General features: G+C 45.2%; 4 protein-coding genes and 1 pseudogene across 4 annotated transcripts; all 5 read left to right on the top strand.

Moving 5' to 3' along the window:
* The first annotated feature begins 11,083 nt into the window (after window positions 1-11,083).
* Window positions 11,084-22,543, top strand: LOC120689195 (annotated as a pseudogene).
* Window positions 22,544-29,873: 7,330 nt separating this feature from the next.
* On the top strand, window positions 29,874-35,474 carry LOC120690955 (3beta-hydroxysteroid-dehydrogenase/decarboxylase-like). The gene is made up of 12 exons (XM_039973890.1): window positions 29,874-30,205; window positions 31,455-31,544; window positions 31,854-31,987; window positions 32,075-32,245; window positions 32,506-32,628; window positions 32,722-32,801; window positions 33,715-33,913; window positions 34,101-34,197; window positions 34,280-34,454; window positions 34,568-34,724; window positions 34,874-34,940; window positions 35,031-35,474. Exons 1-12 carry the CDS (start codon window positions 29,956-29,958, stop codon window positions 35,165-35,167), a joined length of 1,680 nt encoding a protein of 559 aa, XP_039829824.1. The 5' UTR covers window positions 29,874-29,955; the 3' UTR covers window positions 35,168-35,474.
* A 1,458-nt stretch (window positions 35,475-36,932) lies between these two features.
* Window positions 36,933-41,037, top strand: LOC120691784 (ubiquinone biosynthesis protein COQ9-B, mitochondrial-like). The gene is made up of 6 exons (XM_039974976.1): window positions 36,933-37,376; window positions 37,470-37,577; window positions 39,504-39,671; window positions 39,754-39,925; window positions 40,564-40,637; window positions 40,755-41,037. Exons 1-6 carry the CDS (start codon window positions 37,017-37,019, stop codon window positions 40,842-40,844), a joined length of 972 nt encoding a protein of 323 aa, XP_039830910.1. The 5' UTR covers window positions 36,933-37,016; the 3' UTR covers window positions 40,845-41,037.
* Window positions 41,038-46,377: 5,340 nt separating this feature from the next.
* LOC120687618 (probable nucleoredoxin 1-1) lies at window positions 46,378-49,878 on the top strand. Its single transcript, XM_039969640.1, has 4 exons — window positions 46,378-46,646; window positions 47,535-48,020; window positions 48,111-48,599; window positions 49,006-49,878. The coding sequence occupies exons 1-4, from the start codon at window positions 46,539-46,541 to the stop codon at window positions 49,669-49,671; spliced, it is 1,749 nt and encodes a 582-aa protein (XP_039825574.1). The 5' UTR covers window positions 46,378-46,538; the 3' UTR covers window positions 49,672-49,878.
* A 136-nt stretch (window positions 49,879-50,014) lies between these two features.
* Window positions 50,015-54,048, top strand: LOC120687619 (probable nucleoredoxin 1-1). The gene is made up of 4 exons (XM_039969641.1): window positions 50,015-50,604; window positions 51,806-52,291; window positions 52,373-52,852; window positions 53,187-54,048. The coding sequence occupies exons 1-4, from the start codon at window positions 50,530-50,532 to the stop codon at window positions 53,844-53,846; spliced, it is 1,701 nt and encodes a 566-aa protein (XP_039825575.1). The 5' UTR covers window positions 50,015-50,529; the 3' UTR covers window positions 53,847-54,048.
* Window positions 54,049-65,138: the final 11,090 nt, after the last annotated feature.

Below are 65,138 nucleotides of genomic sequence, written 5' to 3'. Positions count from 1 at the left end.
GACCGTGGCGAGCGGTCTCCGCCGGAGCGGGCCACCGGAGTGGATTTGAGCTGTCGCCATTGATCCAACGAGATATGTCATCGGACCTTGTGGTAGGGCTTAGGAAACCACGCCTTATACTAGAAAGGAGTCCGGACCTCTAGGCACGGCAGCCTCGGATACTAGGGGACTCGTAACAGGGCAGTGAAGTGCGTAGGCTTAGGGTACATTACCAGGCTAAGCGGCTACGCAGAACTTCTCCACCCCAGGATACAAGCACCACTTCCTCGGAGCAGGTCCCTAGGAGTTCGGGCCGCCTTCCAGCTAGAAGCGGTATCCAACCTAACCACAAGCCAGCAACTCGATGTGGATCGTTAGCAACAAAGGAAAGACTCCGCACGGGAGAAGAAAACAGTCAAGCCGAAATGGATGAGTGCAATTAAGCTAATGTAAAGATAAGACTGAGAAAGCAAATATCCTTTATTACTTGATTCATATGGTTAGCGTGGTGTACATCAGAGGTCGGGATTGGTTAGCGTGGTGTACATCAGAGGTCGGGATTACGAGGGCGGACCTCTACCGCTCTGGACCACTCGCTGGTGTCGTCTGTTTGCCCGACGAAGCCAGAGGTCGGGTTTACAAGGGCGGACCTTTACCGCTCTGGACCGCACATAGGCATCACGTCATTACAAAGGAGGAGCACTCTTAATCTTATCTAGAGGCAACCTACAGCCGCCGTCCCATAAGGCATGTACGATCCTGGCCGGAGTGGAATCGCCGCCACCTTGGAGGTTCTTCTCAGTCGTCGGAGGTAAAGGCGACCTGGACATGCCTGTACAGCATCATCCAGCATCACCTCGGGAGCTTGTAGGGCTCTTCCCAGCACAAGAACTGTCCCATGCTCAGATAGCATGGGAACAAATTCTTTGGCTTTGAATGGGAGTGGCTCAGCCGTCGCCGGCTGTCGTCGGAAGCCAGCCCGGCGGCCGCTCACAGTGAGCTGAAGCCGGCTTGACACCCTGGCGCAGCGGAAGGACGGGTGCTCGTTTGGACGAGCACGGGGCGTGGAGAAGGGCGGTCGTTCACCGGCTTCCCCCCGGCGCTGACACAGGGCCCCCGCACCTCGTGGCAGAGGTCGAGGCCTGTCTGCAGTAGCACCGAGAGAGGCTTGAGCCAGGCGAGGGAGAAGGCGATCGTCATCTTTCCCGAGTCACAGCCGTCGGCACCAGGCTCCTTCTTGAGAGGAAACCTTGAGCCGACGCCGTGCCGCCGCAGGGGAACCCCGGTGGTTGCTTGAGAGAAAACCTTGAGCCGACGCTGGGGTGTCGTAGGGTGACGCATAGCAGGCGCCGCAGCCGTGCACCGCCGCACCGAGGGCACTGCCGCCTCGGTGTGGGGGCATGGGGCGTAGGTGACACCATGCCTTTCTTCATCTTCTCGTCGTCGTTGCAGAGGATGAGCGCTCAGCCTCAGAAGCCTAGATGTTGTGGTTGGTAGAGATTTGGCCTACGCCTGCGCGCTCCCCACGGACAGCGCCAAATGTTGTGGTTTGTGGAGACCCACAGCCGGGTGGCGTAGTGCACCCGCCTAATCCCAGAGGGTGAGTACTCGGAGAAGCACTAAGTGATTCGGCAGGTCTACCTAGGGAGCAAGAACACAAGAACACTAGAGGATTTAGAGTGGTTCGGGCCGCCGGAGCGTAACACCCTACATCCACTGTGAGTTTTATTGCTCTTGCATATGAATGAATCTATCCTCTGCCCAGGCTGGGTACTGGCCTTTGCCGGGACTTCTTCGGCCCCCCTTTCTCTAACGGGTGTCTCCCTTTTATAGCCCAAGGGGACGCGTACATAGGCGTTGAGACCCCGACAGGTGGGTCCAACGCGGATGTGAAGGAACCACCAAATTAAATCTCTAATTAAGCGTAATGACCGTCGTTTGAACACATCGGGCGCATTAGCTTAACGGCTTAATTTGGCGATCCTTTCTCAACCCACGGCCCGACTGTGCACCCAGACCTTCTGCTCATTCTGCTGAGGAGCAGGAGGCCTGACTGTCCCCTGTGGCTGAGCGTACTGAGGGGGCCCGTATCCCCACTACTGCTGTGGCTGGTGCTGAAAGGGGGCTCGCTGTGGGCCCGACTGCACCAGACGGAACCTCTGAGGGGCACTGCTAGAAGATCCCGCTGCCGGTGCCTTTCTCTTCTTTTCTGCCTTGTGAGCTAGGTGGGCATCCTCCTGAATGATAGCCCCATTGACTAGCTCACTAAAGGTATCAAACTTGATCATGGCCAGGCGATCCTGGAGCTTGCTGCTAAGCCCCTGCCGGAAACACGCCTGCTTCTTCTCATCAGTGTCTACATGGTACCCGACATACTGTGCCAGTGTGTTGAAGGCCTGGGAATACTATAACACACTGTTGTGGCCCTGTTTCAGGGCCAAGAACTCTGTGAGCTTCCTTCTAATCACCCCTGCTGGAATATGGCGCGCTCTGAAAGCCTCCTTGAACTGCGCCCAAGTGAACCAAGTGTCCGCGGGGAACATTACCACATGATTCTCCCACCATGTGCGCGCGGGACCCCTCAGCTGCTGGGCTGCCAATCCTGCTTTATCCCCATCATTGTATGGGTGCAGTGTAAACTTGAACTCGATGGTCCGGAGCCAACTATCTGCCTCCAGTGGCTCATCCGCTTTATGAAACAGCGGTGGTTGAGTAGCCAGAAACTTCGGGTATCCAGCAGCAGGTGGCTGGTGGTGATGGTCAGGCCGCGGCGCTCTGCCCTGCGGCACGAGCTCACGGAGAAGTGCGGTCTGCTCGTCGCGCCCGGTGAGCATGGCCGCAATGGCCTGGGCCAACTCAGGGGGGTTCGGTGGTTCCCCCATTCTGCATTCAACCATGATTGGGTTAGTTACATTTTTCTGATTACTTAAGAAAAATCTTGGCTGCAACTAACACCCGAATCATGGAAGAAATCGTCAAAAATCAATTATTTGAACACAACTTAGGGGTTTCTGTCTGCGCTCAACCGGTCAGACCGGTGCATCCGACCGGTCAGACTGGTCTGCATGGCTCTGCATGGGCTCGATGTCGATCAACCGGTCAGACCGGTGGTCAAGACCGGTCAGACCGGTCCCCAGCAGAAATAAACTTCTAAGTCCTAACTGTGCACCAACCCCTTAATTCAAAACATTTACTGTAATTTGGAAATTACGATGCCATGATGCATGATATAATACATAAACTCCCGTGCCAATCTTTCACATGCAACCAAAAATTTAAATGCCATGATGCATGATGCCTGAGCGTCCTACGTTAACCTCTCGACCAAAACTGAAACCCTACTTACGTCTCTAGCACTTATTATATATCTAGGGCTTACTTCGCATAATTCCCACTCATACTACTTAACTACATCTCACCCTAAGTCAGAACTTTATTTTTAGTTTGTAATATTCAAAAATTAGTCATGCTCGTACCACCCCTAGTGCGTTTCGGCTCTGATACCAACTGTGACGGAACCGCCAAATTAAATCTCTAATTAAGCATAATGGTCGTCATTTGAACACATCGGGCGCATTAGCTTAACGACATAATTTGGCGATCCTTTCTCAACCCACGGCCCGATCAAAACAACACTGGTAGTCCCACGCGAAGGTGGGCGCAGATGGTACAAGCACGACTCATTACTTGAAAATACAAGAGTGATCACGACACGAAACATTTAGTTTTACAAACCGAGTTCAAATACATAAATAATTTACAAGATTAACACTTACATAGACATGACTGAAGTCGATTACAAAGATCCTACAACTACTCTAGCTTACATCAGTTCTGATCCACCCCGACCGGTCGGACCGGTCAGACCGGTCTACGCAAAACAGAAAGGCTGCACACTCAGCCCACAAGTGTACAACTCGACAGCGCCCTAATCTAAGGGTCCCGCTCCTCGACCTGCCACCCCTCTGCATCCCGGCAGATGAACTTGACACAACAGGGGCAGAAGTCGACGTCCGGGTGTCCTGTAATAATAAATGTGGCAACAAACCCTGAGTATTCTAATACTCAGCAAGGCTTACCCGACCCGTGGGTATAACTTAGCCCACATAACTAAACATGCAAGGCTTTTGGCTGGTGGTTATTTTGCATAAAAAGCCTCTAAAAGGAGTCCTTATTTTTCCACTTTTAGCTCCCAATTCTATATTCTATCATTCTCAACTAGTATTTGCACCTGCTAAGAAATCATAACAGACATGGAGTAGTAGTTCATGGTAGTCATTTCCAATCATCACTTAAGTTCCATAAGACATTACTACGATGCGGTGCTGCGATCAAGGTGCTCATATCCGAGAGCAACTGACGGCGAATCGATCCGATTTAACCTTGCAAGGTGGACCTAACCAACACGGCACGCAAAAGCCCCGTCCGACCACATGCACCAACCCTTCCCCTCCCTACCTCGAACTACAGAACCACCCCACCTTCATATAGTCAGCCGAGCTCAACGTGAGACCACCAAAAGTAAACATATGCATCCCGTTTCTCTGCGACTACTCGACTCGCCCTACGGGGTGGTGATGCAGTTATGTACTTTCGAAGCGAGGCAGTACTAGGTTTACCGGTTTCGACTACCTCCTACTCCCGGCATGCGGTTAGTACAATTCAAACTCAATCACAGGGCCAGACAACGAACGGTCCTTAACCGACACAAACGGGGCTAACCTCTCCCCGCCCGGTCTCCAACTTCCTTTCCTTTCTTATCTAATTCAACATTCCATAAATTTAAATTAACTAAATGCCCTATATCTCGCGAGTGACCCGAAATCACTCGACTTCTACCGAGTTCTATTAAGCATGGCATTTCTATCGTCTTCTATATACTAGTATAACTCGAGGAAACCTAGGGATCATGCAACTAGGGTTACAAACAAGTCCTAAACCTAATGCACAAGTAATAGAAACATAAAAACAGGTGTCATAATTTAAAATAAAAGGATGTGCACCGGGGCTTGCCTTGCGTCTGCTGCTCAACACTGGGGTGAGTTGGGCCTTGGGCCGACTCCTCGCGACCCTCCTGCTGTGGGGCTTGCCCCTGGGGCTCCTGTGGCTCCGCAACCACCTCGTATACGACCTCCTCCTCCGCGGCTGCTACACGTATGCATATGCATATGACATGAGAACACATGCATGATTTTGTAAAAATTACCAGTAGTCTATAGCCAAATATAATTCTAACTTTTTGCGTCAACTAACCCTAATTGAACCCTTCTCAGCCCTGCTATACCCTTCTAGGCACTAGTCCCTGGGATCCATTAGGACGTATTCGACCGGAGGGAATCGCCTAAAACCATCTAGAGCTAGAGATCGACCATGACAAGCAAAATACCTTTAATGAGCTCCTATCCGTGCGAATACCTTGAATCCCCTGCTCCCCAAGGATGGAATGGAGGGGAAGATGATCCTCCACACTGATTTGATCCTTCCCCGGCCTTGGAATCCGATGATGAGGAAGGATTTGGGTTCTAGGGTTTGGGTGAGAGGGGAGGGGGAAAAAAAGGGAGCCTGAGCTCGGGCTGAGCACGGGAAGTGTGAGGGAGAGGGTAGAGAGAAGAGAGAGAGAGAGTGATTTAAATGTTGTGGGACCCAAAACAACCAGCTCGGGTCAGACCGGTCGCCCATACCGGCCAGGCTGACAGAAACAATTTTGGTGCTTTGTGCGTGGTTTGAAACTAATGACTGTGATTAATTATTTAACTAGTGGATTAACATCTGAGTGTTACAATCCTACCTCCTAAAAGGAATCTCATCCCGAGATTTAGAATGAAAGTGCCAAATTGAAAGATAGGGATGGGTGGGTACCTGTATATGCTTGTAATAACTCAGGACATTTGGCCTGAACAAATTCCTCCGTTTCCCAAGTAGCTTCTCGCTCGGAGTGATTACTCCATTGCACCTTATAAAATTTGCTAACTTGGTTCCGAGTGACTCGAGTCATATAATCGACAATTCTCACCGGTTGCTCGGGATACACAAGATCGGGCTCCAATTGTAGCTCATCTATATCCACAATCTTGGTGGGAACACGAAGGCATTTTCTGAGCTGCGAGACATGGAATATATTATGCACTACGGATAATTGAGTAGGGAGTTCCAGACGGTATGCCACTGGCCCACACCGCTCAAGAATGGGAAAAGGTCCAACATAGCGAGGTACGAGCTTTCCTTTGACCCCGAACCGCTGGACCCCCTTCATTGGAGACACCCGCAAATAAACCTGATCCCCCACTTGGAAAGAGATAGCTTGCCGCTTTTTGTCCGCATAACTCTTTTGGCGGGTTTGAGCCGCTTTCAAATTTTTCTGGATGAGCTGAACTTGCTCCTCAGCTTCCTGAACTATATCAGGCCCAAAGAAATTTCTCTCCCCAGCTTCCGACCAATTTAAGGGTGTTCTACACCTCCGTCCATATAATGCCTCAAAAGGAGCCATTTTGATACTCTCCTGGTAGCTGTTGTTGTAAGAAAATTCTGTAAGTGGCAGACATTCATCCCACTTTTTACTGTAAGAGAGTATACAGGCTCGCAGCATATCCTCCAGAATTTGATTGATCCTCTCTGTCTGACCGTCCGTCTGAGGATGATAACCTGAATTACGAATGAGCTGAGTACCGAGGGCTGAGTGTAACTGCTCCCAGAAGCGTGCAACAAACTGGGCACCACGGTCAGAAATAATAGTCCGGGGTACCCCATGCAAGCTAAGAATCCGACTGATATACAACTCCGCATAGTGCTGTGCCCTATAAATGGTCTTCACCGGTAAGAAATGGGCTGACTTCGTGAGACGGTCCACAATCACCCAAATAGAGTCATACCCCTTTGAGGTCTTGGGAAGCCCAACAATGAAATCCATACTAATATCTTCCCACTTCCACGATGGTATACTCAGGGGCTGCAAGGGACCAGCTAGTCTCAAATGACTCGCCTTCACCCTTCTGCAAATATCACACTCAGATACATATCTGGCAATTTCCCGCTTCATCCTTGTCCACCAAAATCGCTGTTTCAGATCTTGATACATTTTGTTGCTGCTCGAGTGAATAGAATATCGGGAAAGATGAGCCTCATCAAGGATTTGTTTCCGAAGCTCAAAAATTTTAGGCACTACTAACCGATCTTGAAACCAAAGAACCCCCTCACTATCTCGCTGGAAGCACTGCACCTGAGGATCATTCTCACTGAGCCGTTGCCTGATCTTATCCATGCCCGCATCATTTTTCTGAGCCTCCACAATTTGATCTCTGAGTGTAGGTGTGAGGGTAAGATTAATAAGTGTGCCTTCAAATACAATAGCCAGATTTAATTTTTCCATTCCTTGGCACAAGGTTTCATGCACCACTGAGGCTGAGGTGCAACTGCAACTTGCCTGGCGACTCAGTGCATCCGCAACGACATTCGCCTTACCTGGGTGATAATGGATCTTCAAATCATAATCCTTTATCAACTATAACCACCGCCTCTGGCGCAAATTGAGCTCACTCTGGGTAAAAATATACTTAAGACTCTTGTGGTCCGAGTATATGTGAACAGGATTGCCCAGAAGATAATGGCGCCAGATCTTCAATGCATGTACTACTGCTGCCAGCTCCAGATCATGAGTGGCATAATTCTCCTCATGTCGTCTGAGGGCTCTGGAGGCATAAGCAATCACTCGCTGGTCCTGCATAAGGACGCAGCCTAGGCCCATACCTGATGCATTACAACAAGTATTAATGGCCGAATAATATCCGGCGAAAACAAACAGGGATGAGAACGTAGTCGGGGCCTGTACCTGATGCATCACAGTACACATCAAAAGGCCGGGTAATATCTGGTTGACCGAGGGCAGGGGCAGACGTCAGAAGCTTTCTCAAAGTTGGGAAGGCCTGCTCGCATTTGTCGTCCCAACTAAATCTCACTCCTTTCTTGAGTAACTCAGTCATGGGCCTGGCAATTTTTGAGAACTCCGGTACAAACCGGCGATAATAGCCTGCTAGCCCAAGGAAACTCCGGATCTCTAAAACTGACTCTGGAGTCTTCCAATTCAGGACATCCTGAATCTTGCTCGGATCAACAGAAATCCCCTTGTCTGAGATGATGTGGCCCAAGAACTGGACTTCCTTGAGCCAGAAATCACATTTACTGAATTTGGCGTACAGCTTGTGCTCCCGCAGGCGCTGAAGCACAATACGGAGATGCTCTGCATGTTCTTCTTCATTCTTGGAAAATATTAGGTTGTCGTCAATGAAAATCACGACGAACTTATCTAGCTCGGGCATGAACACCGAGTTCATGTGATACATGAAATGAGCAGGGGCATTTGTTAGCCCGAAAGACATGACCAGATATTCAAAAAGTCCATATCTGGTAGGAAGGTCGTCTTGGGAATATCCTCAGCTCTAATTTTTATCTGATAATAACCCGAGTGGAGATCAATTTTTGAAAATACCTTGGCCCCGAATAGGTGATCAAACAGGATATCAATCCAGAGAAGTGGATACTTATTCTTGATAGTGACGGCATTCAAAAGTCTACAATCCACACACAACCTGAGGCTTTCGTCTTTCTTTTTCACAAAGAGTGCAGGACAGCCCCAAGGTGATATGCTAGGACGGATATAACCCTTATCAAGAAGTTCTTGTAATTGTTTCTTTAACTCTGCTAATTCATTAGGTGGCATCCGGTATGGCCTCCTAGAGATTGGTGCTGTGTCCGGTTGCAGTTCAATAGCAAACTCCACAGCACGGTCAGGTGGCATGCCCGGCAAATCATCCGGAAAAACATCTGGGTATTCACATACCACTGGTATATCCTCTACCTTCTTTTTCTTGGCCTGATTCACCGTATGAGTCAACAGCGCGGGACTCATAAGACACAGGGTCATAGGACCATGAATAGGAGAATTTACGTGCACCGCACGTGATGAGGTGTCGAGAATAATCCCATGAAATTTCATCCAATTCATACCAAGGATAATATCCACTTTCTGGGCTGACAACATGATCAGATGGGTCGCAAAGATTTTCCCTTGAAGTCGTAGAGGCACTTGCTTGGTAGTATGATTTGTTATCAATTGACCCCCGGGTGAATGAATATGATACGGCTTTGACATGGTTTCTATACCCAGCCCAAGTCTAGTAGCACACTCTTTACTAATAAAGGTGTGAGATGCACCCGAGTCGAACAACACAGTAACGGGTTGATCATTTATGGAGAACATACCCGTCATCACTGGAGCTCCCTCAGGAATACCCTCGAGGGTGGTGTAGTGCACTTGCCCCGGCTTGAAGTGAGCCACTTGCTGCTTCTGGTTCTGCTGGCTCGACTGCTGGCCTTGCTTTGGTGGCATTGGGCAGTTACGGGCGAAGTGTCCCGATTGCCCACAGTTGTAACAAGGGAACAAATTGGGGCGCACCCCCGGTTGCTGCACCCAGACCTTCTGCTCATTCTGCTGAGGAGCAGGAGGCCTGACTGTCCCCTGTGGCTGAGCGTACTGAGGGGGCCTGTATCTCCACTACTGCTGTGGCTGGTGCTGAAAGGGGGCTCGCTGTGGGCCCGACTGCACCAGACAGAACCTCTGAGGGGCACTGCTAGAAGATCCCGATGCCGGTGCCTTTCTCTTCTTTTCTGCCTTGTGAGCTAGGTGGGCATCCTCCTGAATGATAGCCCCATTGACTAGCTCACTAAAGGTATCAAACTTGATCATGGCCAGGCGATCCTGGAGCTTGCTGCTAAGCCCCTGCCGGAAACACGCCTGCTTCTTCTCATCAGTGTCTACATGGTACCCGACATACTGTGCCAGTGTGTTGAAGGCCTGGGAATACTATAACACACTGTTGTGGCCCTGTTTCAGGGCCAAGAACTCTGTGAGCTTCCTTCTAATCACCCCTGCTGGAATATGGCGCGCTCTGAAAGCCTCCTTGAACTGCGCCCAAGTGAACCAAGTGTCCGCGGGGAACATTACCACATGATTCTCCCACCATGTGCGCGCGGGACCCCTCAGCTGCTGGGCTGCCAATCCTGCTTTATCCCCATCATTGTATGGGTGCAGTGTAAACTTGAACTCGATGGTCCGGAGCCAACTATCTGCCTCCAGTGGCTCATCCGCTTTATGAAACAGCGGTGGTTGAGTAGCCAGAAACTTCGGGTATCCAGCAGCAGGTGGCTGGTGGTGATGGTCAGGCCGCGGCGCTCTGCCCTGCGGCACGAGCTCACGGAGAAGTGCGGTCTGCTCGTCGCGCCCGGTGAGCATGGCCGCAATGGCCTGGGCCAACTCAGGGGGGTTCGGTGGTTCCCCCATTCTGCATTCAACCATGATTGGGTTAGTTACATTTTTCTGATTACTTAAGAAAAATCTTGGCTGCAACTAACACCCGAATCATGGAAGAAATCGTCAAAACTCAATTATTTGAACACAACTTAGGGGTCTCTGTCTGTGCTCAACCGGTCAGACCGGTGCATCCGACCGGTCAGACTGGTCTGCATGGCTCTGCATGGGCTCGATGTCGATCAACCGGTCAGACCGGTGGTCAAGACCGGTCCCCAGCAGAAATAAACTTCTAAGTCCTAACTGTGCACCAACCCCTTAATTCAAAACATTTACTGTAATTTAGAAATTACGATGCCATGATGCATGATATAATACATAAACTCCCGTGCCAATCTTTCACATGCAACCAAAAATTTAAATGCCATGATGCATGATGCCTGAGCGTCCTACGTTAACCTCTCGACCAAAACTGAAACCCTACTTACGTCTCTAGCACTTATTATATATCTAGGGCTTACTTCGCATAATTCCCACTCATACTACTTAACTACATCTCACCCTAAGTCAGAACTTTATTTTTAGTTTGTAATATTCAAAAATTAGTCATGCTCGTACCACCCCTAGTGCGTTTCGGCTCTGATACCAACTGTGACGGAACCGCCAAATTAAATCTCTAATTAAGCATAATGGTCGTCATTTGAACACATCGGGCGCATTAGCTTAACGACTTAATTTGGCGATCCTTTCTCAACCCACGGCCCGATCAAAACAACACCGGTAGTCCCACGCGAAGGTGGGCGCAGATGGTACAAGCACGACTCATTACTTGAAAATACAAGAGTGATCACGACACGAAACATTTAGTTTTACAAACCGAGTTCAAATACATAAATAATTTACAAGATTAACACTTACATAGACATGACTGAAGTCGATTACAAAGATCCTACAACTACTCTAGCTTACATCAGTTCTGATCCACCCCGACCGGTCGGACCGGTCAGACCGGTCTACGCAAAACAGAAAGGCTGCACACTCAGCCCACAAGTGTACAACTCGACAGCGCCCTAACCTAAGGGTCCCGCTCCTCGACCTGCCACCCCTCTGCATCCCGGCAGATGAACTTGACACAACAGGGGCAGAAGTCGACGTCCGGGTGTCCTGTAATAATAAATGTGGCAACAAACCCTGAGTATTCTAATACTCAGCAAGGCTTACCCGACCCGTGGGTATAACTTAGCCCACATAACTAAACATGCAAGGCTTTTGGCTGGTGGTTATTTTGCATAAAAAGCCTCTAAAAGGAGTCCTTATTTTTCCACTTTTAGCTCCCAATTCTATATTCTATCATTCTCAACTAGTATTTGCACCTGCTAAGAAATCATAACAGACATGGAGTAGTAGTTCATGGTAGTCATTTCCAATCATCACTTAAGTTCCATAAGACATTACTACGATGCGGTGCTGCGATCAAGGTGCTCATATCCGAGAGCGACTGACGGCGAATCGATCCGATTTAACCTTGCAAGGTGGACCTAACCAACACGGCACGCAAAAGCCCCGTCGGACCACACGCACCAACCCTTCCCCTCCCCACATCGAACTACAGAACCACCCCACCTTCATATAGTCAGCCGAGCTCAACGTGAGACCACCAAAAGTAAACATATGCATCCCGTTTCTCCGCGACTACTCGAATCGCCCTACGGGGTGGTGATGCAGTTATGTACTTTCGAAGCGAGGCAGTACTAGGCTTACCGGTTTCGACTACCTCCTACTCCCGGCATGCGGTTAGTACAATTCAAACTCGATCACAGGGCCAGACAACGAACGGTCCTTAACCGACATAGACGGGGCTAACCTCTCCCCGCCCGGTCTCCAACTTCCTTTCCTTTCTTATCTAATTCAACATTCGATAAATTTAAATTAACTAAATGCCCTATATCTCGCGAGTGACCCGAAATCACTCAACTTCTACCGAGTTCTATTAAGCATTTCATTTCTATCGTCTTCTATATACTAGTATAACTCGAGGAAACCTAGGGATCATGCAACTAGGGTTCTAAACAAGTCCTAAACCTAATGCACAAGTAATAGAAACATAAATATATGTGTCATAATTTGAAATAAAAGGATGTGCATCGGGGCTTGCCTTGCGTCTGCTGCTCAACACTGGGGTGAGTTGGGCCTTGGGCCGACTCCTCGCGACCCTCCTGCTGTGGGGCTTGCCCCTGGGGCTCCTGTGGCTCCGCAACCACCTCGGATACGACCTCCTCCGCCGTGGCTGCTACACGTATGCATATGCATATGACATGAGAACACATGCATGATTTTATTAAAATTACCAGTAGTCTATAGACAAATATAATTCTAACTTTTTGCGTCAACTAACCCTAATTGAACCCTTCTCAGCCCTGCTATACCGGTCAGACCGGTCCCTAATACCGGTCAGACCGGTACTACTCAACGCAGCAAGCTACCGGTCAGACCGGTCCATGCGACCGGTCAGACCGGTCCTACCCAGCCAGAAGCTAGAATCCTTGGCGCGGCGAAAATCGCCCACCAAAGCCAACACCCTTCTAGGCACTAGTCCCTGGGATCCATTAGGACGTATTCGACCGGAGGAATCGCCTAAAAGCATCTAGAGCTAGAGATCGACCATGACAAGCAAAATACCTTGAATGAGCTCCTATACACGCGAATACCTTGAATCCCCTGCTCCCCAAGGATGGAATAAAGGGGAAGATGATCCCCCACACTGATTTGATCCTTCCCTGGCCTTGGAATCCGATGGTGAGGAAGGATTTGGGTTCTAGGGTTTGGGTGAGAGGGGAGGGGGAAAAAAGGGAGCCTGAGCTCGGGCTGAGCACGGAAAGTATGAGGGAGAGGGTAGAGAGAAGAGAGAGTGATTTAAATGCTGTGGGACCCAAAACAACCAGCTCGGGTCAGACCGGTCGCCCATACCGGTCAGACCGGTCCGGGCTGAACTGGCCCAGGCTGACAGAAACAATTTTTGTGTTTTGTCGCGTGGTTTGAAACTAATGACCGTGATTAATTTATTTAACTAGTGGATTAACACCTGAGTGTTATAGCGGATGTATAGTATACTGTGCAGAAGGCATTAATGATGCTACAGTGGTTGAGAATCCCCCCCGGATACGCTTCATCGCCCTGTGGACTCTCTGACCGAGGAGTGGATTCACCTGTCCCGTCGGCGAGGCGCCCGTTGAGGTAGTGTAGGTTGCGGCGTAGACTGTTGGGTCTACCGCGTAGGCGTCATGATGGGCGAAGGCGAGCCGTCGTGTCCAACTGGCGTAGCAGACTGACATTAGTGGCGTGGGCGGCGCCAGCGGCTGCACTGTGTGCCTTGGTAACGCGCGATCAACAGTGCAGCCTGGCAAAAGTCGCCTCGGGCTCTGCTGTGGCAGAGCGCACTTACGTCTCCCGTCTTGAATGTGGTAGGTGGGCGAGTCTTCCCGAGGAAGGTTCGCGGCCGCGCGCGTGCCTGCGCCTGCGGACACGTGGCGGCTCCGGACCTGCCCCAGACGGGGTGTCTGTTCCCTCCCCGCTGAGGGGTCCGGATTGTATATGGGGGTGTGGGACCCCGTGGGAGGTCCGGGGCCCCCGGCTGTTTTTGCTGAGCGCTCCCTTCTCCGGGACATGCGGCGTCACCGGACCCTTCCCTAGCAAGGAATGGGTCTGAGGCCACTGACCGGGTGAGAAGGGCTTCGGACCGCGGGGGTCCGGCTGCTCAGGCCGTCAGCGCGTAGTCAAGGATAACTACGAGGCTCTCGCCTAGACACAGCAAGAGGGGGTACCCTAGTCCAGAGGTACCGACATTTTTTCTCTGTTCTTGAAGAACAGAGTAGGAAGATGAAGGTGACGATGAGGTAGTACAAAGAAAAATGAGAGGAGAGAGAAAGGGGTGAGGAGCCGGAGGAGCAACCTATTTTTTTGTGTGAAGATTCTTTGGTATCGGCTTTGTCCTGGACCGGTACTAAACATGTGATTTAGTACCGGTCAGGCCGACCGGTACTAAATGCACGCATTTAGTACCGATCGGACGGTACCGGGCTGGGGACCGGTATTAACCGGGGCTTCCCGCCCGGTACTAATGTCTAGTTTTCTAGTAGTGAACATACCCAAACTACTTTCATCCTCAAAACTCGATCTACAAGACTTGCTTGCGACTCAAATTCGCCGACGTTCATTTCCACACGCATTTAGTACCGGTCGGACGGTACCGGGCCGGGGAGCGGTATTAACCGGGGCTTCCCGCCCGGTACTAATGTCTAGTTTTCTAGTAGTGAACATACCCAAACTACTTTCATCCTCAAAACTCGATCTACAAGACTTGCTTGCGACTCAAATTCGCCGACGTTCATTTCCAGAGAAAACCAGTAGCTTCAACTATGCAATGTCTTGGGAATTGCCAGCTCCGAACAAGCAGCCGAAGGTTGTGTAGAGCTTGAGAGTGTACCGAAGGTCCTGATAATGGCCTCCGATATCCTTTCTAGAGTGGTTTGTCTTTGTTTCATGTTGCAGGATAAAACACATGGGTAACCGAAGGTCATTGGCAAACCTCTCGCAAGGGGTGGTGGTCTTCTGGAACCCGTGAGAAGCGTGATCTCTTAGTAGTAGACAAATTGTATACTCCAACATCTGGATAGCCCGAAATATCAAATATTGTGGACAGGTTGGGGTATTTCTAGAACCATGTAATGGAGGGGTACCTATCCCCATTTTCACTGTATAAGGTTGATTTGTTGGAGGATATAGTGCATTTACACGTCCCATCTTTTTCGAGCTTGAGATCCACATTTCTTTCTGCCTGGGTTTTCCGCAACCAAGATGGAAAATTATATGGTAGTAGGCTGCAGTACGTATGTCCCATATATATTTTAAAAGCTCACTGAATACTGATTTTAAAAATTTATTTTCATGTGCGACTACTACTCATATGATTTCTGTATATAATGACCGTCAAGTAAAATATTGCTGACTACTGAAATAATACGTTTCCAAGGGAGGGAGCTAGCAGTACGCCAGTACTGTAGGATTTAGGACCGGATAATAATGGTTGTCCCTTGCGACAGCAGCATGATGGATGAGCCGTACCTGTTGCTTTGAGTGTACTGATCGCGATCAACACCATTATATTCTTTTTTTAAATAACAACATCATTATATTATCTTGTTCACGGTCCTGGGCTCCTGGCTATAAATATACCTGCAAGCTAGGGCTAAGCACTGGAAACAGACAAATCATATACCACTACTAGAAAACTCTACATTCGTCCGCGGCTATTAGTACCGGGCTCAGTTTCGGCCGGTACTAATGTACCCATTTAGTATCGGGCCAAACCTAAAGTGTCCATAGAAGTTAATTAGTACCGACTGGAGGCATCAGCAGACACTAAAGTGCTCCACTGATAGTCACCTGCGACAGTTAGCAACCATTTAGTACCGGCTGGAGTTACCGGCCAGTACTAAATAACACCAAAATATTTAGTACCGGCTGGTGGCTCCGACCGATGCTAAATTGGAGCTTTAGTAGCGGCTGGACTACTGCCCTCTCCGTCGTCCTCGGCTGCCTATCTTTTTATTCATATGTCCACCACATCCCGTCCATATCTCTCTCTTCTCTCTTATCCTATCATCTCACTTAGATTCTCTCTCTTCTCTAGCAGGAGCTTGCGGGGGGAGTGCGCCGGCCACCTACGCAGGCCACCGACGCAGATCGAGCAGGGGCCGGCCGCCTGCATCAAATCGAGCGGCCTCCCAGTGGGGGGGGGGGGGGGGCACCCTGCGCGGGGCGGGGCGTGCGGCCTCCCGGCGTGGGGCGGCATCCCGGCGTGGGGCGGCCACCTGGTCCGGCGCGCGCGTGGGGCAGCGGCGCCGAGCTGGTGGGAGCGGCGGCCGGCGGGATTGTGCAAGAGTTGTGCTTGTGATTGCAAAAACTTGTTTCTTGATTGTGCAAGGCTTGTTTCTTTATTGTGATTGCAAGACTTGTTTCTTGAGTCGATTTTGATTGTGCAATACTTGTAATTGTGATTGTACAAGACTTGTGAAATATGTGATTGCAATTCATGTGATTGTGATTTTGTGATTGTGTGAGAAAAGAAAAAGAAAAGAATGTGAGAAGAGAAAAGAAAAAAAATTTGAAACCTGCCGGGGTTCTGTCTATTCAGTACCGGTCGGTGGTACCGACCGGCACTAAACAGCCTTTTATTTACCGGGCAGCGGCCAATCGGTACTGGTCGCCTGTCCGGTACCAACGGGGGGTTGCTGCTCGGTATTAGAAGTCATTTTTCCAGTAATTAGCATGTACAATCACTGTGTACCGATCTCTAGATGGGGTCGTCGCAGCGAGATGATGAGGCGATCAGGTGGTGCGCGCGGTGACCGGCGGCCCGGGGTTCATGGCGAGGCACCTCGTGGTCGCGTTGCTCCGCTCCGGCGAGTGGCACGTGAGGGTCACCGACCTCGCCCCTAACATCGTGCTCGGCCCCGGCGAGAATGAGGGCCTCCTCGGTGACGCCCTGCGCGATGGCCGTGCCGTCTTTGTCTCAGTTGACGTTTGCAACTTGGACCAAGTTATCAAAGGTGATACGTCGTACGTGATGCTAAACAAGATTATATATTCACTTCTTTCCTATAGTAATAACAAGTGATGACATTTTATTTGATTAGTCGCATGATCGGTCAACCAGAAACAGAAGGTCGTTATATTGGACACAGACTTGTGCTCCCGAGTATGCTACTACTGTTCACGTTCCTCAAACCACCCCCTCCATTGTTCTTGTTTCGCCACTATATATGACAGTCAATTCATCAACCTTTGCCCCGGTACTGCTCCATAACCATGATCATGCCGCCCCGGCTATACCTCGGATCACCATCTCTCGCGTAGCTGCCGGTGGGCGAGGGATCGCACCGCACGCCGCCACGACTCCGCGCTCTGCCATGCCTCACCGCAGGCCTTGCCGAGTGTGTTGCGCCGCTGCCGCATGCTAGAACCGCAAGCAAGCAGGCTGTAGTGCGCGTTCCACGTACTCACAGCCACCAGCCGTGGTAGGCTGTAGCAGTGCACATGCAATGTAGTCGTGCTATGCACTCGGTTCCTGGCGCCGGCCTCGCGTGCCGCCGCTCTTCTCGCCGCCACGGCACCTCGCATCGTCACTGCAGCCTCGCGGCCGCCGCCCCTCTCACTACCGTGGCTCGGCACGCTGCTGCCCTGCTTGCCATCGAGGTTTCACACGCCGCCGCCCCGCTCGCCACCGCAGCCCTCCGTGCAAGTGCACATCAGGATTTGAAAGATTGCTATTCAAAATTTGAAAAATTGTAAAAAAAATCGACAGTCCAAATTTATAAATTCAATGATAATTTTCAAAACAAAGATTGAATTTATCACTAGTCAGCTTACCTTGAACTCAAGTTTGATTTCGCTCAGACATGCTTCTTCTTGCTCGCCCACGCCCCTGGGGCGTGGCACAACTGATGGAGCGGCGGAGCTATGAAGGTCCTGCCGCCCTGGGCGAAGCGGCAGCGCCGCGCCCTACCAGCGCTCGCCACGCTGTGCACGCCCAATCCATGCGCCCCTGCCTGGCTGCAGCACTGGCCTGGCCATTGCCATCGGCCTATGACCCGCTCGGCTGCCAAGCCCGTCTACCCGGCCGCGGAACCCCTACCTCCATTCGTCTTTAAACTATCTGTTTGTCTGGCCTCGTCGTGCCCTCGCTGCTGGGATCACCAATTCAAGGAGCTAGGCTTGCGGCTGGGATTGGGGAATCGAGGGACCGCACATGGACGCTTGGCCTATCGGTCAGGCTGGCACACTAGCTGCCTGACCGCTAATTAGTGGACCTATGGGCCGTTGGATTGGTAGGGTGGAACGTGGGCTGCTATGATTCTGCAGCACGAAGCAGAAACTATAAGTTTGGAAGTCCGTTATGTTGTGTAATATTCATATTTTTTTATTTACATATACATATTATGCACTATATATATAAAAGTTTTGCTGAAAAATGGGAATTGAGTTGAATACCCTTGATATAACTTAGGCCCATCCCTACCCCGGGTCGCCGCCCTAATCACTGTGGCCCCTCGCGAGAGGGAGAGAGCACGGTATGGAGTATGGGATCGATAAGGGAGAGAGAGAGGAAGAGGAAAGGAGCACGGGAGAGAGCATGGAAGAGGAAGAAATAAAACACATGAGAGGTTAATGGAAAGGAAGAGGAGGCATCACCGCTCTTGCTTCGTAATACGAACTGACAGTGATGACCCCTCACGAGGGAGAGAGCACGGGATGGAGTATGAGATCGGATAAAGGAGAGGGAGATGAAGAGAGCACGAGAGAGGAAGAGGATGGGAGAGGGAGACAGCACGGAAGATGAAGAAATACAGCATGAGAGAGGTTAAGGGAAAGGAAGAGGAGGCATTACCGTTTGTAACCAGTGGTAATGCCCGCCAAACATATCACTGTCGGATTGTACTACGACCCAGTGATATCACAGCCAGTTCCAAGGTGATATACTAGCATCGCCGGTTCATTTCAAACGGACGGTAATGAGACGCTTGTGTGTGATTCTGTAGTAGTACGGCATTGTGCACAATGCAAAAGGCAAAATAAGTTCACAAATTGAAGGAAGAGATTGCAGTGTGAACTCTGGTCGGATTAACCAAAATCTTCAAACCAAGCCTCATTGCCAAGAAACTAGCACATGCTTTGCTGTTCTCTCCAACTCATTGTATATGTTCACTTTTACTTGGTTCTTTTATAAACTTGCTGTACGAATCTTCCTCATAGTTTTTCATCAACAAGAAAATTAATATTTGGTGCCTAACTATGTCCATAGACAAAGTGACTCAATAAGGTACTTCTTGGAATAGATTTGCAGCCAAACTGTTGTACTATTCAATCATAGACTAATAACAACACTACTGCCCCAAGCCTGGCCCATGCTATTTCTCTAGATAGGCAGCTAGTTTGTATCTACTTTTAATTGCACAACCTCATTATCTAACTGTTTTTATTTTATTCAGCTTCTGAGAGGGTAGATGTTGTATTCCACACAGCTGCTGCAAATCCCGGCAAGAATAACTTGCAACTTCATTATAAGGTCAACGTGGAGGGTTAGTAAAAGAATCATGGCAAGGACACAATTAAAATAATATATCAAGCATTCCATATCTAATTAGCTCTCATTTGTAACCTTTCAGAAATGTGGTATTCAGATCTAGTCCAAAGCACATGATATTCACAAAGTTGATTATTTTTTGCGAGTGACGATGTTATTATTATTTATCATTAGATGTTTATAACATGCATAGAAATATGTATGAATATAAAGCCAATAAGGAACAGAATATGTATAAAACACGAATTGGTATCATTCCATATCTATCTATATTGAGTTTCAATTTGAACCTATGAACGTGTTATTACTCCATCCTAGCTAACTAAACAATAATACCAAATACGAACAGACCATATAAAACTAATATAATGTAATTCAAAAGTTTTCTATCATTTAAAGAAGTATTCTAAGGTGGTTTAAATTTACTAATTTTAGCTTTTGCTTCACCTACGTAGGTACAAAGAGCGTAATTGATGCATGTAAGATCTGCAAGGTGAAAAGGCTTATACACACCAGTTCTAGTGCTGTTGTGTTCGACGGAGTTCATGGACTTGTGGACGTAAATGAATCATTGCCATACCCAGATAAGGTTGCATGATGATATTTGTGAAAAAAAGTATACATCACTTTTCCTCTAGCAATAATGGTTCGAAAGATGATAAAGTGAACCACCGATGCATATATTTTTTATGCATACTCATATTGTTTTTTTAATATTTTTTGGAACCCATGAATTATAAAAGTATAATGAAAATATTTCTAACCAAATATGTCACATTGGCAGTTTCCCAATGCATATACAAAAACAAAGGCAGAAGCAGAGAAGTTAGTCATGAAGGCCAATGAAACTGATGACCTTCTAACATGTTGCATACATCCTAGTAGCATTTTTGGGCTTGGTGACATGATGTTACCAACTCTGGATCGATATGGATGAACACACGTAAGGAAGTAGAACTTATGTTTAGTATCACAGAGCTAATAAATATTTTATAGGAATAAATCTACTTTAACATATAATATAATGATGACTATAGTAATTGACATTGATGTCCCATGGCTAATTGTTTCTGACATTTTAGATCTTTAGGCACATCTACACATCATTGAATGAATGTTCAAGAAAATTCTTTATCTTAAATGCTTAGATAAATTTATCTTATTTTAAATGGTGTAATAATAGTAGTATGTTATACAAGGTACTAGTAGTTTTCTTAAAAATTTTATCTACTGGACTTTAGGCTACTTTGGCTGGTTCTATATGAATCTTCTCTTAAAGCAGAATTTATCTATCTCGATGAAAATTGGCCCAATTTCCAAAGTAGTGCATATGTCTCGAAATAGCGAGGCTTGTGAACTAGACAACTATTAAGCCATAAATTACACTATTATGGAGTTTTGGCACTAGCTAATGTCAAATCAAAATTTGATGTTTCCATCTAGCTATAAATAAAGTTGTTATGGAGTTATGGTACCACCTAATACCAAATCAAGACAAATTAACTCAAAAATTGACGTACCTATTAAGCTATAAATGACATTGTTGTGCAGTTATGGCATCATGTGATACAAATCTGGATTAATAATGAAACAACTATTATTACGTACCTATAAAGCAATAAAATTATTGTTAACCCTTTGTGATCTATGTATACATAAGTGGACCTAACAATGTAATATTATTTTTGTAGTTTGTTATTGGGGATGGAAAGAATTATGATGATTTTGTGTATGTTGAAAATGTGGTACATGCTCATATATGTGCTGATAGGATTCTTTCTACTGTGGAGGGTGCAAAAAGAAGTGGAGGGAAAGTAAGTTATTACTGTCAAATGGCTACCTCTGATCTCTACTATATATGAACTATCATGACATTCAAAATTGTTAGGCCTACTTTATAACTAATATGGAGCCAATGAATATGTGGGACTTTCTAGACATGGTTCAGGAAGAACTTGGATACAAAAGGTGCCCTTTCTATAGATATAGTCTTATCCCTTAATTATAGTCTTCTACTTTATAGTTTGCAAAACGTATTTCACTATGCATGAAAGTAACATATCAAGTTTGGTGCATCTCATTTTACAACACATTCATTGTATAATCCAACGCATCTCAATTGATTAGTAATCCTCTAGGCAATTTAAGTTTTGGTGTAGTAATTTTGAGGTTACATAGCAAGTAGAATGTTACTTATAGCACCATGTGATGGATAATTTATCGTACAATACTTTCATCTAAATTTATTTACAAAAGACTCATTTTTAGTATATTAGAGTTTCAATTTCATGCACTATAGTTTTATGGCATATTTGAAATATTCACTGTGTTAATCTCTGATGGTAATTATTGTGTTGTCAGAATAGAATATAAACATCAATTTCTTTGGAAAAAATTGATGGTTTCTGTAAAAATATTTTACCAAAAATCTAAAATGGTATTCCTACTTTTTGTATGTATTGATGCATTGCAAAAGCTACATTGATTTTTATTAAGGTACATTTGTTCGGCTATAAATTTTGATGATATTTATCTTTTATTCAACATTTCTTTCTTTGCAACCAATGCTTCATGTAAGTTTCATATTATTTACATAATATAGAAATGAGGCTAATTGTGAACTATTCACTTCATATCTATTTCTAATAAATAATTCGTTCAAATTGTTTTTTTAAATAGGATATATTTTCAAAGTTAAGAGCACAAATGATAGGATCAAATTCTATTGCTAATATTTTGGAAATTTATTGTAGATTATTCAAGATAAGAATACCTGTGCTTATCATCAAGCCCATAAGCTATTTGGTAGAGTGGGGGTACAAGCTTCTCTACCGCTGTGGAATGTTCCAACCTCAGATTCTTACACCAGCAAGGATTAAATATGTGACACTCAATAGAACATTCAGTTGTAACAAAGCTATTGAAGAACTAGGCTACAAACCTACTGTGACAATCATGGTTTTTAACATTAACTTTTCATTACCATAATACTTCATTTTTATATTAGTGTAACCCCTTCGTATTGAAAACACTCACACACTTTTCTAATATATTGTCAGGATGGTCTAAAGACAACAGTCAAATCATACATTCAGTTGAAAAATAAAGATTTTTCTAAGTAAAGAGGAAAAAGGTATGAATTTGCATCCAGTGCCTTTGTATTCTACTTATATCTATTATCCATCTTGTAGGAAAGTTGGCCATGGTAATGTATTTTGTAATATCATGAGCAATATTGCAATTTAAGTATTAATATACAACTATGAAAGGCATAAGGTAATGCATACCAAGATATATACTTTAGAGAGCGAAAGACTAAAATATTTTCAATTCTTCCTACAAAGTCTTCAAAATTTTTAATGTAGTACTGTGACACCCCGGCCTACAGATAGTACAAGAGAACTTGAGAATCTCTCAGACAAAACAGAAGAGTTATGCTCTAGTTCCTTATTCCCGGATTTATGTAATACCTATCTGGAGTTAGCAGCAGTGATGCATGGGCAGTGTTGTCTCAATAAGATAGAACTTTGAATAGTGAGGTTTTTTTCTCTCTTCCTTGACCTTACCTGTGTTTCCTCTTTACCCAGCTCAGATGGCAGCGGAACAAAAAGACCTTGGAGACCGTGCAATGGGTGATGGTGTTCATGCCACAGTTTTCGTGAAGCAGCCGACGATGATACAAGATCAGTCTTCGCAAACAACATACCACCCGAAGAATGGTGAGAAGGCTTGCCCGTGTTGCCAATTCTACGGCGTCCCTTGTCGTCAAGTTCGTGCGACTGAAGATGAAGCCACAACTAGGAGGAACCAGAGGTTGTTCTCCAGTACAAAGAGAAAGATGTCTCAGCAAGAGCAGCTAGCAGAGGATTCCCTTTTCCTCGACAGTCCATCGGTCGATGAGCTACAGACCATCCAGAAGAGAAAGGATCCTAAGTGCTCTAGAGATACACAGGTCGAGAATCAAGCTCTCCATGATTATGTTGATGGGTTGACTATCACTATGAATGTGATTCAGCCACGCGGTTGCAAGGAGCCCAAAGAGCAAGCAGCAGAAATGATGCAAGATGTGATGCTAAGTTCACATGAAGGTCAACCAAGTAGCGTCATTCACCACCACCGCATGTGCTACCAATGCGGGCAAAAAGGTCATTATGCCAAAAGTTGTCCACAGAAGCGCCTTTCACCGGCTCCACGGCAGGCAGGACAGCAGGGGCGCCCATCCCAACCCAGAGCGCCACGACAGGGGAAGGTGAACCATGTGACGGCCGAGTCAGCGGCCGAGTCTCTGAACGTGGTTATTGGTACGTCCATAGTCAACTCATATCCAGCTACGGTGCTGTTCGATACTGGTGCTACGCATTCCTTTATTGCACAGTCTTTTGTCGAGCACCATGGTATTCGTACTAACACATTAAAGAAGTGCATGTTAGTATCTTCACCTGGAGGACAATTGAGGTCTCATATCTCCTGCCCCAGAGTCATTGTTTCCATAGGGAGAGTAAAGTTCAGTACAAATCTGATGGTGATGGACACCAAGGGTATTGATGTGATTCTGGGAATGGATACTCTTGCCAAGTGGGGAGTCAGAATTTATTGTGCTCAGCGGTCAGTTCACTTGTTAGCATCTAATGGCCAAGAGGTGACAGTCAGTGCTACAGAGCCTTCTGGTTTTCTTCATCAGATGGAGGCTAGACCCACGGATGGTACTCGCGTGGTGTCTGAATTCCCGGATGTCCTTTCGAAGGACTTGCCAGAAGAAGGAAGAGGAGTTGATGAAGACCTATCCTGATCTCTTTGCTAGCCAGCCCAGAATCTCGGGACGAGATTCCTGTAAGGGGGTAGGATTTGCAACACCCTGAATTAAATTTTCTATTTAATAATAAATTTAATTGGTTTATTTAATTTTCTAAGGATTTAATTGGCTTAGTTTGCATTTAACCTAATTTTGTTGCATAAATAATTAAAATTTATTTTTTTAGGGCTAACTGTTTGTGCATTCATGCCGTTGCATAGTTTTACTTGTTTGAGTGTTGTAGGGTTGGATTCAAATTTGAGTTTGAATTCAAATTAGTTGAGTGTGGTTTGAAAAGAAAAGAAGAAAGAAGAAAGGAACCCAACCCCAACCCAGCCCAAACTGCCAAACCCCAGCTGGCCCAACCCTTTTTCCCACGCGGGCCCAGCCCGGTCCGCTCTCTCCCTCTTTCCTACGGCCCAGTCAGCCCAGCCTACTCCCACGGTTTTCCTTCCGCGCTCGGCCCACCGCCTCCCGCTTGGCCCAGCTCCGCACGGCCCACGCCGCGGCCTGCCTCCGCCCGCTTGCCTCGCGCCCGCAGAGCGCTCGCCCCCCCCTCGCTGACCGCCGGTCCCACCTACCAGTCCCTCACCTGCACCGCGCGCGGACGCGCACTTCCTGCCACGCCAGCACCGCGACTGCCCCCACCTGTCAGCGGCACTGGCCCAGCCCCGCGCGTGCCCGCTCCCTCCGCTCGCGCTCGGCCCAGTTCGCCCGCTCCCTCTCCTGTCTCACTGCAACCCGGCCCCGCCTGTCATCCCTCTCCTCCCCGCGTCTCTCGCTCACCCGTCGCGCCGCGATCTCTGGTGAGATCCCCTCCTGGACCCGCACGCCGAGGTCCGGCCTCCCCCCTTTTTAAACGCGCCCTAGACCTCCCCGCATCCCACCTTCCTCCTGCCGCCCCACCCAAACCCTAGCGCCGCCTCCACCCCACTTCGCCGTGCGCCGCCGCGCTGTGCCTCTGCACCGGCGCTGACCCACCGTTCCACCGCCTTCCAACCCACCAGAGCCACCGTAGGAGTATCCTCGTGCATCCAGGAGTCGAACCCGGGGGTCCTGACACCCGGAGCTGCACCCCAGCGCCCCCTCCGCGATCGCCACCGCACCAACACCGCAGGACCTCGACGCCGGCGCTGCTGCGCGACACCTCTGCCCGATTCCGTACACGGTGAGCACCCTCTCTACTCCCCGCTTCCTTTGCGCTAGATCCCGTAGGCAGCGGCACCCTCTAGTAGCCAGCGCGCCGCACGCCGGCGAGTCTCGCCATGGCGCAGAGCCGCCACAGCCCTTGCCCTCCACGCTCCGACCTTCCCCGAACCCCGTTAACCCCTCAGGTGGCTTGCGCATGACGCCTAGATGCCCCTAGACCCCAGCCCCGCTCAAATCCACCCCCGGAGGGCCGGAAACGGCGAACTCCGGTGAGCCGCCGCCGCAGGAGCTTGTCTCCGACGACCCGCGCCGCCGCCGTCGCCCCCTTTCAATCTAAACCGTCCGATCCACCACGTACGCCCAAGATTAGAACCCGTTTCGATCCGATCCAGACCGCCAGATCGCGATCCAACGGCCGATATCCAAGGATACCAGTTCGGCCTGGGAGTTTTGCTAAAGAACCCCTCAGGTTTTCAATAATCAACCCGCGGTCCGTAATAGTTCAAAAATATTTCCAAATCCGCCCCTGCTTTTACATTTTAGACCCTGGGTTTCTTTAAAATACAACCCGCCGTCCAGCCTGGTAGTTTTTGCGAGTTAGACCCTGGAGTTAACGGTTAATTATGTTTAGGCCCTCGGTTTTTGCAGAAAACCCCCTGGAACTTAGTTTTTCTCGCAGATAAGCCCCTAGAACTTGTTTTTGGCCTAGATTATGCGTTTTAGCTCCGATTTAGGCGTTCTTTATGTCCACGCGATCGTTGTAACGCATAGAGTAGTTCTAGAGTAGTTTTGTGTGCTGTTTTCATGTATTGTTGTACTGTTTCTTAGTTTTTGCTCTTGTTTGCATGTATGTGTATATGTGGACTTGTTTTGGCGTTACGATCGTGAGTAGACGTTGAGCTACCGGAGAAGCATCAGTACCAGTACTAGGAGCCATCTTCTGAGCAGTTTGAGTAGCAGGAGAACTTTTGAGAAAGGCAAGTATATCATGAACAACCTATCACTTTAAATACACTTTCATACTGCATTTTAATACTGTATGCCTATAAGGACTTTCCTAGCCACTTTATATCCTTTATATATATCCCTTGGGTTGCATTTTGGTTAGTTGTGCTAGGTGCCGCGCTATAACACATAATGGTCCTTTTTAATTAATTTGAATAATGTTATATGTAACTTAATTCTGAGAGTGGCCCTCTGTGTGGCTTGAGTGGCTCACTTCTCATTAAAATTGGTTTTGTTAGAAACATGGTTTAGGGGGCCAGCACGGTGCTTACTGCCTGGTTGGCCACTCTCCATAAGGACCGGTTCATAGAGCGACAACCTGGGACAACAGCGCTACCACAAGACTGGAATGGGACGGTCTTGGCTTACTAATTAGGCCATTTTGGTTCGGGCGTAACTTACCGACGGGGCAAGAGGGGAGTCGAGCCTCAATGGTGCCCAGGCTACGAGGCTTGGTGTGCGCACCCCTCGAGGTGGGTACCATCGTTGCATTGCCTGAATCCTTAGCGGTTACACCTTACCAACGTGTCCTTTGTAACGGCCTCGTAGTGAGTTTGCTAGCCATCTCACCTAAGGAAGTGTGATGAACAACTGGCGTAGCTCACGACTTGTGGGTAAAGATGTGCAACCTCTGCAGAGTGTAAAACTGGTATACTAGCCGTGCTCACGGTCATGAGCGGCCCAGATCCTCCTTTTGATTAGTGGGGTTGTCTCCTTCCGACGAGGGAGGTGCCTCTCGGGATTACCTGGGTGGCTTGGTTTGGTATGGTTCTCAGTAGTTTCTTAATTAATTCTGATTAATTACTATGTAACTGGGTTAATGGTAATTCATCAACTTGTAGTAATTAGCTTTAATAAAATTTTGCCAAGACTTAAAAGCTAATGCAGTTGAGTCAGCCAACCTTAGAGCCTCATAGTTTGTGTTATACTTGTTGAGTACAAGTTGTGTACTCACTCTTGCCTCTTCTCTACTTTTTCCTCTTGGCTACGCTACTGTTGCTCAGTTCCTGCCGACGCGAGGGAGTTCACTCAGCGCTTCCAGGACTACGAGGACTTCTAGGCGTTCGTCTCCCAGTCGACGTCCCTGTGGCGCCCTACTCAGCTCCGGAGAGTTTTTATCGTATTTTGTACTTCGCTTCCGCTGTATCAGACATTTTTGTCATTAATGTAATAAATAACATTCGTATTCGTTTTATTATGACTTATTCGTGATATGTGCTGTGATATACTGTTCATTCTGTTGTATATACGTGTGATTTGATCCTGGCACGTATATGATTGCTCGGTTTATGTCCTTTAATAAACCGGGTGTTACAAGTACATTCTCAATTACTCACTTTTTCTAGTGACCAAGATACTAATCCACGACATTTGCCATGTATCAACTTGAAGCAACCAAAATGGTGTACAGATCGAAGAGGACAAGAATAGTCCCCTTAACACTAACATGCCAAAAAAAATGTTCACATACAAATATATAAATATTAATCTTTTAAAATAATTGTGCAATAAGATAAAAATAAAATATTGATAGATGGGCTACATAGTTTTGAGGCTATATACATAAGCATTGATAGTATCCTAAATTTTATAAGAGCTCTATGTGCAATAATGTAATACTATGCATGGCCAGCTAATTAATTTTAACTCTTCCAATATTAGATTTTCATGCATGGATTCATGGTGACGACATGGTGTGTTTCTTGTTGTGTATGTAAAATTGCACTTCGAGAGTATATGAGTCAAAACCAGAGGTGATGATGTCTCCAAATTTAACACTTCAGTGTTTAATCTCATAAATCTCTTGAGGTATTCTCAGATACAATATAATTTTTGTAATTTTTTGTAAGGATCACTCTGTAACAATCAGTCATGTACTTAAATTATGCTACCTATATATATATATATATTATTTTTTGTCTTATGTGTGAAACAAAGAAAGATCTTCTTACAAGATTCTGATCTATGACACTTTGGCTAAAATGTATACAAAAAATAGCGGTGATTCAACATTTTTTTTGCTAGCATTGGGAGTAAGCCTATGTTTTCGCAAGCTGACACAAATGTTGGCATTTTTTTTTTTGCCAATGACGGGTGACAAGCTGTGAAAAGCTCCGCCTAATATTTGTAAGTTCAAATCTAGCAAGACGCGACGCATGTAAGAAAAACCAATCATGCCCTTAGACCCTCCACAGTACTGCCAAAGCATTGCTTGGAAGTACCTTTTGGATTTGGGGCATCATTTCTACCGTGCTCGAACACTGTGATAATTGATGAACCTGCACTTGTCCTTGGCGACTAAAATATGTTGCTCGCGTTTGGAGGGAAGGAGAGAGGAGATGATTTTGGGATTCAGTTATACGAAGAGAGTGCTGGTGTACAATACGAGGTTACAAGCACAACTGACATCATCTACGAGAGGATGCATCGGTAGTGAAGCTACATGGTGTGAAAGGTCTTAGACTTAATGACTGCGTTCGGCTGGTATACATACGGTTGGTCTGGGCTGGAGCTATTGCAGCCGGGCTGCTGATGCCAGCTGTGTGCACTGTAGCATCAACATGGCAACCAGCGGACTGTAGTAGTCCACCAGCCGAACGGTGTGAATATTACTAGCCAAATAACTTGAGCAGTCCAAACTAGAAGTGCAAATTGTGATCTTTGTGCGCATCTTTAATTTTTTTAGTTCAAATATTTGTACTATTTTTCTTAAAAATATCTTATTTTGGAGAAATATATATTTGAACTAAAAAAAAGATCAAAAGTGCATCTAAACCCCCTAGCCCAAACAGACCTTAAATGTTAAACTTTCTCGGCAACCAAACTAATCAGACCTTATTTGGTTAATCCACTCCACAAGAGGATTAATGAGGATTGGAAGAGAGTGAGGGGATTTTAACTTGTCGGGGGGATTTAATTCCCTTGCAACGGAACAAGGTCTCAGGGGATTGAGTTGGTTCGGTTTGCATTTCCACAAATCTGTTGGTAACCGAGTAAAATAATAAAATTGAAGCCCCATTTCCACTTGCCCATCCCATGGGTTTGAACCCCTACGATCCCTCCAATTTCAGCAACCACTGGTGCGAGCAGGGTTAACCATTTCGTTTTCCGGTCAAATCCCGGTGTTTAGCGGAAACGGAATTCCGTTCCGAAATTTCGGTAAATTTCGGCGAATTTCGTTGAATTTCGGTCGAAATTTGTTGAATTTTGAATTTGAAAACAAAATATACCGAAAAATACCGAAATTTCGAATCCCGGTAACTAGCGGAAACAAAAAAAATTCCGAAATTTCGGCGAAATTGTTAACCCTGGTGCGAGACGTCGCTGTGTTCAGACGTGGTCCACTGCTCGTGGTAAACGAGTGAAATTATTAATTATGCCCAAGAGGCAAGAGGTGGACATCCCCCGAGAAATACGGACCAGCCGCTGACAAACGGGGCCCGCTAGACCGGAAGGCTCGCACGCCACAGATCGGATCGCAAACCAACCCACAGGCTCGCCACGACGCCATACTCAAAGTTCACACAGCCGCGCAGTGCGTGCCTCGTTGCGTCCGCCTCGAATCCGGCGGCGGCGGCGGCAGGGGAGATGGAGGCGGCGGCTGCGGGCGGAGGGGGCGGGAGGTGGTGCGTGGTGACTGGCGGCCGCGGCTTCGCGGCCAGGCACCTGGTGACGATGCTGCTCCGCTCCGGCGAGTGGCGGGTGCGCGTGGCCGACCTGGCCCCCGCCATCGCGCTCGACCGCGACGAAGAGGAGGGGTTCCTGGGCGCCGCGCTCCGCGAAGGCCAGGCTGCCTACGTCTCCGCGGACCTCCGCGATAAGGCCCAGGTCGCCAGAGGTGTGTGTGGTCTACCAATTCCCCCCCTCTTCCCAGATCGTTAACCAGGGCAGGATACGAAAGGCGATGCGCTTTCCGATTTCGATTCTCGTTGTTGTGCTTAAGAAATCGGACAAACTAGTGATGGGTGCCACGGCGACCGCATGATTTAGTTCCCAATTGTTCTATGTGCCCGATACCATCTTCATGTAGTGTGGTAGTTCCGTATGATTTGAGTAATTTTAGAAGACTGCCTAGATACATACTTACATCGATAGATAGTACTGAATAGTGTTGATCCTACCCTTGTGGTCTTGTGGAACATTCATTTTGTTAGCTTCACACTGTATATATGACAGGGTATGAGTTCTGGTTGGTTGTAGTGGCCTAGTCCTCACTTCTTCTCAGATATTGCCCACTACCTACCTACGTTGGTCCTGCGGAACTGATCAGTTGTTCCATAGAGGCGCACCTTTGTGATGTGGATGTTAATGGTGATACAAAACCATGAGTCAATTTCGGATATTAAGCTTGAACATGGTATTTCGTAGTTGTTGCTTCTGGATCCTTGTTAGCCTTATCGGGTGGAGTATAATGATGTGAGAAGTATGAAGTTGATTTTATGGGCCTATGGGGTATACCAATGGGACATGTCTTGCTGCTAGTGAGCATTAGTTTTGCATCAGTTAATCAATGTCCCTCATTAGCAGGGGCGGAGCCTCGTGGAGGCGAAGCTGGGCTCCGGCCCCTGCTTTGTCTGTGAAATTTAGTGTGGTAGTTAACTTGTATAAGATGCGGCCTTGATTTTAAAGGCAAGATTATTCATTCTATATCTACTACACTTTCTGCCGAGAGGCAAAGAGCAACGAACTCACTGTCGCATGGTATCTGGGCATGTTGGCACTACTCGTGGCGTTGATATCTCCTTGCCTTTGCAACTGGCCCCTCCTTATATTTTGTTCACGCTCCGCCACTGCTCATTAGGTCGATATGATGATGAACATGCAAGTAAGAGTTAGTTAGTTACTGTCCCTCAATTTTTGTGTATTTTCTCACTTTCAGATGCCTTGCTGTTAGTTGCTTTTGTCTTAGCAGTTCTCAAGTTTGTTCAATTTTGGCAACAGAGCGACTGTTGGTTCTGAGCTAATCTAATTTAAGTACCAGTTGGTCCTAATGTGCAAAAGTTTATGATTTGCATTACTCATCAATTAGTTAATTTACGTATGCAGCCTTTGTTCTTATGTCCACTGCATATGTTCTCTGTCTGCAGCTTTTGAAGGGGCAGAAGTAGTTTTCCATATGGCTGCTCCAGATTCATCCATCAACAACTTCCACCTTCATTATTCAGTCAATGTTGAGGGTTGGTATTTCTAACTTGTGTGCAGCCAGCTTTGGTTCCTAGGGTGTGTTTGGTTTCTGGCCGAAGTATGCCCAAGCTAGGCAAGCCAAAATTTGGCACCTTTGATCATTTGGTTCGGTTCCAAAACTATGGCTTAATAGCCTCTCTTTGGCCTTCATTTTGGTGGCTGAAGTCATTGCCACCAATTTAGGGACCAAAATGTGGCTTGGCTACTAGGTGGTAATTTTAGTTGAAAGCCAAACACACCCTACTTCCTAGTTACTCAAAACAGCTAACTTTGTGTAATGATTTGTATTAAACATTGCACAGGAACGAAAAATGTTATTGATGCTTGTATCCGTTGCAAGGTGAAGAGACTCATCTACACTAGTTCACCGAGTGTCGTATTTGATGGAGTTCATGGAATTTTTAATGCAGATGAATCAATGCCTTACCCAGATAAGGTCTGTTCCATATAGATTTCATTTTTTTTATTTGTCACTGGTTCGCGCTTGTTTCATCTTTCCTGACATGATGTTTTCTTACTCCAGTTTAATGATTCATATTCAGAAACGAAGGCAGATGGAGAAAAACTGGTGATGAGGGCTAATGGTAGGGAAGGGCTTCTTACTTGTTGTATACGCCCAAGTAGCATTTTTGGCCCTGGCGATAAACTACTGGTTCCATCTCTGGTTGCTGCTGCAAGGGCAGGGAAATCCAAAGTAAGAATAGTTACTTATCTGTCAACTTCAATATGCCAAGTTTAGTAAATGTTGATGATTGCATGTACATATTGACAACTCCCATAGACAGTTTTAGAATACCATTTGTTTAAGTAGTTGCTGTAATCATATGAAACTAAGCAACTTTATATCTGGTGTCCCACATTTTTAGCCCTTGTTTATATTTCAGAGAAGCTTCATATGGAACTGTTTTTCATGTTAGCACACTTCCTAAAAAACACAATATGCTTCCTGTGTAGTACATTATTGGTGATGGGAACAACTACTATGATTTCACCTATGTGGAAAATGTGGCATATGGTCATATTTGTGCAGAGAAAACTCTATCATCTGAAGATGGTGCAAAGATAGCCGCTGGAAAAGTAAATATCTCACTTAACATATAACCTTCTAGAGAAGTTAGGATCTTGCTCAGGATCTTACTTTTGAGCTTCATATTTGATATTTTTTCTCAGGCCTATTTCATAACAAATATGGAGCCCATCAAATTCTGGGAGTTCATGTCATTGATTTTAGAAGGTCTTGGATATGAAAGGTATTAATGTTTCCAATAAATATCATCTTCCATTTGGTTAATTTTATGTTATGTGAAACATTGTGGAATGTCGAGATCGTGTATTGTTTGAGCAGACTGTATCCTAAAATTTAGGTTGTTCCTCCACATTGACTCCATGTAGAGTAATGTATATAAAGAGCTAGGATATTTGTTAGTACCAACTAAGTCTATGATAAGTAACTATCCACATGACTAGAAAGCTCAAGAACCTTATCCCAAAGGCTCAAATTCGGTTGCTAATGTTTTTCCTGTTAGATGAGTCGGTTAAGAGAGACCTTAAGGATTGGAATATCTCTAAAGATATAGCTTTGGATAGGAGCGCTTGGAGACTAGCTATCAATGTGCCTGAACCTTGAACTTATTTCTTTCGGGTTTCATCTCTAGCCTACCCCAACTTGCTTGGGAAAAAAGGCTATGTTGTTGTTGTTGTTGTTAGATATATCATGTCTCCTGTTTACTGAATTGCTCCTGTAGGTTTTGATATGATTCTGTTGTTATCTTTATTTGACTTTCAAGTTAAGCTTATTTGTCCGCTAACTTTTGAGTATATCTAAATGATTTCCTTCACTTTCATCCCTATATTAAAATACATCATTATTTTTGAATTCTGAAACTTGAAGGCATGGTGAGAGAAATTATTTTGTCTATCCTGTAAGCTCATTTATAGATTGTTGGGTATCCTAATTTTGTATGCTATTGAAATTACCTTAGCTGTTACTGATCATCATAGATGTTCACCTGCTACACTTATGATTACTGTGCCCTTCGATGTTACATATGAAAGATCACAACCCATGAAAATATTTTAATGATGAGGAGAGTCCAGATGTGTTTCATTTCTGTATGAGCGGTTCAGTAACAAGTGTACTAATCTTTTAGAACTTCATTGCAGACCTTCAATAAAAATACCTGTCTCTGTTATGATGCCAGTGGCTCATGTTGTAGAATGGACTTACAAGAAATTTGCCAAGTACGGGATGAAAGTTCCTCAGCTGACCCCTTCAAGGATTAGGCTGCTCTCGTGTAACAGGACATTCAGCTGCTCAAGAGCAAAGGACCAGCTTGGTTATGAGCCCATTGTGCCCCTTAAGGTGTTTATCTATATCCTTTAACTTCATTAGTTGTCTTTCTTTTTTTTTTGAAAGAAAATTAATTGTATTTCTTGGCATGATGTGCTTTTGTGTTTGATGGGGTTGGAGCAATTAGTTCATTAAGGCGTCTGCTTCTAGTATGTTGCCTACTTCGCAATAACTAATCGATCACTATTTTGAAATTCAGGAAGGACTGAAGAGAACAGTAGAATCATACCCCCATCTACGAGCTCAGAATCAGAGAAGCATATCAAAGGCGTCAGTTTTCCTTGGGAATGGAAATCGTATGAATTGCTCCCCCACCCACCATATATATTTATAGCAATTTTATTTGAAATGCTCACCAGTTTATCTATTGGTATGCAGTGGCAAAAACATTACTTTGGGAAGATACGAAGCAAACAGTGACAGTGCTACTGCTATTGGCTGTTATCTACTACCACTTGTTTACATGTGGTTACACCTTCATCACAGCTATGGCAAAGCTTTTGTCACTGACTGCATTGTTTTTATTCATTCATGGCATGCTGCCAGCAAATGTGTATGGTCCTTTATTATCCTTTTTCTTTTGTTGAACTGAACCACCATTTTGGTTGTTCACAGTAGCACTTTGTTAACTGTTCTAATTTACTATATTTTATAATAACTTTGCAGATTTGGCCACAAGGTTGAGAAACTTGAGGCCTCAAATTTTCACATCACAGAGGTGGAGGCCCATCGTGTAGCTCATTCCATCAGCTCGTCTTGGAACTCTTTAGTCGGTGCTCTAAGATCTCTTTGCAGAGGAAATGATTGGCCACTGTTTTTCAAGGCATGCTAAGCCCTGCTTTCTGTCTTGTACTTTTAAATAGAGTTCTTCAGTACATGCTTCACAGTTCACATTCTAAATCCTGTGGGAGGCATAGTGATTCGTGGCATATTTTTCTAAAAATGTCATTGTCATTCCCTTGTTTGTGCCAGGTTGCATTATCTCTGTTGGTTGTCAGCATTCTTAGTTCAATGTCGTCGCAGGCTGCCTTCAAAATAGGTATGGAAAATCGTCACACTTCCCTCAAGTACCGCAATACAAGCAGCATGAACGCGACTGATTGTGAGGAATTTCCCATGTAAACAACAGGTACTGCTCTGGTTTTCACTGGCTTCAAAGCATATGAGAAATGGGAGGACACCATCGACAGCATGGTTGGCGACGTGTGCTCTATTCTTCTGCACATTGGTTCTACTAAGAAATCTTCCAGCCAGGAACAAATGTAGATGTGGATCTTCCAAACGATCAGTTGCTTCATTTAGTGCTATTGTATTGCTGTTCAGCTGTTTCTTGTTTGTACGCCTGGAATTTCTCTGTATTCTTTTATTGATGTAACAGAATTACCTAGCGGCTGATAAGGAACATTCCTTAGGTAATTGTCTAGTAGATGTATGGTATGAAACTGTATGCTTAGTATGAGAGGTTCTCTTCTAATTTATATTGCTTGACAGATAAATTCATCTTGCAATAAGTTTGCTGAATGGCAGAATGGGTGCATGCTTGAATAAGTATACAGGCAGACTAGTTTTGATACTACTGAGACTTGTTCATTTCAGCCCTCCAGCAAAAACCCGTATGTACAGTATGGGCATGAAATACCGAATATTTGCTTTCTCTATAAGCAGGATGAACTCCTCTTTCAAAAAAAAAGGTATGGGCATGAATTTACGCTTTTGTAGTTGCTCCGGACCTTGACTTAGTGTGGATCTTGTGTCTAACATGTGCAATATATGGGGAGCATGTCAGGTGCGAGTGTGCGTTGTACATGTGCCGTGCAGGCTTGTAGCATTTCCGGCTGCTGTGAAGCGCTCCCCGCGGTGCCCTTTTCTGTGCTCTTCATTTGCAAAATACACACTTTTTAGGATCAACACCCGAATGCGGTGCAAAGAGGAGCTCGCTGCAGCAACTTCTGCGTGGACCGGTCAAACCGGTTTTTTGGAGCGGTCAGACTGATCGCCGCCGGCGAGATCGGTGACAAACCTACGAACGTTAGTTTGGGAAGATCCGTTGGGTAGGCGCATGCAGGGTTGTTCTAGGGTCGGCAGGTCACCTAGATGCCCTCAATCGACATAGAGACGAATGAGGAACAACAAGTAGTAGATTGGAAAAGCTAGGGCAAGAAAAATTAAAAAGATAAAAAAAATTTATGATCGATTGGATAAACCTCAATCGGCCGTGGCCCTTTAAATTTATAGGGTGATGAGATCTTACCCCAAATAGATCAAAACCCTAGCAATTCTCGTGTCAAAATACAACTTCTACACGGATTCTACAGATCAAATCCGGTCTGACCACCCATGTGAACCGGTCTGACCAGTCTGCCCGGGTGCAGATCTTCCGGAAGCCATATCTCTCTCATCCGGACTCCAAATTAAACATTCTACATATGAATCTTGATCTACTCGACGAGAGCTATCCAATGGTGAAGTCTATTTTACATTTTGAATAAGTTGACCCGAACGGTCTGATCGGTTTGGAGAAGAGGTCTGACCGGTTCCCTTGCCGTGCTAATTTTGGTCGTCAACACTGTGGCCGGTGGGCTTAAATCTATTTTGTATCAATGAAATGTCGTGAAAAATATGAAAAGGGATCATACGTGAACCCTGAACTTTGGTGGAAATTGATAACCATGTTATTAGAAACTGGCTTCGTTCAATTCTGAACTGTTGAAAATATTCATGTTTGTAGCGGCTTAACTCCCCGAATTGCTTTTGAATTCTTTAATTAAACATGACTTCGAGGTTTTTTTTTTCACGCGTGTACTATGGAACTCAGGAAGTTTGAACCATCGGCCATGCATGAGCCGTCGCTGCACGTGGTGATTTCGCCATACACGCCGAGCTCGCGCTCAGCGATTCCACGTGTTGCCCGGCGCGCGCGATACGTGGCTTCCGAACGAGCGCCACGACACGAACCAGGAACAACCACCACGGGTCGCGGGCTTCCTCTCTTCATCGGGTGACCACATCACCACCGTCCGTCCGCGCCTGATCAACGCACGGCCCTTGTTCATCGCACCCCCGCAGCTCCGATTCCAGTCGCCGCCGTTCCGCGAGCCCTCCCTCCCCCACCGCAATGGCCTCCTCCCTCGCCGCGCGCCGCCTCCTCTCCCGCGCCGCCGCCGCGCGCCGGCTTCCCCTCTCCTCCGCCTCCGCCTCCGCCTCCGCCCCCGCGGTAGCTCCCCGCCGTTTCTCCGCCGACGCGGGGCCGCCTCCGCCTCCGCCGACGCTCCCGCCGCCTCCGCTGGAGCCCGCCACCGAGCCGCCCAGGTCGGAGGGCGCGGGCGCCTCGTCCTCGTCCTCGTCCTCCGCCACCGCCGGTGCCGGAGGGGACAACAGGTCGTCGCCGGGGGCCTCGGCGGGGGCGCGGCGCCAGGGCGGCACGGGCTACGAGGAGGAGCAGGAGAAGGTCCTCCGCGCGTCGCTGCTCCACGTGGTTGCGATTCGAATCCACCCCCGCACAAATCCGCTTCCATTTCGCGCGCGTCTTTGTTGTTTGAGCGAGATTTGTTGGTCGTGTGTGCTGTAGCCGCGCATGGGGTGGAGCGAGTCGGCCATGGTCGCTGGGGCCAGGGACGTCGGCATTTCACCGGCCATCGTTGGCGCGTTCCCAAGGAAGGAGGCCGCCCTGGTTGAGGTATCACTGCTTATCAAACGGATTATTTGCGTTTGCGAGCTTATTGATTCTATGAGATTCCCAGATTAATCTTCCTAAGAAAAGAACATTTGGCGATGCTACGTACTTACATTGAATTGGTGATATAGCTCTGGTGCATGGTTCACTTAAGGTATCAATTCGTTGGATTGGAAGCTAACACAACCAGCCTCGTGTTGAAACCATGGATTCATTACGCATTCATACTGCTCTCTTGTGTTAATATTCATGCTTATCCCACAGAATTTAGCCATGTTTTAGATATACAATCTCCCTGACAATTGTATGGCAATTATTTATCAAGATCTTCCTTTGCCTCAAAAGAAAAGGTGTGGACGTGTGGTGGTTGTCGTTGAAGCTTTATGGTTTCTATGGGCTATAGACTGATGATTATTTTCTTTAACTTCATTGTATTAACAATTCATTTCTGTCATTATTTGCTAATGACAGTCCACATGCTTTATATGGAGTGTTGGTGAGGATTTCTTACTAGCTAGCTATTCATCGACACCAAATGCCAGGCAACAGAGTTGAATTGGCGGTATACAGGATGATAATAGTTCTTACTATTTTTTTCTATCTGGAATGCCTGCATTTCGTTTTGAAGTTGACAACTGGAATTGTAGCATACAAGCTATCTGTTTTATTTCTCCTATAGGGTTCCTGAATACATGATGTTTCCTTAGTCCTTACTATATCTGAAATGTATGTATTTCCTTAGATTGTTATCATGTGAGGCTAGGTTGCCTTCGTTGGTATGGTACCTTGAAAGACTTAATGGAAATGAGCATACAACACTTATTTGACTTTCTTAATAAAAATGGAGGCTTGAGCATTTCTATGCTTTGATACCTTCCTGCTTAACCATTTTTATGCTTGAGCATTCCTACAGCACAATTATTGCCTCAGATGTGCTAGTCCTGTGCAATCATCTCTTCTTTGATTTGTCAAGCTCCTCATTATTGTAATGTCTCTGGACTCCCTGGGTACTACTGTCATCTGTGTTGGCTACAATGATTCCATTTCAGCTATTCAGTGAGCTAACACATGTTGTCATTTGTTAATCATGACAATACTTGATGCTTTGTTTGTTGGCAATGCTTTTCACACGGACTTAGTTTACTTATGTTCAAGTTGTGTATAGATGAAAAACACCTTGCAAGTGTTACTTGTGTTGATTTAGTTGTATTGAAGGGAGATGTGATGGGAAAAAGATATGGACGGAAGCCATAGAGTGAGGAATGAGAAAATATAACTGAAGTGAAAATGGAGTTGGATGGCAGATCATGGAGGGATCAATGATGGTTTAAGTTTACTTGTTCTAATACTTTGAGTTTAAGGAGTGAATTATGCTAAAAAGAAAGTTGTTGGTAGATTGAGGCCATCTTGTTTTTGATGGAAACTAATTTTGAATCGCGGAAAACTTGACCTCCTCTAGTCAATTCAATTATTGCATTTTTCAAAAAGAAAATCCTTACTTTTGTGCCTCACTTCAGATGATCCCTTGCTGTTGCCTTGTACATAGTGCCCCATTTTTCTATTTTGAACTGATGTTGTTCCACCAGTGTTCTAAACTTCTGATGCATCTCCACAGATTCTTGAATGGCTTGACCTCTGACATGAAATTCTGCTTAACTATCAGATAATTGAGTGAAAGATGCCTTATACGACTGTAGGTGTAGTCTTCTATAATCTGCATCATTATTGGATATTCCAATAATATTAACATGAAGCGATAGCACTGTGGCACATGATCCATCTTCATTTTAATTCGTTGAATGAGTAAAACAATTCATTGCTGTCTTTAGAAAAAATATTATTAGTAAAGTTCTGGAAAATTTGAAGTTAATTTTGTTTTTCTCTGTTAAAATTTGCCTGTGCTGATTATCTTTTCATATTTCTGTGTAGTTTTTCATGGATGACTGCCTTCAACAACTGATGGATCGCATTGATGCTGGCGAAGGAGAGCAGTTGAAGAACTTAATACTGAGTGAGAGGCTCGCAAAACTTGTTCGGATGAGGCTGGAAATGCAGGCACCTTATATATCAAAGTGGCCTCAAGCACTGAGTATCCAGGTGTGCCATAGTATTCTTCCTTTGGGCTTGTGAGTTTACTTCAGTCACAAGGATATAATACCATCTGTATCGTACTTGACAGTCTCAACCAGCAAACGTCTCAACAAGCTTGAAGCAGCGAGCTGTCCTGGTTGATGAGATTTGGCATGCAGCTGGAGATACTGGATCAGATATTGATTGGTATGTGAAGCGTACTGTGCTTGGTGGTATCTACTCAACCTCTGAGGTGTACATGTTGACGGACAATTCTCCAGGTTTGCACTTCTCCAGAACACTATTGGTTTCTAATTCATGTTTATTGCAAGTGATTTCGGGCAGCAGTTTGACTGTTTGACTTTGACAGCAAGGATTGAAATGAAAAAAAGACGTTTCTGATACACTAATGAACTGCCAGGGGTTTAGAATGATTTACAACTCCTTTTCTTTGGACATAATGCCAGAGTGAATTGATTTGTGACTGACAGTTCTTTTCTTTTTTGAAAGTTACAGTTCTTTTCCTTTCCCCCAAGTTATCTGGAAATGCATAATAGAAGCAGAACATTTTTTCTGTTACGCTGCTGCCTTACATTTTTGCTGTTTGTTTTTGCTTGTGTAATATATAATTAAAACATAGAAAGAAGCAGTCCAAAGAATGTGTTAGACTCAAATACCGGTCTTCTGGCTTCAGTGTTGAGAAAGCACATCATATAATTAACGATTAAGGGTCCTTGTCTCGTTTTCTGTCAGTGTTGACCACATTCAAGTAAATAGCTTCCATTTCATATTTTGCACCATTCTGAAATTGAGGTGTTATGGGGTTCTAGATTGTCCAAGTTGTTCTGGTGTTTGCATGATAGTTATGTACTAGTGTTTGCATTTTTAATGGATTGTTCCCACTTGTGGCACTTGGCAGAGTTTCGCGATACGTGGATGTTTGTGAACCGCCGCATCAAGGATGCTCTTGATCTTCAGAAAACCTTCCAAGAGGTAGGACATCATCTGCCCACATTACACCATCAGATGAGCTGTTTCGCCGTGAGTCATGTCAGCCGCCTCCTTGGTATCACGTATTAACCTGTTGAATCAAAACATATTTCCTCTCAGGCGGCGTACCTAGCTGAAGCCGTGGGAGCAGGAATGGGTGGTACCGTGCAGGGGGTCCTGAACCGAGCCTTCCAGAACCGAGGTTCATGAACTGGAGTAGTTCCGCAGGATGCATCGACTGCCTTTTTCATTCTCAAATGTCTCCCTTGCACCGGCGCCTTTTTCGTTCTCCAGTTGGCATGTTGTTTTTAATAAAGCGAATTGTGCTGTGATTCCATATCACGTTTCGGTTTGGTGACAGTGTATATAATAGCCCTAGGTTCATTTCAGATGAACGCTGCCAGATGGTGTGGTCCCGTCCATATGCATGCGTGCAAAGGCGTGGAATTATTCGCTTTGAGGTCAGCTTCATTGTTAATTGCCTAATTGGCGACGACGCGTAAGGCCACGCTTGGACCAATCGTGGTCTGCCTTCGTTGGAGACGTTTGTGTGGTCTAGATAAAAACTGCCCTTGAAGGTGCAGTTTGCGGATGGGGGCGCGCAGTGGCTCGTCGTCTCATTATGTTGCGACTTGATTGGGCTTGGGTTCGCGGAAGTACAGTACATCGTTGAGCTGATCATGACGCTGGCGCAGCTAGCATCGAAAATGATCCTGGTGTTAATTGGACGGGCTCTGGCTGAAACTTCCTGTATGTTCAGTAACTCGTGTCAGCTTCCCTCAAAAAAAAAAAAGAGTAACTCGTGTCAGCGCACGAAACATTACTGGGTCCTCTTGCTAGTGAATACTGAATAGTGACGGGGCGTGGAATGACGCGGAGGACAGGAGCCACGGACGGCGATGGATGTGACAAAAGAAGCTGGGACCGAGTGATTAAGGAACCTGAGGAACCGGCAGCCGTGGCGGGGAAACACGTTACGGACGCGCCTTTTCCGTGGCGTCAGTTTAGGCTTTGAGAGGCTCTGGCTTGCTCTGGAATGGCTAAGCAGGTGGTCATGTGCAAGGTTACAAGGGCTGAAGGACAGGCCATGTGAAAGCAAGGGAAAGGAAACACGTAGGTGGCGAGATAAGAGGCGACGAAGACTTGGGAGTAGACGCCGACCGATCAACCATCAATTCGGCGAACGTCAGGGTGCTTTCGTCACGCACGCACCTACTTACACGAGCAAATTACTAGTAGCAAATACAAATATAACTATAGTAACATAGAAGTGCAGGGATCTGTATCGCACTCTTACTGGCAGCTTCAGAGTATTATCGTCCTCGCCCAGCAACCAATGACTAATGCTAGTACTAACGAGCTTTCTTGTCCTGATCAAATTAACGCCTTCACCATTGTGAACTTCGTCCAAATATATAATTGACTAGTAAATTTGTCTTTCGTTTTTACCCGCAAAAAAGATTCGTCGTTTTGGAAAAAAGGGGTAAAGAAAAATATGCATATGTTTTATTTTTGCGGCAAAAGATTCCTCTGTGCTCTGAAAGTTCTAGATCACACATCAGCGCTTTATATTTCACGAAGACTAGCTTATACCTTCTCATTGACTAGTCCTAGCTTTTATATATGGGTCAATAACTAGATTGTGCTTTAGCGAGGCTCCGTGATGTCACTGGGTTTGGTTCGCACGCTAGGATCTAGCGTCTCTCTTCTAGTCTCGGCATGAAAGATTAAATGAAGTTTATTTGTAAAATTTTTTCAGAAATGTGTGTAACTTTTCGCGACGAATCTAATGATTGTAATTAATTGATTATTTGATACAGTAATGCTACAGTACTATTCTCTAATCGCGCAGTCAAAGACCTCATGAGATTCTTCAGAGTCACTAGCGCGGGGTCTGAAGTTGGTTTTGTAAATTAGTTTTATTTGACATCATAATTAGCGGTCAAAATATCACTATACTAGCACGCAGCAAATCAAATGAAGTGACTGTCGCTTTCTCGCCGGCCAGACCCAATCGTTCGTACGGTGATGACTAGGACACGCGTAAGTGACCATAAACTAAAATAGTAAGTAGTGGAAAATTAGAAATCGGATGAGATAATCAACAATTCAATGCGGGAAGAACCGGCTCGAGTTTTCTTAGCACCGAAGATTTTGCTTAATAATATGTGTGCGTGGTGGTGGTTGGGGGGAGGATCCAATAGTTACAATGCCAAAGGACTGAACACAGTGAGTATAAGTTAAGATATGACTTCCGTGCTCGCAATTTTTGCGCTTTCTAGTTTGATCATCACAGCATTCACTTTTTAAATTACTTATATTTCTTGAAAAAGCAAAGCTTCAAAAGTTTCCACCGAAAAGCATGTATGGAAAACATCATGTTTCTGTGACGGTAGGGACGGAGTATATCTAACTAAAAGTAGTGAATACAGTAGGAGAAGCAAGATTGGTAGGAAGTTCTCACTGCCTAACAAAGTCCATGTTCGTCAAAAACAAAAGCAAAGGACATGTCCTCAGCGGCGGAACCAGAAATTTTGAATAAGGGGGGCCGAGCAGATACTTTATACTATACGTGAGAAACATATCAAGATATATACGTGTTACTAATATTTTAGATAGAGAAAATGCTTTACATATGTTCTGTTTGCACTTTACAACTTCGCAGACGTATTGCGAATTTGTATTCTCTTTCTTTCATAAAATAATATCAAATGTCTTCGTTTTTTTAGTTTGACCATGTTTTCTGAAAAAAATTATAACATACTCCCTCCGTCCCACAAAGAGTGTAGTTTTAGGAAATTTCAGACACATTACTTATCTAAACAAATGACTTTGTTACCCCTAATTATTTCTACCAATTATGATTGAAAACCACATTATTTATTTGGTTTTCTAGAAATGTAGGGTATTCACTACCGGAAAAAGGTATTTTGCCGTGTGCTAGAATCTTCGCCGTGTGCATTATTTCGGGCACACGACGAAGACCTCTTTTACCGTGTGTCGCCAGAAGAACACACGGCAAAGCAAAAACACACGGGAAACCTTACTCTTCGCCGTGTGCCAAGGGCCAGCACACGGCAAACCTTGCTCTTCGCCGTGTGCCAGAACCAAGGACACACGGCGAAGTCTGAAAGTTCACCGTGTGTCCACGGTGCAGACACACGGCGAACAGACGCCGACGCCGTCAGCTAGCCCGGACGGCGTCTTCTCGCTTTTTTTCGCCGTGCGCCTATATATACACACGGCGAAAAGGTTCGCCGTGTGCGCGACTTTTGACACACGGCAAACAAGGGCTTCGCCGTCCCTGTAGCTGCCGTCGGCGCTTTGCCGTCGGCGAACAGAAATGTCATGCTACTTTAATTATTAGCACATATTTAGTTAACCAAATAGAGTCCCAATACTTAATAATTAGGGTAATTAGGGGTAGGAGAGTCTTTTATATAGCCATAATTTATTATAAAAACTCCAGAATGCTTTATATTTGGTGACGGAGGGAGTAATATTGGAGTCTTCGGGTTGGATTTGACTAGTATTTAGCTAGCTGCCTAGGTAGATGTGTATACGTGCACCGTTCAATATGTGTTGTTGGGTTTGTTAAGGACAATAGCCGAAAAACTTAAGTACAAAGCATCGTTGCATTGATTGACCTTTGTGTTGGGCTTTAGAATATAGGTGGGGGTTAAAAATTTTCACTGATTTTAGGGGGGGCCGTGGCCCCCGCTCGCCCCCCCTGGTTCCGCCGTTGCATGTCCTGCTAGCTACTTTATTATTTTTTAGATAAAGGCTAGCTATTATTATACAATATATATGCAAATATGGCTGCTTTGATCATATTTTTAGTTTGCCTCTTCCTTCTTTTTGGTGGAAAAGTGCATGCGTTGTGCCAGAGTATTTCTTGTTCTTGGCAACCAAAATATGCGACGCAACTCGCAGTTGTGTTAGATATTGACGAATGGGTTCGTGTGGCAGGGAAAGGCAGATAAGACGTGACAGCCACTGCCTTACCGAAATTTCCATGAAAAAAAACCGCGACACGACCGGCATGCCAAAGCGACCGGCCATGCCATCGCCACTCACCAATTTGCATTATTTGTCTCTTATGGAGAACGATCATTGTACGCTCATTCCGTGTGCCAGAGGTATAATGGAATTTCTTTTCCACTAAAAAAAGGAAATCGCGACCACAGTGCGTGTGGCCGCACTCTTTGGGAAAAGAAAAGCGCGACGAGTACTCTAAGCAAAAGAAAAGGAGTTGGTGTGAATTGAATATAGACCGGCCGAATACGAAATCCTTGTTTAGATGCATAAAGTTTAGGCTGTAAAGTACTATAGTATTTTCGTTTGTATTTGGTAATTATTATTTTTCGCCATAGGTTAACTAGACTTAAAAAATTCGTCTCGCAAATTATAGACAAACTGTATAATTAGTTATTTTGTTTAGCTATATTTAATACTTCATGCATGCGTTCAAAGATTCAATGTGACGAGAAATCTTGTAAAATGTTGAAATTTTGAAGTCATCTAAACGAGGGGGAAGCCAACTCGTGGGAGCAAACGACTGCACTTGTTTCCTATTTTTTTAAAAAAAAAAGATGGCCGGAGCAGCGCTATGTTATTTAAGAGACTTGTTTCCTAATTTGACCTTTTGTTACTTATTCATAGCGTGTGGCATCATTGTGTATAAGCATGACATAGAATCTCATGGATCACGTGAACTCAATCTAAAGAATATACTAGCCTTCAAATGTCTCCTTTTCCATCTTTTGCAGTAAAAGAATTTCATTCATCAGATTTAATAAATTTAGCCTCCCCTCTCTATTTTTGAATATTTTCTTCCCACCACATCGACCTGCTCCTACCATGCTAACTTGACTGCGATAGGGTAAGCTCCTCCGCCTTAGCACCACCCACCGGCGGTCCTCGACTAATAGACCGAGTCCTCACCATCACACTCACCTAGTCACCTATCTTCTCTCCTTAGCAATTAGCATTATCGTCTTTTTATTTTATCCATGACTTTTCTATTGGACTGAAAATTCTTTTTAAAATCTTAATTTTTTCTAAGGCGTGTTTATATCGCGGTTTTTTTGGATTCGGTTACTGTAGCACTTTCGTTTTTATTTGATAATTAGTGTCCAATCATGGACTAATTAGGCTCAAAAGATTCATCTCATCATTTACAACTAAACTGTGCAATTGGTTATTTTTAAAACTACATTTAATGCTCCATGCATGTGTCGAAAAATTCGATATGACAGAGAATCTTTAAATTTTTTGAAAACTAAACATGGCCTTAGAGTGAAATTTAAGTCGTCTGACTTAAGAACAAGTAGTCGTGAAATTCAAATAATCATGACTTCTAAGGGTGCCAATTGGTATCCATTAGGTGCTCCTCCAACCCTCCCTAGTTTATAATTTTATACTAAATCTCCAAAATCATATCTTAATTTGAAAAATTAGTATAAAATTTTAAATTAAAAAAGATTGGAGGTGCACCTAAAAATCACACATTTGCACCCCTAATGACATCTGAGATTTTCAACGTTTTCATGTGCCACCTTGCAAGCGGAGCAAGCTAACCGGCCGGCCAAGTCCGCGGGCGAAGACCATCATACTGTCTCCAGAGGTACCCTCTAAAATCCACTCCTTAAAAAGAATATTCTCGTCCCTCTAAACAGATTTCGCACTTTATATTAAAATCCTCTTCAACAATACACTCCATACCACACCCTCCGTACCGCGAGGGTTGATGGCCCGACGGCGCGCAAGATACAGGCCGGGCCGCGCGCACCACCCCGCATCGCATCGCACCACACCACCACCACCCAACCCCCGTTCCTCGCAGTTGCAGCACGCTCTTCTGCTCCAAGCCGGGAGAGCAAGGCCGGGCCCAACGCGCGGCGGATGGCGGAGACGGAGCCCACCACCAACGGCGGCAGCGCTGGCGGCGGCATCGGGGCCATCCTCGCCGCCGGCGACCGGGACTTCCTCGTCCGCAACTCCGGCGAGCAGGTCAAACCGTCCCCCGTTCTCTGTCTTTGGCGTTCCTCCCTCCTTCCCGCTCGGTGGTCGTGGCGCGGATCGCTAATTGGTGCTGTTCGTGGCCGGATTGTGGCCCCGTTGCTCGTCGCTTCTTCGTCTTTCTTCTAGTGATTCGTTCGGTTGGATGGAATATGGTTGATGATCCGATGTGGATGGGGTTTTCGTGGTCGGTGGGAGAGGGGTTTTGCTTCGCCAACTTTACTGTAGAGCTCGGTATCTTTTACTTTTATTGGGGTAGAAGAACCGTAGAACTTGGACGGCACCGCGGTGAGCAGGATTGCCAATTTTTAACCGGCTAGCATGTGAGGAGAGGCAAGATCTTGCTAGAATGTTGGACGGCTACAGTAGCCCCCAATTTTCACCAACAGGTTCAATTTATTTCTTTTAAGTTTTTCTGTTTTATTCATTCATTCAGGCTACTGAGCTCAAAAGTCCATCCGTGCTACAGAATTAGTTTTTAACGCTGTGCTCTCCTTCCTCTATGGAATCATTATGTCCTTGGGGTATCTATCTAGTCTAGGAATAGGATACTTGAATCCTGTCCTCTTGCACGATAACTACCAATCTTTGTGCCTTGATCTGTAGTGCAAGATGGGGGTAATATTTGTCTGATCTTTTATTCTGAAAATATGGTGCCCGATATTGATTCTGTAACTGAAGATAATGATATTAGTTCATAGATTATGATACCTTCAGTAAGTTCAGGCACAATTATTGCTGGCATTTTGCATCAGATTCTTCTTCAACAATTAGCAAAGCATAATTATTTACATTTGGTGAATGAATTCAGCCATCTTGCTATCCTCAACTAGAATGTGGTGGCTAAACAGTTATGCGACTTCTTATTTTATCCTGCAGGTGAAGATCAGCAGCATAGAGGCGAGCCCTGTGGCCCTCTACTTCTCAGCCTCATGGTGCCCGCCATGCAGGCGGTTCACACCCAAGCTGATCGAATTATACAAAGAACTGGCCTCTCAGGGCAAGAGCTTTGAGGTTGTATTTGTTTCAGGTGATCAGGATGAGGAAGCATTCAATTCATACTTTGGAAAGATGCCATGGTTGGCTGTCCCTTTCTCTGACTCTGAAGGCCGTGAAGGCCTTGATGGCCGGTTTAAGGTATCTGGTATCCCACACCTTGTCATTCTTGATGCAAAAACTGGTGAAGTTTACACTGAAGATGGTGTTGAGTTTGTGAGCGAGTATGGTGTAGAGGCTTACCCTTTCACACCAGAGAGGATCAACGAACTGAAGGAGCAGGAAAAAGCAGAAAAGGATAATCAAACTATTCAAAGCGTGCTTGGCACATCCACTCGGAACTATCTAATTTCAAACAAGGGAGACAAGGTAATTGCTTGATGCCACTTCTTTATCACCTTTACTTGATTCATGGTTCTGCAAATGCTTACCTGTTTTATAATTGTTGTCTGTATCCAGGTACCCATCTCTGAGCTCGAGGGGAAGTATGTTGGTCTGTGCTTTGTGGTGGGTGGCTATGGTCCAGTTGATGAATTCACTGCTGTGCTTGCCAAGATCTATGAGAAACTCAAAGAAGCGGGTGAGAAATTTGAAGTTGTAGCTGTATCCTTGGACAGCGATGAGTCATCATTTAATGAGAGTTTTGCAAAGATGCCTTGGCTTGCAATTCCTCAAGGTGACAAGATGTGTGAGAAGCTGGTTCGTTACTTTGAGCTTAGGTCTCTTCCTACACTTGTTCTTATTGGCACCGATGGGAAGACACTGAACACCAATGTTGCGGACATAATTGAAGAGCATGGTTTTGAGGCATGGGAGGGCTTCCCCTTTAGCTCTGAGAAGCTGGAAATTCTTGCTGAGAAGGCAAAAGCTAAAGCAGCATCACAGACCTTGGAGTCCCTTCTAATCAGTGGTGATTTGGACTTCGTCATTGGAAAAGATGGAACAAAGGTACTGTTGCTTCACTTCTTATATGGAAGTCCTCTTTTGTCCTTGCAAAAGACAAGTTATATTACTGCATTAAGTATTATGTTTATTTTAAGATAAGTGTGGCGTTATCTATGTTTGATTTCATAAATCAATTTTTTTAACAGTATCCTAGTTCAAAATTAACCACCACGGCCCTGAATAGTGATTCTTATGCTAACTTTAGGCATTGATAGATGATAAAGAGACATTTATCAAGTAAATAGAGCTATGGCAATTGATGAGGGATATATTGTTTAATGGCATCCTTTTATTTTAACTGTCTGCTTAATAAAGATACATACAGTTTTTTGTGCACTTTTTGGTGGTTTTGAATTATATTAATCTAATTATCATGAGAATACTAAAGTATACTTTATGTATATCGCAGGTTCCTGTATCAGAACTTGTTGGGAAGACTGTCCTCCTTTACTTCTCAGCTAAATGGTGTGGACCATGCCGGGCCTTCCTGCCTACACTTGTCATGGAATACAACAAGATCAAGGCGAAGCACAGTGATTTTGAGATCGTATTCATCTCTAGTGACAGGGACCAGAGCTCCTTCGATGAATTTTTCTCTGAAATGCCATGGCTTGCTCTTCCCTTGGAAGACGACCGGAAGGCGTTCCTGAAGAAGACCTTCAGAATTCGTGGGATCCCTTCACTTGTCGCTATTGGTCCTACTGGGCAGACTGTCAGTAGGGATGCAAAGGCCCATCTTAGGATCCACGGTGCTGATGCTTTCCCCTTCACTGAGGAGAGACTTGAGGAGCTGCAGAAGGAGCTGGATGAGAAGGCAAAGGGGTGGCCTGAGAAGTTAAAGCATTCGCTGCATGAAGAGCATGAGCTTGTCCTGCTGCGCCGTGGCACTTATGGCTGCGACGGATGCGAAGAGATGGGCAGCACATGGTCCTACAGGTGCGACGAGTGTGACTTCGATCTGCACCCCAAGTGTGCGCTGGCTGAGGAAAAGAAGGGCGAGGAGGAGGACGGGAAGGCTGCTGAGGAAGCCCCGGCTGGGTATGTTTGTGAGGGAGATGTGTGCAGGAAGGCCTAGAGCTGTTCTTGTGGTTTGCGTTTGCCAGTTGCAGTGCTGTCTGAGTGGTATATGGTGTGGTAATAAATAATCACCAGATGGTTTGCTTGGAGTTGAGGTGTTTGGGCTGTCCATGTCTGTGTTAATAGATAGTAGTCGCACCCTGAACTTTTAGGTGTAATACGTGAGTGCTATTTCAGATCAATGAAGTGGTTTTGCCGTGTATGATATCTTTTCTTTATGCATGTTCTGGGATATGCTGGTTGGAGTAAGTTGGTTCATCACTTCATCAGCTCGGTGGTCTTGATTTTCTTTTGCATCTTTGTTTCTGAAAGTTGAATCTTGCATTTTGGATCCCCATCTTATTTCTGTTCCGAAGCATGCTGGGGGTTTGCATCCAGTTGAGGAAATAGTAGTAGGGTGGTGGCGGTGGTGTTGATGTTCCATTGCGTTTGTTTCAACTTTGTTTCTGGCAGGTCTATTACTCTGTTTTAGCATTTTGCTTGGGTCATTGGGTGGTGGTTTGTTGAAGTTGAGGTACTGTACATACAGCTTTCTGGGGTCAATTTGCTGCGCAGTGGTGTTTGGTTCTTGCGAAATCACTTGTGTTGGGAGTTTGGGACTTGGGCGAGGATTCTCGTTCGTCTTATTGTGGCGTGTGTTCCTTTTGTTTGGAATCATCGACGGGATTTGTTGCTACCCGCCAAAATTCACCAGCGGAGCGGAAGCCAAGGGTCCTCCGTAAAAACCAAACCAACCGGCGGCGGAAGCCACTACCCATTAGGCCATTACCCAACACCAGCTCGCACATTTCCACTTGTTCGATCGCTCCAGCCAATAATCCCAAGTCCACGAGGTGAGCTAGCTAGGTCGCTGAGTATGGCGGAGCGGGCGATCGGCGACATCCTCGCCACCGGGGACCGGGACTTCCTCGTCCGCAACTCCGGCGAGCAGGTCATCCTGAATCTTCATCTTGCTTCTTGCATTGTCTTATTTTCTCCCAACACCTTCCCACCGTGTTTCAATGATCGGATGTATGTATGGGCGCAGCGCATGAACATGTAGTTTAGCAATCTCTTTACAGTAAAATAGGCAAAATACTCGGAAAATGTAGTTTTGATCGTACGTTTCACCTTTCTGCATTGTAAAGTTAAGATGGGAAAAACGTAAGGAGTTAAGATAGAGTAGTTTGTCTGTAGAAGGGGGAAAAAACTTTAGTAAGTTCGAGCATGTGTAAACAAAGGCAAACTAAGTAACAACTAGGCAGGTTGGCGCGCTTTGCGCGCCTGTAGCAAAAGATTTGATGTAAAATAATAATAAAAATATATTATCGTATATTACAGTTAAAGCAATATCGTGCTGATATATTTTGGCAATGTGTTGATGTATTGAATGAAGTGTGATAGGTATAGTTGATAGATTGTCATATAATTATATTTTGCGAGTTTATGAAGTGGAATTAAAATCCAATAAGTAGTAGGGGCTAGCACGTGTAGACGTAGTGTATGAAATATGGTTATTGTTTTCATGTAAATAAATAATTAAATATATTTTGTGGGTGGATTCCAATTGAATATTATGTGGGTAACACCTAAATAACACACATGGCCCATCCCTGTATAAATAGTACATAGAAGAATTTATTTTGTGTATGTTAGTAGATATAATTGATGGATTAGCTTACACTAATTATTAATTTTGGTAGAAAAAATGATAGGGTTAGAAATGAATGTATGATTCAATTATATTTAGCGAGTTCACAAAGTGAAAATAAAATCCAATATATAATAGAGGTAAATGTAGTATATAATTTTTTTTCATAAAAAACTAAACATTTAAACACATGGGGCCACTTTTTAATTTTTTTATTTTTAATTTCGGATTATATTTTTTTATTATGAACAGTACCCGGTGGGACCCACATAAATAGTACCTTTTATTATTTTTAGTACCCCCGGCCCCACATGAACAGTACATTTTATTATTTTTTAAATGATGAACAGTACCCCGGGCCCACGTGGGGCCGCGACGCATGAGCGCGCGCCAATTCCTGGCGCGTTAGTATAGTACTCAATTGCATGCAACATGTTCTCAACCAGAATGTGGCACCTGATCAGTAGCTCTGCGTGCACCTGGTCTTTCCGCTATCCTGCAGGTGAAGATCAGCAGCATTGAGGCAAAATCCGTGGCCCTCTACTTCTCAGCCTCATGGTGCCCACCTTGCAGGCGGTTCACACCGAAGCTTGTCCAAGTATATGAACAGCTGACCACACAGGACAAGTGTCTCGAGGTCGTCTTTGTTTCTTGCGACAGGGATGAGGAGTCGTTCAACGCGTACTTCGCAAAAATGCCGTGGTTGGCTGTCCCATTCTCTGACTCTGACTGCCTTCAGCGCCTCAACAAGCGGTATAAGGTCAACGGCATTCCAAACCTTGTCATCCTTAGTGGAGAAACAGGTGAAATTCACACAAAAGAGGGCGTTAAATTTATCAGCGAGTATGGTGTAGGGGCCTCCCCATTCACATTAGCGAGGATCAACGAACTGAAGGAGCAGGAGAAAGCAGCCAAGGATAACCAAACTGTTCATAGTGTTCTTGGCACACACACCCGTGACTACCTGATTTCAAGCAAAGGAGACAAGGTACCTGAACAATGAACTTGTTCATCGTCTATTTCCCTTCCAATTTTTTTCAACAAGTTCAGGTTCGACGGTTCTATTCAGGTGCCCATTTCTGAGCTTGAGGGGAAGTACGTCGCTTTGTTCTTTGTGGTCAGGCCAATCGATGAGTTCACGGCAGTGCTCACTAAGATATATGAGAAACTCAAAGAAGTGGGAGAGAAATTTGAAGTTGTAGCGGTCTACTTCAACAACGATGAGTCAGTGTTTAATGAGAGTTTTGCCAGCATGCCTTGGCTTGCGATTCCTCATGGTGACAAGGTCTGTGACAAACTGGTTCGCTACTTTGAGCTTAGGACTCTTCCCACACTTGTCTTGCTTGGACCTGATGGGAAAACACTGAACAACAACATCGCCGATGTAATTGAAGAGCATGGTTTGGAGGCATGGGAAGGGTTTCCCTTCAGTGCTGAGAAACTGGAAACTTTTACTGAAAAGTCCAAGGCCAAAGAAGCATCACAGACTTTGGGATCCCTTCTGGTCAAAGATCACTTGAACTTTGTCACTGGGAAAGATGGAGCGAAGGTATGTCTTATAGTTGAATAATTGCCGATTGTTGGGTAATTGAATACTTTCTCTATCTAGTTAGGATTACAAAAACCGGCAATATATAGCATGCAACAAGAGCGGCTTTGTGCAGCAACAGCGGTATACTCCAACTGTTGGATGACCCACAGTGCCTTGAATTGTGGTCCTTAAGGAGGGCTTATCGAAGAAGAAAAGTTACTGCAAACGGATTGTATTTATTTAGATTGTCCTCTTTGTTAAACTAACTCTTTTATGCAATTTTAATCGGTTTTATTTATCTACCTCTGTGATTAGCATGAGGAGACTGAAACACACTTTTATGTACTGTTAGGTTCCTGTATCAGAACTTGTGGGGAAGACTGTTATCCTTTACTTCTCAGCCAAATGGTGTCCACCATGCCGAGACTTCCTGCCTACACTTGTTAGGGAGTACAACAAGATCAAGGAGAAGCACAGTGATTTCGAGATCATTTTCATCTCTATCGACAGGGACCAGAGCTCCTATGACGAGTTTTTCTCTGACATGCCATGGCTTGCGCTTCCTTTGGGAGACGAAAGGAAGGAACTATTGATGAAAAAGTTCAGAATCCGTGGGATCCCTTCACTCATCGTCATAGGTCCTTCCGGGCTGACACTCACCAGGGATGCCAAGTCCCACCTGCTGGCGCACGGTGCCGACGCGTTCCCTTTCACCGAAGAGACACTTCAGGAGTTGGAGAAGAAGCTCGATGGAGAGGCCGAGGCGTGGCCTGAGAAGGTGAAGCACGAGCTCCATGAGAGGCACGAGCTTGTCCTCGCGCACCGTGACACTGCTGACACCTACAGCTGCGACGGTTGTGAAGGGCTGGGCAGCTCGTGGTCCTACAGGTGCGAACGCTGCGACTTCAATCTGCACCCTAGGTGTGCGCTGGGCAAGGACAAGAAGGAAGAGGCCACTGATGAATCCCCAGCGGGATATGCGTGCGAGAGAGGTGTGTGCAGAAAGGCATAGAATTGTGTTCCTGATGTGTTGCAGTTGTACCTGAATCTGAATGGTGTGTGGTGTAATGACTTATAAACATGCAATGGCTTTGCTTGGAATTGAAGTGTTTGGTTAGGTGATGTTTGTTTTAAGCAGTTTATGCCCTGAACATTCAGGTGTAGAAATGTGAAAAAAACATGTAATGGTGTTTTTGAATAATTACGGGCACAGTTCTGCCCTACATGGTATTTCAGGTCTCAAACTTCTTGGGATATTCGTGCACAATAATCTATTATTAAGTTTTTGCTTAGGATTAAGACAGAACTAGTCTAGCAACACGTGCTCCCGCACAAGCTAATTAGAATTAATATAAGAATGATGTCAATAATTATAATTACCCATCTCATGCACTTTTTCATCTATTAAATATTCTAACATATACTCTTAAATATATATTTATCATTATTAGTTACAATAGATTTCATTTTGCATCATATCTCCATATGCATTCGATATATATTTAGTTGAACTATTTGTTTGTGAATTGGTATCCTTGTGTCTGCCATCATACATGAATACATAATGACATGTATCATGGCTGTGGGTAGTATTTTTATATAAACAATAATGTAAATAATATATTAATAGTGATAGAAATAGTAATTTAAAATTTTATATTAGTCCACTTTAATATTTTATTATAATTGTATAATTTAGATTCATATTTAGGAGTAATTTAACTTTTAATATTTAGGAGTAATTGTATAACAATTCGCCGAAGTGCTGCTGCAACATCACGCTCCACCTGACAAGGTGAAAAACACCAGATCTGAACCTCTCGTGGCTGCCTCAAAGCCACCACCATGAAAGCACAAACATGCGGGGGCCTCGCATTCCCACCGTTGGACTCCACGTCACGGATCCTTTCATAGCAATCAAGATGGAGGATAGTGATGCCCCGCTTCCTAGAGCCTCAATCAAACAGCCAAGCCACCGCCAAGGGTCAACAGCGCATCATTGCTCCACCTGCACATAAGGCCCCCGCCGCCGCACCAGCAGGCCAAGGTAGTCGCTTGCATCGTCTTCCAACGATGTACCACACCGATGTAGCTCAGTGGAGCTAAGCCACCCGGTGCAGTCCGCTGCAAGCCAAGTTGTCCCAAGCTGCCGATACTGCAAGCATCATCTGTCGGTGTTTAGCGGCCAAGCATGCTCAGAGATACCCTTAGCAATAGGATTGTAGGTAAGGGATCGACTAGCTCTGGAACTCGATGGTGCAAGGAACACAAAGATTTAGACAGGTTCGGGCCGCGAGGTGCATAATACCCTACGTCCTGTGTGGTTGCTTGTATTGCCTTAGTTGTAGTTATGTTTTGAGGGGGTCCCTGCCCGCCCTTATATACTCTGGGGGTATAGGGTTGTTGACACGAAACGATCACACACCAAAACCCAAGAGCCCCGTACGCCAAGTTCGGATTGCACTTGATTCGGACCAAGGCGTGCCAGTCAATTTGACCTGTAAATTGACAAGGAAAGAGCAAACCGTCAAATACAAGAGCGTATCGGCTGGATTTCCGAATCACTCTTACGCAACGTATCGACAAGGCTCTGCCGATACAGAAAACGACAACAAATCGGGTGATAAAAGCGTGTAATAAAAGCGATCTGAGAGAAATCGGCAAGAAGTTGCCGATGCCGGTTTGCAATTAGACAGCTAGATCTAAAGCCGACACGTACCAAATAACAATGCGCAAACCTACGAATGTATGGATCTGAACAAAGGTAAGCTTATAACCGATCTAATCAGCTTTACAAGGTTTATCGTGATAAACAGAGAGCTTACAGCCGATTAAACAAGTTACTAAGCCGGATAAATTGTGAATAAATCTAAACGAGAAAACAGCGATGCGCCCGAGATCAAAGCTTAGATAAATTCGATAACTTTTGAATAGATCTGAAGGAAGCAACATCGATGCGCCAGGAAGCTAAAGCTCAGATTTACTCGGTAAAACAAAAACTCACCAGCAAACCAAGTCGCTCGAATGTGAGGCGTCCTTGATCAGCTCGAAAGAACTCGCGAAAAAGAAAAGGGCGAAGTCGCCGACAGAAAAGTAAATTGCGAAAAGAGTAAATTTGTGTTTGTTGGATGTGTATCAATCTTCTACAATGACCAGGGACTCATATTTATATCCCATGCTAACAAAGTCCTAGCTGATTACTGCACATCATGATTCTAATCTAGAAAATAAAACTAATTCTAAAACAAGATATCTCCTGCCAAACCGAAGCCAAAATATCTGGTCAACTTTGCCTTCCTTCTGTCAACAGGACTTCCATTGGCGATGCACGATCACCCTTCCAAATCCACCGTCAGCGCTAGATAAAACTTTTTCTCCTCTGCAACACTCTTACTTGACACGTGTTAAAATCTGGTGTCAACACATGCCCCCCAATTTTGGAGTAAAATGTCCTTTTTACTTTGAAATTAATCCTTATCACGATTACGCTGCCGAACGGTCTTCTCATCACTGCCGTCTCGCTTCCCGTGCAGGTGGTAAACCGAAATCTCTCCTTTGCCCTTCACCTCTCACCTCCCCATCCACACAACGGGAATCTGCCGATTCATCTTCCATTTTTTACCCATACGTTCCTCTCAATTAACTCCAGGGATAAAAGCCGCACCAGTGCACCGCAGCCGATTCATCTCCCACTTTGGGCTATAAATATCCCTATCGGCACTGTAGTTTCTCCATCGGCCATAGCTTTCCCTGCCTTCTTCTTCCTCTAGCCCCCAAAACCCCGGTCTTTCTCTCCTTCCTCCAGCAAATGGCGAGCAACAAACACGTCGGCGAGGGTTCTTCCGGTGCCCCTCCGCCACTCCGTCCTTGTCACGGGTAATGTACTTTTCCTCTTCTACCCATGTTGTATTTTAGATTGCATCTCATGACTGGCTTCTTGATTTCTGCAGGGACATCGACGCCGAGCTCCCGGCGAACTTCCATGATCTAGACCAGGGCACCTAGGGGCTCATCCGTGACCTCCTCCGCCAGCGGAACGAGGCCCGCTGCCAGCTCGACGCGGCATAGATGGATCATGTCGTCATCCGTGTCCAGCTCACCAACGCCGACACCAAAGTCGCCAGTAAGTTTCTTTGGCCATGTCCTTTTTCATGATCACCCCCATCTTCTTGTTCTAACTCCTTTTTTTAGATCTGGAGGCGCAGGTCCAGACCCTCCTCGACGCTTCCCGAGTTGCCATAGACTCGGTGAATGCTCGGGAGAGCACCATCGCCGCGCGCCTGCGGAACATCCCGGCCCGCGTCAAGGAGGTCGCCTACTACGGAGCTCACGAGGGCACCGCCTGGGCCATCGCCGTGGTGTCCACCATGTCCGGGGTGCACTTCCGAAAGTGGGAGCCGGTCTTCCCCGAGTGGGGCGCGGCGCGGGGGGACTTCGAGGAGCTCATCGATGATCTCCACTTCGTTGCTTGTGGCAGAACCGCCTAAATTATCCCGGCTCAAGTGCGTAAACCATCACCATAAAGGCAACATTAGCTTAAACACACTTCAAACGGAACAATTTTTGGTCTGTCGGGTAACGTCCCGATACAACCACCGATTCTCGGATCGAACAAGCATACCCCGCACGAAGGCGAGTTCAGAGATATTACAACCACAAATTTACAACACAGGCATATTAAAGATTACAAACCAGTTCAAAAGATTATTACAAAACCAACTTAAGTAATACAGTTATACAAAAACATAAGTGTAGAATCAGAGTTTAAAACAGCGGAAGATAAAACACGACGGCTACAACACGTCGCAAAAAGGATACCAGGCTAGCCCAGGCATGGTATCACTCGTCATAGTCATTGCCGGCCGAAGACGTATCCCACTCTACGGACCAGCCAGGAGGCAACGAGCAAGGATAGGTTAAGCTAGCGATCTGATCCTCAAAACTCATACCTGAAAAAGGGTTTCAACAGCAAGGCTGAGTATTCTAATACTCAGCAAGACTTAACCGACAACGGGTATAAGTAGCCCACCTTAGCTAGACTATGCAAGGCTTTGTAAGGCTCTGGTTTTTCCTTTGCTGAAAAGCAATAAAGAGTAGGTCCTTACTTTCAAGTTTTAGCTTCAAGATTCTAGTTGATTAACCATTCTATGTACGCATCTACTAACCAAATATGGTGGAACTTCTAAGCAAACATCAAGATTAATAAGAATATTGTTGCTCTTATTACTCTGTGTGGCAAAGAGATCAAGCAGTCTCATTTCATCGTGAGAGGCGGACGATTCTGAATCGAAATTCAACCTTGCAAGGGTAACCTAGCACACACGTCTGGAATACCGTCGGGTCATTCCCAAACAACCGTTGACCTTTCTTTCCGGCTTGTGGATAGGAACACTCTCCCCGACTACAGGGCTCCAAGGTCCACCCGTGCTCGGTCCACCCTTGTCCCTAGAAGTCGTGGTGTTGCGCAACATAAAATAAAACCTATCTCTAAGAGAGAGTGTCAGGTATATCCACTCCCCGGTCCAATCGGCTACTAGGCTTGCCGCGTACCATATTTACGGCATGTGACTAGTACTTTCAAAAACTTAACCAGCACTACCACACACCGCGACCTTAGCAAGTTCATCAACACAGACGGGGTATCACATAAGGTCATGATATCGAACACAACCCCGTCCGTAGTCCTTATATTGATAACAGAAAGTAAACAGGAAATTCCTATGAAGCTCGCGAGTGACAGGCAGTCACTCGACTTTTACCGGTCCTATAAGCTTAGCAATTATTCGAACTCAAGTCTAGTGTTCAGTACATAGGTTCCTAGGATCATGCATCTAGAGTTTCAATTCAACTCCTATGAACTGTAAATGCACAAGTAAAATATTACAGTAAATGAAATTAATTTGAAGTATAGGTTATGTTCGGGGCTTGCCTTCTCGGTAGTTGCTAACTATTTCAGCCCTAGGCTCTTCCGAACTTTGGTCCGGGGCTTCAGTTAGTTCCGCAGTGTTTACTTGAGCTTCGAGATCACCTCCGTCAGACTCCGGAATCAACTCGTACGTCCCGTCTGACAAAGTAGTCGTATCTATATGTAATGCAAGAACAACATTATAAACAAACATGGGCAATCATTTATAGAGTAGTTAAATAACAAATTTAACTACACAAGGCATCATGATCAACAGCACAAAAGAAGTTAACTAACTTCATAAAATGAGTGGTGGTGATTTACTATACCACTAAGTCATGGTTTGTAAATAAATCAACAAATTAGAGTACAAACAGTAATAAACTCTACCAAAATTACTCTAAACAGAACATGAACAAAGTAATCTACCCTACAAAAATCATGTCAAGACATGTAATCATTTAATCACAATAAATCATTTATGCCGGAAACAACTAGTACAAGCTTGAATTATACAGATCAAAATAGATCAAAACAGAAGCTCAAAATTTAACAGGAGATCTACACAGGTATGATCTATCTACTGTGAATTTTTCATGATTTTATCTGCACCGAAATAAATCTGAGAAAATAAATAAAACAGACAACAGATTAGCAAGATTTATATTTTAGCCCCTGATATAGCCATGAACTAAGGCTCAAACTTCCTGGACAAGCTAACATACTCCAGAAGAACACTCAGGAATATTTTCATGATTTATTAAGAACAGAAACTATTTACCATGAATAAAGTCTATTAAACAAAGATTAAATCAAATAAATAGCTACAACAAAGAACTGATCATGAAATTTTTATAGCAAATCTAGTGTTACATGAGTAAACTACCACCAAAATTTCATAGCAATATCAGCTTCCAAGCATCAGATAAGAAAAAGATTAAATAACTAGTATTTATTTACCTAGTGACACAAAACCATTTATACAGCAAAAACTTGCAACTAAAACCTAACATATTATGGTTCTACTGCATAGAGCTCTTCAAGAGGATTCCAAAACATCAAGATTTTCTATTTTACGAATTTTCTACAAATTGATATTGAATTTCAAAGATCACAGCAAACTATTTCAAACAAGTCCTTAGAGCACTATTCCTCTGAGTCACTGACATCGCAGACAACCCCCTGAGCTTTCTCAAATTCAAAACCGAGGTCCTCGGGTAGGGTCAGAGGGGGAGGCGAGGTTTGACTGGCGGTTTCCCGGCGAGGGGCTCACCGGCGGCGAGGGTGGAGGGGTGCGTGAGCCTCACGGGTTCAAGGCGCACCTCTGGGTGCTTGGAATCGAAGCTAGGGCAGTCGGAGAGGGGGTGTCGACGGCGAGCGGCGGCTTGCGGGCTCGGAGCACGGCGGCGGGGTGGCTCCGGTGGTGTTCGGGTGAGGGAAAATGGCCTGGGAGCTGCGCGAGGTCGAGGCGGTGCTAATGGTGGGGGATGTAGGGGTGGAGCGGGTCTGGGTTGGCGGCTCCGCGGCGGGGTGGAGCTCGCCGGGGTTCAAGCGGGGCGGCGGTGGTGTTCTGCAGCGTGGGAGCGAGGAGAGAGCAAAGGAGCGAGTGAAATCGAATCCTGGGGTTCTTGTAGTGCTCAGGCGCGCGAAAGATCGAGAGCTGGGTCTCTGGTTTGGGCTCTCCACGGCGGCGTCGCGGTGGCGGCCGCCGGGGAGGTTCTGGGCGCGGCGGGGGTGCGTGGCGAGGGGTGGGGGCTCCAGCGCGAGGCAACAGGAGGGGGAGGAGCTCGCCGGCGACGCGTGGGAGCCAGCGCACGGCGAAGTAATGGCCGGGAAAGCCGGGAAGGCGCTCCACGGCGGCGCTGTCGGTGGCCGGCGGCGAGAAGCAGAGCAGGGGGTTGAGGTGGAAGAAAAGGTTCGTTTTGCAATTACCAAAAGTTCCAGGGACCCCACTGTAAAACAGCGATAACTTTTAAACCAAAGCTCAAATGAAAAAGTGCCCAACATGAAAGTTGTTCAATTTTTCAAAAGCTACAACTTTGATGTTGTGCAAAAATTTATTTGACCAAAGGATAGAGAGCTAAATTTGAAAACACAAGAGGGATTTTAAACTCTAGGAATTTTGTCTTTTTCAATGCAAAATCACTTCAAATGTAGACTTACAAGCAAAATGACTACCATGCATTAAATGCACTGAAATTTTGCACAAACACCCTCCACTAAAACTATAATTACACAAATAACTTTATAAAGGACCTCGCATAAAAATCATAATTACACATATAACCTTTCATAATTACAAAAAGATCTTTTTTACGCATTTCAAGCACAAGATGCATAGCAACAAACACAATTACTGTGCAGACACCTATTTAATTACTGTGTAAACACCCGGGGTGTTACATTGCTGACGCCATCATCGGCGATGTTAGCCTGGACGGGGTCGTCGGCAACCTCTTCGGCGAGGAGTTAGATTAGGTTGTAGCATGTAACAGCCTAATCAGCTCCTTTGTAAATATAATCAATGGATGGGCTTCCTCCCCCTTTTCGCCTTTGCTCCTGTGTCATTCCGATTTTTCTTCAACTTTCTTCACATCGATTCTTGATTGCCACGGCAAACGAACCCACGCGTTTCAATCGATTATGATAAACTTAACCGTAAAGAAACTCGACAATTTCAAGAAAACACCACGCAATCTCGATTTAAATCCAAACTCATGTGTATGTAGTGTATTTTTGATCTAGGGGCGATATACATCATATCGGCCACGAAAGCATTTGAACGTTCTCATATTACGATCAAATCTTTCTTCATTTTTGCGTTGAAGGCGATACTTCCTTGTATCGGCTATATTCAAAACCAACCAATCTTTGGCACAATCGGCTATGCATCCACCCATACACTTGGATAATATTTTTTCAGATATTTTCCATTAAGCGCACTGAAAAATTCTTTCCCTTCCAATGTTTCCAAAATGTATGCATTTCCAGAAACACATCTGCTAATCTTATACGGCCCTTCCCATGTTGGTGACCATTTACCGAATTTGGGATCCTTAGTTCCTATCGGCAAAATCAATTTCCTTAGTCAAAAGTTTTGGCTTTGACTTTCTTATCATACCATCGGCCCACTCTAGCCTTATTAGCTTCGATATTTATGAGAGCATTCAGGCGATGTCCAGCCAGATCTTCCAACTCATCTTTCATTAATGCAGCATAGTCATCGACCGTTAACTAATCCTGAAATGTGACCCATCTAGAACCAAGCCTAGTCTCCCAAGGAAGAACAGCCTCATGTCCGTACACTAGCTGGTACGGAGATACTTTGGTAGCTCCATGACAAGATATTCTATAGGCCCACAAAGCTTCGTTAAGAGTGGTGTGCCACCTCTTTGTCTGCTCATCAATCTTCCTCTTAATCAATTTAATAATCCCTTTATTGGAAGCTTCTGCCTGACCATTGGCTTGGGCATAATACGGAGAAGAATTCAACAATTTAATTCCCACACTTGCGGCAAATTCTCTAAACTCTTCAGAAATAAACATACTACCTTGATCGGTTGTAATAGTTTGTGGAGTACCAAACCGAAAGATAATATGTTCCTTCACGAACTCGATCGTCTCTTTGGATGTCACTGTTTTCAGAGGAATTGCTTCAACCCATTTGGTGAAATAATCTGTTGCCACTAGTATGAACTTATGATTCTTGCTGAATGGTGGATAAATCTGCCCAATCAAATCACTTCTCCATCCTCTAAATGGCCACGGCTTAATAATGGGATTCATAGTCGATGCCGGTGCTCTCTGCACGTTACCAAATCTCTGGCACTCTTGACACCCCTTAAAATAAGTGAAGCAATCTTCTAGCATGGTTGGCCAAAAGTACCCGTTTCTCGTAATCATCCACTTCATCTTATACGCCGATTGATGTGACCCACAAACACCTTCATGTATCTTCCCATCAAGACTTTAGCTTCTTCCTTGTCAAGGCATCTGAGCAAAACACCATCAATCGTCCGGTAATACAATTCTCCTTCAAACAACACATATTTAGTCGCTTGAAATCTGATCCTCCGGCTTACTTTCTTGGAGGGGTCTTCCAAATAATAAACGATCTCTTTCCTCCAATCATCAACTGGTAATTCCTGAGTCATAACTCCTTCTATCGGCCGATAACTAGAGGCATGTTGCGCTAACCGATTGGCATCACCATTATAAAATTTGTGGACATGCTCTATAGTTACCTTCTTAAATTCTCTCAGCAATCGACAACACTCTTCATGATAAACCCATAGAATATCATCTTTACATTCATATATACTGATCAACTAATTGATCACTAGCATGTAATCCCCGAATATCTCTATTGCATTAGTACCAATTTTTTGCAGCAGCCGAATTCCTTTGAGTAAAGCTTGGTACTTAGCTTAATTATTAGTAGCAGTTGCCTCTATCGGAAAAGACAATTCAAATGTTGCCCCCCGAGGCGACACCGAAACAATGCCAATTCCAGATCCAGCTCCACATGATGAACCATCAAAGAACAACGTCCACGAAACCAGATCAACAACTCCCAACTCTGGCCCACAATGCTGAACAACAAAATGACTTGTCCTTTAACTGCTCTAGATGATTCATACTTCAGATCAAACTCAGATAAGGCCAAAATCCTCTTTCTAATTCTCCCATTCAAAATCAGCAACGAAAGCATATATTTAATCACATCATTTTTACTCACCACAACACACTCAACCGATAACAAATAATGTCTAAGTTTGGTATAAAAAAAGTATAGGCAAAGACATAACCTTTCGACGGGAGAATATCTGGTTTCAGCATCCAAGAGTCTTCTGCTGACAAAGTATATCACACGGTCCTTTTCCTCGAACTCCTGAATAAGAGCCGATCCGATAGCACGCTCATCAGCCGATAAATATAATTTAAACGGCTTGTACTTTTGCGGTGGAACCAACACAGGAGGCGATGCTAGATATTGTTTGATTTTATCCAACGCCTTTTGCTGTGCCTCTCCCCATACAAATTTCTGATCAGCCTTCAACTTCAACAATGAACTAAATGGCTAAATTTTACCGGATAAATTAGCAATAAACCTCCGGATAAAATTAATCTTGCCAATCAGTGATTGAAGTTCAATTTTTGTTTCTGGAGCCACCACATTGTTGATGGCTGTGATAGTCTTCTAACTAATTTCAATTCCTCTCTCATGAACCATAAACCCAAGGAATTGATCAGCCGACACACCAAACACACACTTGTTAGGATTCATCTTTAATCCATGCTTTCTAGTGCACTCCAAAGCTTTGCGCAAGTCGGCTAAATGTTCTTGATGCCCCTTGGATTTTACCACAACATCATCAATGTAAATTTCCACAATTTTGCCGATGATCTCATGGAAAATATAATTCATGGCCCTCTGGTATGTAGCTCTAGCATTTTTCAACCCAAAGGTCATGACAATCCACTCGAACAAACCAACATGCTCCGTGCATCTGAATGCAGTCTTATGGACATCTTCGTCAGCCATAAATATCTGATTATATTCAGCATTCCCATCCATAAAACCGATCGCCTTATGTCCCGCAGCAGCATCTACCAGCATATCGACAACTGGCATCGGTTAACCATCCATCGGCGTAGCTTTGTTGAGATCCCTGAAGTCAATGCACATGAGAAACTTTCCATTCTTCTTGTACACAGGAACCACATTAGATATCCATTCAGTATATCTATATTGCCTGATGAACTTTGCCTCCATTAACCTTGTGATCTCGGCCTTTATATCTGGTAGAACATTAGGATTGCACTGTCTTGCACCCTGCTGAAACGGCCGATACCCAGGTTTAATAGGCAACCGATGCTCAACAATAGATCGATCCAAGCCAGGCATCTCGTAATACTCCCAAGGAAAACAATCTTTGTATTCTTTTAACAACTTCACTAGCTCTTGTTTATACTCAGGATCTAATTTGGCGCTTATGAACGTCGGCCTAGGTCTATATGCATCTCCAATATCCACTTCTTCTAAAGTGTCGACCGACGTAAACACGTGCCCCAACTTCCCTTCATCATCAAGGAACTCATCCATTAGGAATGGCTTAGGGAACCGACTGCTTGGATCGGTGGAAGCATCATAACCATGTTAACAGGTGCAGCCGATGACCCCAGACCTTGCGGATCATTAGTCTTTGGCTTAACACGCCAAACCTCTGACCTGACTCCTCTCTTCTTAGAAGCTTCGTTTCTTTCCTCTTCCAGCACCTCTGTCTGACGCAGCCTCTGAACTCGCCTCTTCTGCGATCTGGTCAAACCCGCTGGACACCATCGAGGCCGATCAATGTTATTATGAACATGCTCTCTTTCTGGATCCCTACAATGTGG

Source organism: Panicum virgatum, chromosome 9N (genome assembly GCF_016808335.1).
Source record: "Panicum virgatum strain AP13 chromosome 9N, P.virgatum_v5, whole genome shotgun sequence".
NCBI classification, from domain to species: domain Eukaryota; kingdom Viridiplantae; phylum Streptophyta; class Magnoliopsida; order Poales; family Poaceae; genus Panicum; species Panicum virgatum.
This window is presented reverse-complemented; position numbering and strand designations above follow the sequence as displayed.

What these genes read in the sequence shown, in the direction of transcription:
- LOC120690955 (XM_039973890.1), top strand. Translation starts at nt 29,956, where the DNA reads ATGGAGGCGGCGGCTGCGGGCGGAGGGGGCGGGAGGTGGTGCGTGGTG. An exon ending in AGCCCATTGTGCCCCTTAAG is followed by an intron (nt 33,914 to 34,100) that starts GTGTTTATCTAT and finishes TTTGAAATTCAG; the next exon opens with GAAGGACTGAAGAGAACAGT. An exon ending in GCAGGCTGCCTTCAAAATAG is followed by an intron (nt 34,941 to 35,030) that starts GTATGGAAAATC and finishes TGTAAACAACAG; the next exon opens with GTACTGCTCTGGTTTTCACT.
- LOC120691784 (XM_039974976.1), top strand. Translation starts at nt 37,017, where the DNA reads ATGGCCTCCTCCCTCGCCGCGCGCCGCCTCCTCTCCCGCGCCGCCGCC. An exon ending in AGGAGGCCGCCCTGGTTGAG is followed by an intron (nt 37,578 to 39,503) that starts GTATCACTGCTT and finishes ATTTCTGTGTAG; the next exon opens with TTTTTCATGGATGACTGCCT. An exon ending in CTCAAGCACTGAGTATCCAG is followed by an intron (nt 39,672 to 39,753) that starts GTGTGCCATAGT and finishes CGTACTTGACAG; the next exon opens with TCTCAACCAGCAAACGTCTC.
- LOC120687618 (XM_039969640.1), top strand. Translation starts at nt 46,539, where the DNA reads ATGGCGGAGACGGAGCCCACCACCAACGGCGGCAGCGCTGGCGGCGGC. An exon ending in TTTCAAACAAGGGAGACAAG is followed by an intron (nt 48,021 to 48,110) that starts GTAATTGCTTGA and finishes GTCTGTATCCAG; the next exon opens with GTACCCATCTCTGAGCTCGA. An exon ending in TTGGAAAAGATGGAACAAAG is followed by an intron (nt 48,600 to 49,005) that starts GTACTGTTGCTT and finishes TGTATATCGCAG; the next exon opens with GTTCCTGTATCAGAACTTGT.
- LOC120687619 (XM_039969641.1), top strand. Translation starts at nt 50,530, where the DNA reads ATGGCGGAGCGGGCGATCGGCGACATCCTCGCCACCGGGGACCGGGAC. An exon ending in TCCGCAACTCCGGCGAGCAG is followed by an intron (nt 50,605 to 51,805) that starts GTCATCCTGAAT and finishes GCTATCCTGCAG; the next exon opens with GTGAAGATCAGCAGCATTGA. An exon ending in TTTCAAGCAAAGGAGACAAG is followed by an intron (nt 52,292 to 52,372) that starts GTACCTGAACAA and finishes GGTTCTATTCAG; the next exon opens with GTGCCCATTTCTGAGCTTGA.